The sequence below is a fragment of the Parasteatoda tepidariorum genome, chromosome 9 (assembly GCF_043381705.1).
Source record: "Parasteatoda tepidariorum isolate YZ-2023 chromosome 9, CAS_Ptep_4.0, whole genome shotgun sequence".
Taxonomy (NCBI): Eukaryota; Metazoa; Arthropoda; class Arachnida; order Araneae; family Theridiidae; genus Parasteatoda; species Parasteatoda tepidariorum.
This window is the reverse complement of record NC_092212.1, coordinates 19,451,563-19,523,651: the sequence shown is the minus strand read 5'-3', so window position 1 is coordinate 19,523,651 and position 72,089 is coordinate 19,451,563. Positions and strand designations below refer to the sequence as shown.

The following is a 72,089-nucleotide window of genomic DNA, read 5'->3' as shown; positions in this document are numbered from 1 at the left end:
TTCTCTCTTTTTATATACTCAGTTGTTACTCTTTAAACCAGTGAGATTTGCAGTATATCAAGTGTGTTAGTTTCTTTTGTTTGTTGTATTTTATTCGTTTCTTCATTCATGTTACTTTTTGCTACTGCTTAGAAAAATTTAATTTCTGAAATGTTATTTACTTCTATAACTTTATTTTTAATTGGATTTTTTTTCGCATTAATGAAGTAATTTAGCTTATTTTTCTTTATTGCATTTTTATTACTTCTTTATATTTTATAGTAACAAAATTTAGTTAAGCTATTTTTAAAATTGTGTTAAAATATCTACTTGTTTGGACTTGATTATAATTAAATAAACTTTATTTTGAAGGAGGAGAATTAAATTTTCCCATGACTGGAAGTTAACGGCTAAAATGAAAGTGGAAATAGTGCATTCTTGATTGTATTTAATAATAAAGTATTATTAAGTACAATATATACTTAATAATATAATAATTTTAATATATTATAGGATTTTAGAAGAAGCTTCTAATTTTTTTAGTTTGTTATAATTAGTAATTTTTTCACCGAAGTATTTATCATATTTTCTTAACTGTTAATATTTTATTATTTTTATTACAGAATCTTTAAAAGCTATTTGTGAAACATTTAAAGTTGCTTTGTGCGTGAAAGAAGTAAATGTTCCCATATTTGAGGGGAAATTGGAGCGTCGCAAAAGCAAAATGCCACTATCACAGGCCGGAGTTCGTGCTGGAGTTTTCAGGAGCAATCGCAATCATCATGGACATAATGCCAACCATGGTTTTCACTTAGAACTCCCATCATTTTCCTCAATGCCTCGTAATATATCAGAAGGTCAATTAAATTCATTGAAAAATGTTGGATCCAGAGCTTTAAGTAATGTTACCTCACACTTTGCAAAGCTAAATCCTATTAAAACTGTAAAAGCTTTAGGGAAAAAATCTACAAATGGTTTTGCATCATGTGCAGCTCCTAATTTAGCTTCTGTTGATGAGACTAGTGCTTCTATAGTAAGTACCTTTTTGTTTATTATTATACAGTGGAAAATCCCATATCCGGAATCATCGGCAAGTTTGGAAAATACAGTAGAGCGCCGATTAGCCAAACCCTTATTATCCGAACGTCCAATTATCCGAAATATGTCAGAATTCATTTTTTTGTTTTTAAGTTTTGAATACTATTTAACTTATAGAAAATTTTTCTAAGCTTAGAAGGAAAAATAATGTCCACTACATCTGAATACCATATTTAATTTACAACCTTTTTTTGCAGCTTTCTTATAGTAACCATACATACATGTATTGTTATACAGTTAAACCTACATACCCCTTTAGCCCTCTTCAACTGAAAATTATCTTCCAAGAATGGGAGCTTCATTTTGACAGTCTACAATGGTTGGAATGTGAAAGAAAATAAAGAAAAATGCGGTAAAATCAGTAATTGACAAAATAATTATAAAAAACTGAAATATGATTTTAAAAAAAGTTCAAAATGAAAAAAAAAGTTTAAAAAAAAATATTTAAAAATTGAAAAAAAAAAATTTAAACACGCCAGAGCTATTTTAGTTAGTACTACCAATCCTAAGTCTGGAAAAGGTGCGAAGGGAAGTTAGTGCATAAATATTAATAATTTAAACTAGATTTTAAACAACTTTCCAATTATCCGAACTTTTCATTATCAGAACCACGTTCGGTCCCGAGCAGTTCGGATAATTGGCGCTCTGCTGTAGATTTTTCCGGATAATAGGTTGTTAAAGTAAACAAACATCAAAACATCCTTCTTCAATAAAAAAAATAACAAATATACAATAATTACTGCCAATTTCAATCAACTAATAAATCCATGTGGTTTGTGTAGTTGCGCTAATTTTGCAGCTTTTGTTACAAATTTGTGCATGGTTTTTAAAATTTCGATATTTTAATATGCCATTCTAACATACCGCTAATGCAGGGGGAAATTTTAACTCGCGTGTTTGTAGATTTACTTTTTGTTGCCTATGGTGTTTTATCGGTTGCATTTTCAACAGTTTGGGATTTACCTGTAGTTTTTGAAATTTCGGTTTCACATTTTTAATATAATATTGCGTATTACAATCCCCGAATTCATATAGCTCTTTTGAATAATCACTTAATGACCCGCTTCAGTCTTGATGATTTCTTCTCAAATCTGATTCTTGGTGGTGATGATCCTTTTATGCGATATGTGAGAAAAAATAAGCGATTTTTTCGAGCTGTAGTGAAATGCCATATTTTGTAACATGATATCCAATTATTTTTCATATTGTAGCAGAATTTGGATTAAAATCAAATAAAAATCGGAAATCTGGTAAAAATCATAAAAAAGTAGAAATTAGGGAAAAGCGGAGGATTCTCATCACCTGCACTTTTTTAAAAAAAAAATCGCAAGTGTAAAAAAAAAGAAAAAGAAATCTGAAAAGAGAAAAGAGTTTAGTGTATTTTGATTGTTAAAAAAGAGGGATATGGGACTTCGTACAGTATTATAATCTCAATGCTATTTTAAAACCCAAACATCTGAAATTCAGTAACTTCTATAAATTTGATTCTTTTTTTTTGTTTCACAACGAGAAGAAATTAACTGAATTAATTTAAAACTGGAAAGTTGTAGTTAGATGTAGAAATTCTAATCTCCAGTTATCACAAAAGGGAAGGTGGGCAAAGAAAAATTCTTTCATCTACATTGCTCTTCCCAATCATTATGGGAAACGAGAAAACTTCAGTATTTTTTTCGTAGACTTGCAGCTCTAGAATTGGAAAGGTGATCCAACTTACCTGCATGATAACATCGTAACTTTGGCATCTTATTGAGATTCAGGTTAATTAAACTATCTAAAATCCAAAAAGTTTTCTAATCTGGATTTTACAAACCTGATTCTTGATTTTTCAGGTTACATTGTATATCAGTTATATATTTAGTATAGATTTTTCTTTTTTTATTGCTTAAGTAATAAATTATCTATGGGTAATGCTTTGAGTACAAAAGTAAACTTCTACTACATAGTTCAGAGAAGTGCAAATTGTACATTGCACAAAAGAAAACTAACACTTTTAATAACTTTACATCTAATGATCATATTTTTACATTAATAGATCTTAATCTTGAGAACTTTACTTTAAATATATGCTAACAAATTCGCTCAGTGGATATTTTAAGTTATGAAACCAAAAGCAAAATTTACCTTCCCTGAAAAATGAAAAAACGTACCCTTTTTATGAGTTTGGATTCTTGACCCTCAAAATTTGAGGAGGGAGGTAGCCACATTTTTATTAATAAGTTGTTCATTTTATGCTGATGGAGTCAGTAGTATTGTTAGCGGTTGTGGCCAAATCTCATTATGCAGGAGTTGTTACAGTATTGTGGAATTCTTAAAATTATAAAATTATTTAGGGTAATAAATCATAATGATACACATAATTTTTGTATTGAAATACCATGAAATTGCTGCTCCACCTCAACTCATAGCTCCATTACCTTTGGAAGATCATGTAAAGTGCAGATTTTAATATCACTATTTTTATTACAAAAACATTGTTAGAAATAGGTTATTTATTCTATTCCATAGGAGTTATTGTTACTGGGTTATAAACTTGAAGGAAAAAAAACTGTTATTAAACCAGTTAGTGTCATTCTGGCGATATCTTTTACAATATCAGTTACAATTAAAAAGTGAATTGAGCATTTTTTAAAATTATGCTTCAGTTAATGTTGGCTGTACCTTTTTTTAAACTTTATTTTTTTTTTAAATAGAGTCAACGCTATAGCATGGATAGTTCATCTGAATCAGAAGAAGATTCTGCACTTCATCACAAAATCTATACACCAGCTGGATTTCATGGGCACATAAGTGATCGTACTCTGAGCTCCGATTATTCAGAATTCAGTGATGTCGACGAACAGGAACTGATGTTGTCCACTGAATGCCTAGATAACGGTGCTAATGACAGTAAACACGACACAATGCTCGAAAGTTGCGGGATTTTAGCCACTTATAGCTCTGGCCTAAATGGACCACAGAGTGACAATTTTGTCTTTCTCGAAGACAACAGCCAGTTTAGTCAAAGAAGATATAACACTGAAGTGGATGATTTTGTATTGGATGCCATGAAAAGGGCGTCCCAACGTCAAAGTAAAAGAATGTCAGCGCAGAAGCTGGTAAGCTCCAAACAGAACCTTTCTTTAGCATCTATGCCCCAAATACATATAAGTACTGAAAGTAACCTTGCTGCTTACACCAAACCAGATGAAATTTATTGCGGATCTGGTAAAGTAGCGGTGTCTCGTAAGTTGTCCAAGTCTTCGGAGGATCTGGAGTATCGGCCTTGCACTGTCGCCACTTCTCACGAAGTGTCCCACCTTTTGGTACAGGAAGAAGTAATGTTAGATACCGAAGGACTGAATGCTAAAATGAAGACATCACACAGTGAAAGTGCTATTCAAGACTTCTCCCTGTCCTCCCTCAATCTGTCCAACACTCTGTCTCCTATTGCAATAAAAAAAGATTTGGTGCTGTCACCACTGTCTAGAATAGCGAAAGGGGTGCAGAATTTCGGAATGAACTTACGCCCAGGACACCCACGCAGCAACCCTATTTCGCCTAATTCTGAAGATTACGAGAAAGTAAAGCTGAAAAGAAAGAACTGTGCTACTCGAATCATCGAATTGTGATCGGATGTTGTATAATTTGTTAGAAATATATTGGAGTTATATTTGTATAGAAATTACGAGGCTATAATTGTTAAAAAAGAAATTAGCAATATATAAGAGGAATTTTTACATAGCAAAAAAGTGCAAGATTTTTATTTTGCATGTCTTATTTTAGAAAAGTGAAAATAACGTAGCTAAATAAGTATTTCTGCCCATTTTTTTTTTTTAAATAAGTGTTTATAAGTATTATTTGTGTTAATTTATTTTTAAAATGTGCAATAATTCTCTAGTTTTTTTATTGTTTAATGTTTTCCTTATGTATTGTAGTCGTATAAAACTTCAATATATGAAGTTTTGACTTAGTATACACATTGTTTTAAAAAATATTCAAAGTATTCTCCTATTTACCTCCCTCATTTTTTGTAAATTTTCATCAAATTTTGTAATATCCATTCGATGAATATTTCTTTTTATATTTATGTTCACTCGAAAATCATCTATGGCTGAAACATTCTTTATTTATGAATGAAAACATTCATTATTTACAAATGAAAAACATATTTTCCAACTTTGATACTTTGTCCACTTGTCTAATAAACTTCTATATTTTCCTAATGTGAAACATAATTGTCACACTTGTATATTAAAACTTTCCCTTAATATATTTCCTATTTATCGTTGAAATTTTTACATTAGATAGTAGTGTTTGCTTTTAAAAAATAACTTTGCTTTTTGACATAGGTCACATTTGAATAGCTTTGTAGTTATTCTATTCATTTGAATACATGACCAACCTAAAAGTGTAGGGCATGACCAAAATGCATGTGGGAAGCCCTTTTTTGCACTTGCACATGCTTTGAAGGGAAATATTAATGTTTTGGTATTCTAAAATTTTAGTTTGCTTTCTCCTACGATAATCATGTCCTGTTCAAATCTAATTCAAACATTTGTAAAAAGCAAGTAAATATAACACCATTTGCGAGTTTTATTTACTCCTTCAGGACCAATAGTTTGAGAAAGAATGCTTTCTCAGGACCACATACTCCCAGGGTATACAAACTTCAATTATATGCATAGGTACTAGAGAGTACCATATTTAGCTCACATCCTTGTGATCTTTGGGGTACTATGGTCAGAAAGGTTTCTTTTATTTATGACATCATGCCCCAGACCCACCTACTCCACTCGCTTTAAAAATATGTTTAGATACTTAATAAAAGATGTAACATGAGAGTACCGTATTTAGTTCACATCCTTGTGATCTTTGGGGTACTATAGTCAGAAAGGTTTCTTTTATTTATGACATCATGTCCCAGGCCCACATACTCCACACGCTCTAAAAATCTGTATAGATGCTAATACAAGATGTAATATGAGAGTATCGTATTTAGCTCACATCCTTGTGATCTTGGACCTCTATAGTCAGAAAGGTTTCATTTATTTATGACTCCATGGGGGTGTGAAGGGAGAATCATGTAATCACAGTTCTGGAGGGGTTAAAGCTTTAAATATTTACTTAATTTATTATTTAGTTTTAAAGCAATTCCTCACTATACATTTTAAAATGATGCTTATTTTTAGCGGTACTTTCATTTTTTAACTGTTTTTAATCGTATTTATAAAGATTCATTCTTCTATCATAAATACTTAAAGCATAACAAACTTTTTTTAAATTTAATTTTACTATGTATGTTTGTAAAACTAAAATGTTTTATAATTGTTTAGCTAAAGTATCTACTGGTTGCTAACATGAAAAACTTTTTGTCACAAAAATAAACAATGTGTAAATTATATATTTTTACGTTCATATTTTTTATTATCAGTGAATGCTTCAATTCTTTCCCGTCTTTTCATTTGAATTAGTTATTATGAAAGGAAGTTTAAATAGCTATTTATTATTTTTATTCCATTTTATTGATTTAGGTTAATTTTGCTTTCTTATAAATGAGTTGTACTTGAAATCTGTCCATGCATCAGTAATTGTTAATTTACTCATTAGTGAGTTTTATTTTGTGTTTCTTTTCGTTTCATTATTAAACTCTTAAAGTATTTGTTTATTCATTTGTTTTGCATTCTTAATTTTAGTCATTCCAAAAAAATTGTCTTTCATCTAAGGATTGGTTATATTTTTTCTTTTAATGTTTTTTTTTAATTTTTTTTTTTTAAATTTTTGATTGCCTAGTCTCGAAAGTTATGAAGCACTTGTTACTTTGCAAACATTCTCCTTTTACAATTTTTTTTTATGTAATTTAATTAAAATGTTTTATTTTTGCATTGTGAAGTATTTATCATTCTTTATATTCATAGATTTTTTTATGTATAATTTAAATAATATACTCCGTAACTTTTCTATTTTCAACTATTTATTTATATACACTTTTCTGTTTATTCTCTTTTACTTTTTGTGCTATTTACTTGCTACATGATGTATTATTTTCTGAAAAAGTATTTTTTTGTATTAATTCTGCTAAGTTTATATCTATAATTCATTTGATGAAATGCAATTATCACGAAAACAATGATTTTTTACTTAATAGCTTCTTATCATTAGCATGTCAAGTGTCGTGCATATTTTTAAGGAAATCCCAATCAGGCCATCCTTAAAAGTGCTCATATTGGAGTAAATTAGTGTGAGGCTTGCTACTAACTGACACGGCACTTGACGTGTCGAATGGAAACTTACTGATAGAGGTAGGTGATATTGTATTGAACTCAAATTTTCCAGGTTTAAATAAAATAATATTCTTATATTTTAATGTTTTTCTTATTGAAGATAATAATCATATTTTGTGTGAAAATATATGATTTGAATTAATATTTAGGTTTGCTTATTCAAGAAGTTTAATGTGTGTGTTTTATTTGTATTATTATTATTAATTCTCATATGAATGTTATATTATCAACATAACTTACTTTCATTTCCCTACTTTACTCGAAAGTTTTTAAACTTTAATTTTTTTCTTCAAAATTCAGTAAAATCTAAATTTTATTATTTTTTAAACAATTTGTTTGCTGAAAATATTTTGACATTCTTACATGTTAAATTGGAACCTGTTTGTGTGTGATAAATCGTTTGACAATCTTATACAATATTTTGTTGCAAAAGTATAATTTTTATTCAGTTTTGCATTCTTATGAGTTTAACACAGCAAAGATTAGAGCCACAAAGTGTAAGCAATAACAGTTAAACATATCAAAATGCATGCATATATAGTCACATTTCAGCATTGATGTTAGTTCTTATCTGTGTTGCTTATTTTTAATGATGTTTAAAATACTTAAACACATTTTTAAAGTCCTCTTTCTTTGTTTTCAAAACTTTTTTTTATTCAGTAGATTTTGTTTGATATTTTATGTATTTCAAAGGTATGTAGCCAAATAAAAATAAAGCTAAATTAATGAATTTATTTTATGTTCAATTACTATTTAGATTAAATTAACTTTTATTTTACTATTATATTTACTATTACTATTATTAAATTAACTTTTATTTTAACTTTACTATTTAGATTAATATAACTTATATTTGCTATTTAATTCTATAAAAAAAAATTTCTTTAAAACATTATCTTTTTGAAATAAGATTAATTTACTTATTGTATGGAGAAGTTATTAAATTGTCACTCTCATATTCCCAAAAAATATGAATAAATGCTAATGCAAGTACCTAAGCACTAATTTAAATTTAATGCAGTAAATCAACCAATATTTAGAGGAATTAAAAACAAATTATCCTTTGTTAAAGTTTTTTTTCATTGCTATTGTTCTCAGAAAATATGTTCTTTGTACCACCAAAATGCACTAACTTGTTTTATAAAATGATTTGTGACGTTAAAATATTTTATTTTAGCATTCAGTACTACAGTACAGAACCCGTTATCCGGAAATCAGACAACCGGAAAACCAAAAAACCGGAACGAAATTCGATTAATTTTCTTGCCATTTTTAAATTTTTTTTCCCTTCCTCATAAGATTTTACGATTTTTCTTTCTTTTTTTAAAGATGTTTACCTTACCATCATTTTCGAAATAATCATTAGTGTATTACTTCATCGTTTTTTCTTATTTTTAAGATTATTTCCAAATTTTTATTTTTAAAGTTGTAGCGATTCAGAAAACCGGAAAAATCAGTTATCCGGAATAGCGATGGTCCCGACCGTTCCGGATAATCGGTTCCTTACGTACATGGAAAACTTCTTCTATGTACTGAAATCAATACAATAGATAGATTTTTCCAAATTTATGAGAAAAATTTCAATAATTTTCTAGTTAGCACTAAAAAGAAAAAGTTATGGTAACATTTTGTGAAAAATACACAAAATTTTTATTTAGTGCAGAAAGAACTTAAAGTAGTTAAATCAGATTTTTTTTATTTATTCATAAAGTTTGCAAATTCCGGATTCTTTTTATCTCACACCAATTCTATGATTAATTCAACTTTGCCTTTATTCTAGCCATATTTATTTACACGTTAATATTATTATTTTTTATCATTACTTTCTGCCATTATTCGTTCTATTTCCTTTTCTAAGTACTTAATTTTAAGTACAAAAGTGAATTTTCTTTATTATGGCATTTAGATTTTGAATGTTTAGGTTTGTGTTTACACTAACAATTGTAAAATTAAACGTTATTAGTGACAATACAAGAAAATATTTTTTGGATATTAGATTAAAAAAAGATTAATTAAGATTGAAAAAAGATTAAAAGATATTAGATTAAATTTTTTTTCTTCGCTTTCTTAGTTCTACCAAATTTTTTTATTAAAAACAAAATTTGCATTAGTTGAAATTTCTTTCTTCCAATTATTTGTGGATCTAAGGTAAATCTTTCTTATTGTGGAAATCTGATTGCCAATTGATTAAAATAGTTTAAAGTAATTTGAGCTTTAATACTTTCAACTTATTTTTTAATATTCTTCATTTTTTTTAAAGGGTGCTTGTACTCGTATGTTGTTTGTATCAATAGTTTTGTATTAAATTCTTGTTAAAATGATTCAGGATTTCTCTGTAAATGTAAATATTCTGTTTTATATTTTTTTAAAAAAAGAATAATCGTGAATTTTTTTTCATACATAACTATTTTAATTTTCATAAATTTTTCCATATTGTTATGGGATTTCATATATTTTACTTGAAAAAAGCAGTTTGATTTTCTATAATTTACAAGTCTCTGACTGTATGAATATTTTTATTTATTTTGTAAATACATCTTTCGCATTCTCTTAATTCAATTTTTTTCCTAAAGATATTTTGTTATCCAAAATAGGTAAGGGGGATAGTTTTTTTTTTAAAAATTCATATTTTTCTCTAGTCATTCCATTTTTTTTCTTTACTAACTTGATGCTATAATACGTGTGCATAATAGTAAAGTACAAATTTATTTTTTCATTTGTATAAAAACTTATTTCACACTTCATTTATGATTATTTTTTTGGATCATTTTGTGTTAACATTTATTTAACTTTCTGAGTGTATGTAGCTGAGAAAGTTAATCAGAAAATATGTCTATACATCAGTTTTCCATTTAATAATACATTCAATCAGGATTACTTTGCTCAATTTTAAATTTCTAGTGAAAATTCTATATACTTCTAATTAGCAGTTGTTGTCAAACTTTTAAAGCTTCCGAGATACTGTTTTTAAAACCTATTGTGTGCTACCTAGAAATAGAACTACCTATTTTTTTAAAAAAAAAAATCTTATGTTTAGTTTATCAGACGATCGAGAGGTAGAGTATCTGGTTTAAGGGGGATTAAAATAGTTTCTAAGCATAGGGTTGGCTTATAGAATTAATTAAAAGTTTTTAAATATTGCATTTTCATTGCTTTTTTCTTTCAGTAAAAATTCAAAAACCTGGTGGGTAAAGTTAACCAAACAGAGGTAAATTTGCCCACCTTTTTTTTATTTATTAAAAACTACATCTAAAATTACTTCTAGGCATTGTAACGTTTGTCAGGAGTAAAATGGGTTTAGAAATAAATGGTAAAATATTTTCGTTATTAATTATTTTTATCAATTACATTAATTCAGGGTATTCCTTAAATTGTTAAATTCTCATTATAAAGTTCTGGTACATAATTTAACTATCAAAAATGAAAAAAAAAGGTAACATATATCCACAAAATGTGAATTTTCAAAATTTAAGAAACCTGTTTTGCAAAATAAATTTGCCGTGTCGTTTCTTTGGAGATGGGGCTTTCATAGCAATGTCAGTCAGCAAATAATGGATAAATCATTTTTTTTTTATATATTAAAGTGAAAGACATCCCTTTCTGTCTCCAGTTCCTGATCCGAAACTTCGAAGTCAACATTTTAACGTGTTTTTAGACTTATTGTCCAATAATGCTTCAAAGTTTCTTTTCCCCCCATAAAAGTTTCCTTATAAAATATGCTGCTGCTGCTGCACTTTCATGAGTCTTTCTAAAATTATGATGTTTTGTTCGCTTTCCATTGTTCTCTCTTCTTTAGAACTGGTTGAGTCACAAGGAAAGATGTCCGGATCCAATTTGTTAATTTGAGTCCATATATATGGTATGCTAGACGTTTTGACACAATGAGATTCTTAAGAAACTGAGTGGGATAAGCTCAGAGGACAAAGTAACCCTGGTTGAAAATACAAAAAAANAAAAAAAAAAAAAAAAAAAAAAAAAAAAAAAAAAAAAAAAAAAAAAACTGGATTTCCATGTAAAAAAGTAATTAAATGAAATTGTGTAATTTTTTTAAAATCAAACGCTCAGAGGGTTAAAAATTCCTAGTTTTAATTGACTTAGATTGTTTTATTCTACTCATATATACTGCAGTGTTCTCCCAACCGTTTTTAGACTAATGGCCCACCCTATATAAGCTCCCTCTTTGTAAAAATGAACTGCCATCCCTAAAAAATACTGTCTTTTTACATTCCATATAAAAAATAATGATAAATAACTCACTGTTTAAATAATAATTACTGACTGGTAAAATTATCTGTGTTTATAGGTTTAATTCTGATTACTATTGCATATAGTTTCTTTGTTAGGATTATTCCCAATTGGTTTATCTTTTTTACAGGGGGGTATATTAATAAAATTTTTTAGTGATTTTAAATTATAAAATTATTTTTTAAGTAAATACTTTTCTTGAAAAATACACCTTTAAATGTTCTATTTTTCAGTTTAAATTATAGAAAAAAGTTTTCAAGTTGTTTATCAATAAATCATTTTTTTAGTTTACTTTTCTTTGAAGAAAGTTTATGCTCAGAGATTGTCTCAGCATACCTTTAATTATTTTTTTATAAACTAAAAATTTTTCTCTTGTTTTGATAAAGTGTAATAATTACTTTTTGCATAAAATAGTATCAAAGGGTAATTTAGAAATTGTTGAGGATCAAATTCAGTTATAACATAATATTTCACAATTTGTTTAAGTTTTACAGCTTTAAATGAGTGCCCCTTCAAAATTCAAAGTGCCCTTTTCTGTGAGGAAGCGCCATGCCCTTTTTTATTCCTAGGGAGAACTCCTCTGTATACTGCCCACTTAGATAAAAAGATTCATAGAAACTAATACGTATTTTTAACCAAGTATGTTTTTAAGCTTGTGTAATAATTATCTTTTTTCTTCATTTGTATTGACTATTGCTCTGAAGTCTGTTGTAACAATTTGTAAGTCATTTTTGTATTAATTGTTTGAAATTAAACATTGTAAACATTTTTGAACCTCTGAACATGTTTGTGGTTAGAAAAATTTTAACCCATTTTATGAAATATGTTTTTAGAAACATTAGTTCAAAATGAAGTTTTAAAAGTTTAACTTGTATATTTTGTAAATAATTGATATGAAATATAACGAGCACTATATATTGTAAATAATTTCAATTTAGATTTTTTAAAAATAACATTTAAGTTACACATCTATAAATGTATTGTGGCTCTACCTTAAGTATACATTTTACTTAAGTATTTTTTATTAAACATACTTTTTGTATTTTAGAAATTTACTTTAAAAATAGAATTGATATGTTTTATTCAAGTTCATTTTTTTTATACTCTCTTATGTTAGAATATAAAATTTGTAAACTAAATGCTGATTATAATTTAAAAATATAAATATTTTTAAAACAATCCAAATTTTAAAAATCTATTTTGTCATTCCAGTTTCTTGTACAATTTATACTTATTTGCATTAAGGTTTTCTTTTCTGCAATGTTTTTATATTTCAAAATTCAATATCGATTTATTATATGCTATGAAGGCATTTGATTCAGATGTTGAAAAACCACATCCAAATGTATTTAAAACTATAAATTGATTTGTCAAATAATGATTAGTTTTGTAGAGATAGTATCAATAATTTATGTTGCATATTTTCTTATTTACATTAAGAAGTTGATTTATAGAGCTTTTGTAGAGATAGTAGACACCTAATATAGTATTCCTAAGCATTAAGTGATTCACTCCCTGTGATATGCCTTAGCTACACTGTCTATTATTGGAAATATTTCTAGGCAAACAAATTATATTGAATCTTGTAAATAAAAATTAATTAAGCAGCATATTTTGTTACTTTTTTTAAGATCTCAACATTGCTAAATTTCAATTTTTCTAGCAGGAGTTCTTAACATATGGTTCCCAAGGGGTTTTAAAAAAAGTAAAGCATTACTACAATCGCCTGTTAGGTTTCGAAATGTCATAGAGGTCAATATTTCGTAATTTGTTAACCTCTTAACTATCGGTTAATTTTCAAGAAAACGGTCATAAAAGTGCCTATTTTTTTATACACGTATTTGATTAGTGCTGACTTCTAGCTTAAAACAAACTAACTATCTACAATTACCTTAAAAATATCCTGGTACTGCCATTTGGTGTGTAATATGAGAAATAAAATGGTTTACGGGCAAAAGAAATGAATTAGTTTTTTTCTTATTGGCGCGTTACTACTAAACACTCCAGCCAGGAAATATCAAGGGAGCGTGAAATAGAGGGCGAAACCTCAACCTGTCATTTTCACGGGAGCAAGAAGAAAAAGGTTAACCAACTGTGAGATGTGGTCAGCATTACACATTGGATGTCTTACTCTCCAGAAAGGGTGGTACCTACATAAAGCTATAGTTTGTCTATATAAAGAACTCCCCTTGCTTCAAAGTCTAAGGCCATTTGTTGCAATGGTAACAAGAAATAGTGCATTTCAAAGAGGGAAACCTATCTCCCCAAAAGCCCTGTCTTTAATATACACCGAACATCTGTATGTACTTGAAATGGTTAAACCTCGTAACCTTAGTCACCGTCATCGTTCCAGACAAACAGCATACCTGCCAACTTTTACGCAAAATGTTATTTTTATATTTAAAGTGGTAGTAAATATATACTATTTTTTCTTTTATAAGATTAATTTTAAAATGATTTTGTTTGCCATTATTCTTATAAAAATTAAGCATATATATTAATATGTATTACTATCATGGTTGTCACCTAAAGCTTTTTCAAATACAATGTCTTTTTTTGCTTACAATTGAAATTTTAATTCCATTTTGCTACCACTGGGAAAAATTATAATGGAAGGGATTAAAAGTTTGCAGGTATGAAACAGTGAGGGGAGTTCATTGACAGACTATAATGGTCTTCAAGCCACCACCAGGGATAAAACCCAAATCCTCCACAATGACAGTCCAGTGTCTTAACCACTGTGCTATTGCAAAACTCTGGAGGTTTATTGTCTTGAAATAAAAATACAAGCTTTATGGCCCCAAGGTACCTTAGAGAGCTTTATAAATTACATTATTGAAGCATAACAAAACTGAAGAAATTACATGTTTTTTTCTGTAAATAGTTAAACAATGTAAAAAGTATTTTCTCAAAGGGTTAAATTAATTAGAATTAAAACTCTTGGGGACACTTCCCATAAGGTGGATTGCTGTGAACAAAAATAGATTTTACTCAGAACTGTACTATTTCTCAAAAACCAACGCAGCATTCTATTGAAATCTTGCACATTTCTTCTAGATGAATAATGTTTGAACAAATGTTTTTTCATTAGATTGCAACTTATTTTACATAAAAATATAAGGTCTAAATTTTACCATAAATTATATATTTTTTCACATACAATTATTCCAGATTCTAACAAGTAAATTTTAAATGAAAGCAAAGTAAAATTTCAATATGATTCTTTTGAGAAATCATGCCTACTAGGAGAATTTTTTAAGGGGTCTCTCAAAATTTGTTCTCATAAATTTAAATAGCCTTTTAAGTTGAACTAAAAAATATTATATCTTACAAGTAAAAATTAGGATAATTAGAAATATACTAAAATAGCAATCAAGTATTTTTGCCAATTTTGATCACAAATAATTTAAAAATAAAGCTTATTCTTTTTTTTTATCACCACTCATGCTTATTTCTACTAAAAAAATATTTCTACCTGTTATGTAAAGAGAAACCTTGACCGGTAAAAAATCAACAGATGCCGCTCATCATCAAATAATAAATAAATAAAAAAATTCATAGCAATTTAAACTATTTGATTACAACAGTGAATACTGTTAACCATCAGTGCCAGTCATCTTCCTTACAATATTCTAATATTGAGAACCAACAGTGAACCACCTCAAGAAACGAGATTCGTTTAGTGTACATTAAAAAATAATAAATATGAAAGTTGAAATGAGACAGCAAAAAGGGGAGTGATATTGTTTTAATAACTGTAACTTCATAGCTGCTTTGAAACTTTGATGAAATTTAATACCGCCAAAGCAGATCATTTTCCTATATGTGAACTTTGTTTTAAAAAACATTCCTATTCAATCTTTTTAATTTCAAATTTATTTTGCCTAAATAGAAAGGAAGAGAAGTATGCCGTAATAAGTTTCTTTAAATGAATCGTTACATTTCTCTTTTTATTAATACCCTTTCAATAAAGATGTTTGGACATGTAAAATTTTCATTTGGGTACAATGCCTAGTAGGACATATAAATTTTGTTTCAGCATTACTTTTTAAGGTTGAAAAATAAGTAGAAATAAAAATGAGATGTCTCCTAAAAAAACTAGTAAAATTAATTTTCACAACTTTCAATTTAATTTAATAACTCTTAAAAATTCAGCTATGCAGTAAATGCAAAAAATCAGATTAAAATACATAACTATTTTTTGAGCTAGTTGCTCCATTAATTTGAATCATAGAAAGTAAATGACTCTGTAGTTAATATTATGTAAAAGATTAGTTTTACAATAAAGTAACACAAATATATCTGATCTATTTTATTACTAGCTACCTGAGTGTTTTGAACACAGTCAATATATTTTATTAATTATTAATCAGAAGTGCTCATAAATTCAAAAGACAAATAAAAACTTATTGTTAAAATAAATACATGAAAACATTTCTCTATATATAGTCTATAGTACACAATTTTCAGTCTACATATATAATAATCAAGCGAGATGAAAGATTTCTACAATACCATCTACATATTTATATATTACAAACCATTAATCTTATAACAGCATTTAATAATAGCATATTGCATTTCACTAGCATACTTTAAGAAAATTTCAAATATAATTTGATTTTTTTTCCTGAAAGACAAAGTAATTAAAAGCAAGTATAAACTTCACATAAAACAGGAACTAAAAAATAATAAATTTATCACATTTTTAAAAAAAAAATATTTGTCAATGCACTAAATGAAATTGAAAACATAAATGAAATCAATACAAAAGGAGTAAAAGTTTCAATAAACTTGCATGCAGATATTCAACATTGAATTGTATAAATATTAAATGCATTTTTCTTAACAATCTTTAACATACATTAATTTCATCCATGGGAAGATTTTAAATATATCATGTATAGAAAGAAAAGTACTTCATTAAATAAACTACATTCAGTAAATACTTAATTAATAAAGAATTACACATATTCAATGATTTTGCTTTAACATCATCAAGATTCTACTATTACATCTATAAATTTTTTTTTTTGTTTACTTAGTTTAACCCTTTGTAAAGACATCCATCCCCAAATAATACATGTTAAATATTTTTGGGATTGAGATTGATTTAAAAAATAAATTCATTTAGCTTATTACCTAAAATCAATTTGATTTCAAAAACAATTTTTCTCTTTTGGGGGTAAAGTGGATGTTTTTTTTNAATATTTTTGGGATTGAGATCGATTTAAAAAATAAATTCATTTAGCTTATTACCTAAAATCAATTTGATTTCAAAAACAATTTTTCTCTTTTATTGGCAAAGTGGATTTTTTTTTTTTTTTAAATTTTTTCTTACTGTAAGAGTTGGTCATTAATTTGAACTTCTGTGATTATAAATAACTGTATGAACTGTGTTTAATAATAAATTCAATGAGAAATTATATAAAAAAAAAAGCGAACACAAAGCAACCAGAGAAAATAGCTCACCAGTGGTATCCTTTCTTCTTGACCTCACAAGAACCTTTACTGTAACTCGCATTCATGTAAACTTCGTTTGTATTATTATTATTTCTTTTGTAATTACTAAAGTTATCAGAAGATGGCCTCACAAATTGTGAAAATAGCTTCTTAACTAAACATAAGAATTAATGATGTTTGTGGGAAATCCTTATAAAGGGTTAAAGAATATACCACTTAATAAATTCATTAAGTACATGTGAATTCTAGTACATGAGAGCCCCACTAAATGCAAAACTTTTAGACAAATTGTTTGCAATACAAATTTTTTGATTAAACAGAATATAAAAATTTAGGATATGTTTTCTTATAAAAAGATAATAGATTTGATTTAAATGGCCTGTTTGACAAAAAAGAGTTTTCAATTTTAAAACTGGACTCATAAGCATATGCTTTTGCTAGAGCATTTGATAAGACTTTTACTTATTAATTTGAAGAGATAAATTTAGTTTCTGAAGGTAACTAGATTTAATATTTCTTGCAAATGAATTCATGTAATTAAAATTTGATTGCAAATTTGAAGTCTATATTACCACTTGCTTTCAAGTGATGTTTAGTATACCATATCTTTAAAGGATAATGGTAATCCTGTTGTTAGAAGGCGGAGCTTCTTTTAAATTAAAGGCAAAAATGGTAATAATATTCAATTATATAAAATTCAAGGGGTTTGATTAAAATAAAAAGCAATAACTAAAAATAAAGAAAAATTCTTTGAAACCAACAGCAGTTACAGTTAATGCAAATTTTTTTTTTATTGAATACTAAATGCAGCTTATAAGAATTATTTTTTGATAAAAAAAATCACCATAAAACGTATTATTGAATTTTTTAAAAATAAAATATATTATAAAAATATGGAAAATTCAATGGTACAAAATAATATAAAATGAGAATAAAATTGCAATTTTAAGAAAAATTAAAAAAGAGAGATCATTTTGAAATACAAACTTAGATTAAGTAAATGTATCACAGTCGACAAGAAAATGCATGGTTTGAGACTTCCAAGAAACTTTCAAGAATAAATGCAGTTGAGTCTCAACCAATTATTAAATGTAAGATACTGTGTCAAACAGTAAAATAGAAGAAAAAAAATTCCCTTTTAATACATGTATAGGCATTAATTGGAATAAAATATCATAGCTTTTTCTTAATACCAATTTTTAAATTGATACAACATTATAAAATAAACAAAAAATAAAGATTGAATATACATTTATACAAATATATAATTTATTTTATACACTTAAATTTTAAATTAAAAACAACACAAACATTACCGTAGCCAATTTCAAACGATTAACACATAAAATTTCATAAACTGAAGAAAGATATTAGTCTAAAACAAATGCTAAACTGTAAAATCTTTTGCTAAAAAACAGGTAAACAGATTTTTTTCGTGCATTAATAAAAGGAAGTTACAAATGTAAAAACTATTCAATGAATCTAAATAAAAAAATTATTTTTAAATTCAAGAGATCAAAGTAAGAAAGAAAAAGGAAGAATTCATTAGATTATGCCTGTACTTTTAAATGATTAATAAGAATAAAAAAATTAAATATCTAACATCAATGACACCAACAAAGAAAAGTTTTCCAACACGTAATTGTCGAAAATTTGGAATAAACAAATTTACATATCCTTATTTCCGATTGAAGTTATCGATGTAAATCCCATAATTAAGCACACATATAATTAGAGAGAGTAATTAAATTGACAATCAACATTAATATAGCATTTTGAAATATTATTTTTACAACATTTATAGGGTTAATTTTTAGTAAGGACTCAATTACATTAAGAAGCACAAATTCTAAAAAAATTGTGAATATTGATATTGAATTTTATAATAATGAAATATTTAATAACTACAAATATTAAAATTATTGGCTTTATTATTTTATTCATTATGGAAAAGTTGTAAAAAATAAAAATAACCCTTACCTTGAAAAATGTTTTAAAATAGTTAATGTTAGCAGACACTGAGTCACCAATATTTCAGTTATAATAATACGATATTGTGGCAAGTGCAGAGCATGCAAACTACCTTTTCCCTACACAGCTTTAATCTTATACAATAACACACTTCTAAACTATTGAGAAGCAAGAACTTCATACATACTTTATACCACACAATAAAAGAAGGAAACAAATGGTATGCATTTTTGTGCAAAACTTGATTAAATACTTTTTTATGAGCAGGAAATGAAACTAGATGCAAGATAAAGCATTTCTTGTGCAGATCAGCTCTTTCCAACAGCCTGAATAGCACCAGTTCAAACAAGTGATATCACTTCGTAAAAGTATTATTAACAGCTAAGATAATTAAAAAACAAAGGAACTAACAAGCAATAGTTTTGATTAAAAGCACATATATCACCAGGACAGAATTAAGTTTGAAAAAAAAAAAGATTAATTTTCTCTAAACAGAGAGAAATAGAATATTTTACAGGAATAGGTTTCATTTAATTAACACTTGATTATTATATAAATTTCACAAATTTTAAAGCTTTTTCAAACAAAAAGAACATACATTTGAGGTCCACTAAAAGACTTTTTACTAACAAAAAATTACTCATGATGTTTAAAAGGAATATGAGACATAATATATTTTAAAAAAATAATGAAAAAAACTTCAAAAGATAATGATAAAATCAAGAATATGGTAAAATTGTAATTTTTTTTATGACTGAGACAGTTAACTCATTAAAAATGGCCTAATGTAAAAGTCAAAGCAATTAGACTTTAAAAAAATAACATACCCTCACTGCTTCAAAAAGTTTTGCTGATCGCACCGCTTTATATTAAAAATAATAAGTGGTGCAGAAGATCTGCAACTACATAAAATAAACTTTACCATTATGGTACAGCAGTTAAATTTTTAAAGGTACACATTATTTAAATGTTTACAATCGTGATTTTTTTTTTTAACCTATAGGTTATAAAGAAAGAAAAACTTATGTCAGCAAAATAAAAATTAAAAGATACCCCACCTTCAAGACATGATTAATTTTCATTAATCTGAACAACAAAATTATTAAAAGAAAGATGGGGATAGAAAGATAAATGTTCAAAAAAGAATATATATTAAGGAGAAAAAAAGTCTTGATTTATAAAAACGAAAATTCGAACACATTGAGTTAATCATGGCAGAGATAATAACACATTTTAACTGTCAAATGATTATGAGAATATAAATTTAACACAATGATAACAATGAAATTTATTAACAGAGAGCAAAACCATAATCAGTCTTTATGTCTAAAGCACCCTTGACTTAAATTTTGACAATTTTTTTCCTCCTATAAAATGCTGCTCAAAATTTAAACTTAATACCACGCCTGCCTTAATTCCTTGTCTGGAAAACACTGAGCAATCTAGAATAGCAAATTTGTGAAAATCTTTTTGTCAATTGAAAAAAAAAAAAAAATAAACTTCAGTAGTTTCTTCTTATGTAACCATTACTAATACTGGTAGTAGTATGTGATGCAATTATTATTCCCAAATCCAAAGTAAAGACAAATGGTAGTCAGAGAAACATTAACGATACTAGACACAGCCATATTCATACCAGACAGAATTTTCAATAGACTTTTCCTTCGATCGAGAGCTATTATTTTGGTCTTGAGTTTTTTCAGTTTTAGTCCTAGAAATCTTGGAAGCCTCGGTGGTGTCAATATTGCTGTTAGTGTCAGAGCAATAAGCAGATAGTGGGCGTGTGGGTTTGTTGCCAATTGAAGAGCTCCTTAGTATATCAGTGGAAGGTGCAATGTATGACAAGGGCTGAAATGAGTTATCTGGCGAAAAGTGATGACGAGAAGTATTGTATGGCGAGATTTGCTGAGAGGAAGCACTTCTGGAGAAAGCTGGAGGAGAGTTGTAAGCCAGCATATCCGAACTAGTCAAGTTTGTGACAAAATTCAATGTCATGTTGTTTTCTAAAGTCGTATGCTTTTGTCCAATCTCCTTCTTAAGCTCAGTGTCAGCCTGTGAGAGAAAGCATTATTGCATTCGAATTTAAATACAGTATAAAATGAATTATTATAACAGTTTAGTTATAGCTAACAAAACGACAAATGGCAAAACCAAAGATGCATTACTTTTAAACTTTTATTAAAGTTTCTCTTTTACACTTAATAGTATTAGTTTTAATATTTGGTATGACGACTTTTGGTGTTTGGATCAAGTCAATGGTTTAATATATTTTTCCTTATACAGTCTTTATTCTATATCTACATATGTTTGTGTAAGGGAAAATCTTCTATTATTATTTACATTTATTTCCAGAACAGATTTATGCATAACAATTCTTATTCGAGTATATTTTCAACACAAATGGAAAGGGAGCGATAAATTTTTCTTCCTAGGATAGTAAACTGAAATTGTTTAAGTTCATTCAAGGAATTCTTTCATTTTCGAAGTGAGAGATATAGACAGAGTTTTGAATATTAAACTTTAAATAACTTCTGACTACCTGCTGCCAAAAGTTTCTGCTCTAGATTCAGATATTTTATGTAGGTAAACTCCTTAGTGTAAGTTAAGAAAAAGTATCTTACATTTTCATAATTTAACATTTGCAATCATAAAAGAATCATAGAAGTGTTCTGATAACATTCTTACAACACAAAACTGGAAAAAGTTAAAAGCCGATTAGTTAGATGTTCAATTACTTAGAAATAAAGTTAAAATTTTGCTGCTGACAGAACTGTAAGAAAGTGTAAGTTTGTAACAGAACTGTAAGTTTGTAAAGAAAAGAACATTATGATTATTCAATTAAAAAAATATTTTTAGTTTATAAAAAATTAAAATTAATGAAGCCATAAAAATTACTAAATTAATACACAGAATTACTCGAAAAGAAAAAAAAAACTTACAGTGTCAATCTTATCTGCAGGTGTTGTAGCTTGTTCTGAATTTCTATCCTTTTGAACACCTAGTCCAACATCCCTCACAGGGATATGATCTTCCTGACATGAATCTTCCAGGTTTAAAATATTACCTATAAATGAAATGGGTTTCATTAGAAAGAGTTCAAAACATACGAGAATAGCATTAAATGTAGAAGACGAGCATACTTTTTTTATGAGACCATCCAAGAGATTTATTAGGTCGGCGAAGACTACAATATAGGCTTGAATCTGTGGAATTATCTGATTGGCTACTGAGAGGATCATTATGCTTGCCATTCTAAAAACACACACACAAAAAAATTATCAATTAAAATATTAAATAGAAATTCATATATTTTGCATCTTCAGATTTTTATACAAAGTGCAGCGAAAGGGAATAGTAATTTCTCTTTCTACAAGCAATTCAAGAATGGCTCTATATCTTCAATTGATACAAGGGGGAAATATGTAGCAGTTGCTTTAGCTAACCAAAGAATATTCATTCACTGTTCGCTAAAAAAATTTGCTTGAAAATTTTAGCAATCAACATTCTTTTAGAGCATGAAACAAGTGATGTTAGGAAGAGAGTTGGATCGAACTATAAGCAGGTTACCACAACAACTGCAACTATAACCAACAACTTTATTTAATCATAACAACACAAGTATAGTCTTAAAATAAAACATACATTCATGAAAAACAATATTTCATAACTTTCAGCACATAATGCAGTATTTTTTAGGTCTGCCACCATATTTATCATCTATTTAAGAAATATATTTGTCATCTAGTAAGAATATTTCCAGCTATATTGCATCATTGCTTAACTAAAAAAAATACTATTTTAATCGCTAAATGCAATTAATTCTATTTCACATCTAATCATCTATGAAAAAACATGTTATGTACAATACACTATAAGCTATTTACCCTTAAAAATGCAGATCGAGTCCTCCGCATTCGTAAAGAGCTACCACTTGTTGGTTTCCTGCAAAAAAAATTACAAAAATTTAAAGAGGCAGATTACTTAAATGTGTAAATCAATTTCTAAAAAACAATTAATTGCTCTTTAAAAAGATCTTATTTTTCGAGAAGTTAAAAGATCTAGCTTAATTCGAAAATTATAATTGCTGCATACGTAGGTACAAATATTTTTACAGTTGACTTTCATTTATTGTGAGCTAATCTTGTTGAAGTAATTTTGCAAGGCTTCTTCTTTTCTTGGACACAGTCTACAAACTATAAAACAATTTTTACAAACATAACTTTTTGAGATCAGTGATGTAGGTAAAGATTTTTTTTTTGATAGAGGTTTTCGAACTTAAGTTTCCTTTTATAAATTTCAAAGTATGCATAAAAACATCGTTATTTACATCTAATTAAACTACTTTATCAATGAATAGGTTTTAAATTAAAATATATTTTTTCATACGGTGTTAAAAACCTTAACTGAGCCACTGTTTAAGGCTTTGTTATTTTTTGACAGACTGCATATGTAGCAATGGCAATTCTCGGTTAGGGTTTTCACTGTGTGTTCAATTTTAATGAAACTACATTAAAATTGAACACAATTGTTAGATTTTAATTTTTATAAAGGAAATAATTTAAACAAATCTGTAACAGAAAAGTCATTTACCTTTTAGGAGATTTTTGTAATTTACTGGAATGATCTATTAGTCTTTGCTCGAGTTTTTCTTTCTGTTGGCACAATTCTCTCAGTTTTTCTCTACTGTTGAAACATAAGATAACATAACTAAAGTTGAAACGTAAGGTAACATAACTAAAGGCATAAAAGAGTAAACAATTTCACTTACAAGCTGTTTTCTTCTTTACGGAACTGGTTCTGCTCTGAAATTACTTGAAAAAGAAGTTCATGATACTGACTAAGCAACACAGACAAATGAGTCATAAGTGACTGTTGCTCTTCTTCCATCATTGAATTCTTCTGAGACAGCAACTGCAATGACATTATTTATATTATTTTCTATCTTCTTTTTTGTTTCAAAAATAAATAAATAAACAAAAAATTTTAAGAAAAAACAATATTAATAGGTTGTTAAATTTGTTAGTAGCTCATTTCCACTTTTAAACACAAGATTTACAACTTCGAAAAAAAAAAAAAAAAAAAAAAAAAAAAAACACTGTAACAAGTTCAAATTTTTGAAATACTGATCCTTCTTCCAATTCCGTGTCTGATATCAACAAAATTGCTGAGAAATATACAATTGAAAATACATAAAACCACTGAAAAACATGCATATTTATGTAGAATATATCTCATGAGAACATATAATTAAAATTTCTGATAGATTAAGTTAAGTTCATAATCAAATTTTCAAATATGTTAGAAGAGAGATTTCGCTAATTGTGTGAATAGTTTAAATTTACTAAGTAAAAAAAAAAAGAANTTTCGTTGCGGCACACTTTTAACGATTTCGAAATTTGACGGCACACAATGAAAAAATTAGATTAAAAGTTGTTTAATTACCTATTTTACACTGTGTTAAATAGTTTGTGATAATAATTTTGAATGTGGAATAAAATAATATGCACTACAAAATCACATTTATTAAGGGATTAACTATTTCTTTTCGACCAATTTTTTATTAGTTAGTAACAGTTATTATTTTTTTGCTAGTTATAAATTGTTAGCTTGTTTTCTATAATTATTAACTGTTTTTTTTTAATTTCTTGTTAACCAGTTTTTTGCTAATTATTAATTGTTAGCTTAATTTTTGTTAATTATCCTTTGTTAATTTGTTTTTTATATATTTGTTTTTTTAGTTATCCTTTGTTAGTTTTCTTACTAATTGCATAGCTTACTTAAATGATCAGCTCTTACAACATTTTTTAAAATTGTCTGTTAAACACTTCCATCTTATTTTAAGATTGTTAGAGACAATACAATCGCCGATGAAGATGCTATCACGCTGTTAAAGCGTGGGAAAATTATAAAAAGTATATATACACTTATCTTTATTTTAAACTTTACTCATAATAAAAAAAATCATTATAATTTTTATTGCATCATTTCTAATATTTGGCGGCACATTTTTAAGAATTTGGCGGCACACAAAAGTGCCGCAGCACAGTGGTTGAGAATCACTGGTATAGACATTTAAACAGCTTAGAATAGCTCGTTTCCACTTTTAAACACAAGATTTATAACTTTGTAAAAAAAACTGTGACAAGGTTAAATTTTTTAAATACTGACCCTTCTTCTAATTTTGTGTCTGATATCAACAAAATTGCAGAGTAATATACGATTCAAAATATATAAAATCACAGAAAAGCACACATATTTATGTAGAATATATCTCCTCAGAACATATAATTAAAATTTCTGATAGATTAAATTAAGAACATAATCAAATTTTCAAATATGTTAGAAGAGAGATTTCACTAATTGTGTGAATAGTTTAAATTTACTAAGTAAAAAAAAAGAAAATTGAAAAAAGAAGAAATTTTGAAATATTTATAACTCATTAATTTTATGCTTTACAGCAATGAAATTGTGAATAACATTCTCAAATACATGAAATCCATTAAACACATGCAAATTTATGGAGAAAATAGCATTATTTCAATTTCATTAGAATATATAATTACTTAAAATATATATTTCATTATTAAAATATATAAAGGTCATTAAAATATATAATTCATTACTTCTATTAGACTATACAATTCATTATTGTAACTATAAAATACAATTTATATCTATTGCAGATATCATTTATAATGCTGGTAAATCATTAAAATATGTCAGAGGAGAGAGTGTATTTTAAAGATATAAAACTTGTGAACATAAACTATCATTTATGACAACCAATTTCTAATTTTAATGAATATTTAAACACAAACCATTTTTCCAATTCTTTATGTAGAATAGATTCTGTTTGATAATTATTAAAAAAAATTTCTACATATTAGTCTCAATTAAATATCACATTCAGTAAAGGAGTTTTAATACTATCAAAGGATATTACTATCAGATATTAATGCATTAAAAATGAGTGATTACTAGCTTATTCTTTGAAAAGACTTCATACAAAAATATCAAAGTTAAACAATAATGAACTTGTAGATTTTTACAGAGTTAATTGACAATTTCAAGTTAACAAATAAATTCTTCAGCTTAATACAATTTATTTTTTTTACCTCACAGCAGCTCGTGAGTTTTGAAACTTCTACATCAAGTGATGATGTTTCATTTTGGCATTCAAGAAGCTCTCCCTGCAAAGCTGTATGCTTTAATTTCAGTTCATTGTTTTCAGTCTTAAGGGTTTTGTGAATGGTTTGTAATGCTTTCAATTCAGTTGTTACTTCTTCATGATTTTCACGCAAAGACTTCATCTGATCCTATAATATATTTAGAAAAGAATAACTGTATAAACATAAAATGTTTATCCTGAAATATTAATTCATCTGTAAATAATACTATATGAAAATAATTAAGCTTATCAGTAGCTATTATAAATAGACTTTATTGACAGAATATATCAAAGGATACTGTGAATTTAATAAATAAATAAATAAAAAAAATTTTGTTCATTTGTTTTTTTAAAGACAAAAATATTTTTTAAACTCTAGGCAAAACATACATATAACATATAACCACATACAGTGTAAAACATAAGATAATACCAAGGGAAAAAACAATCTTTTTTAAAAACAAGATAATATATTGTCAAACACGTTACATATAAAGCAAGACTAAAACAAACCTAGATTTAAGTTCAAGATTACAAATCCAAGTTTAGGACACAAAATCAATATACCGTTGGGTGAATTTCTTATTCTGGGCACAGCTTTAAAAGTATATTTAAGAAAATCGACCCAGCTTGAAAGAAATGTTTACAAAAATGGACCTGGCATTTTATTCCATTTTTCAAATCATTCTTATGAAAATCGTTCTTTAAAAAAAAAAAAAATAAATAAAAATAAAACTAGTGGATCCAAACAAATATATGTGATATCATCTATTTGCTTAAATAACTTAAAACATATTTTTTTTAATTGGTCTTTGTTTGAAAAGATATTAAAAGCCTACTTTTCATTTAATAAGGTTGTCAAGGATCCTATAAATTAATAAATAATTGACGATAGTTCAAATTAAAAAATTTTAAAATCACTTTATTGTTTATTTTGAATATGACAAGATGACTAAAGCCCCAACCAACCACTTATGAACAGATGCTCTGATTCCGAAGTTTGAGACTTTACTCCAGTAACGGTTAAGTTTAATGTTTAAAAAAGTAAGTTCAATATTTCTCATTTGTGTGCTGCGTGAACATTGTGTTGAACATTTAAAAGGCATATTTTTTGCTGTGTACAACTTGTTTAACACAAATTTTTAGCTGTGCCCATTGCTTTAAATGCCCATTCTGAGCAGTGTCCATTTTCTTCAACGCATATTTCAAGCAGTGTCTGAAATAAAAAGCTCACTGATGATCTACAATAGACATTATTATACAGGCAATGGCCTTAAAAAACTCTAAAAAAAACAAACATATGTAATCAAATTACGGACTGGTTAGACTATGCTTTAGACAGTTAACCCACTGGCAGTTTAGCAAATGGGCAAAATTGGGAGGATATTTCTCCCCTATACTCTATTTCGATATTTAAGAACAAACTATTTGTACTTAAAAAACAAATTGGATGAAAAGAAAATATACCTTAAGCTGAATATAATCAGATCTCAAATTATTAAGCAGTCTAGAATCAACTCTTGAATCTTCTTGCTCAAGAACTTCTCTTAATCGCATTACTTCTTCATAGGAAATCAGAGCTGCCTGCAGCTTTTCCTAGAAAATGAGCAATTAGAGTTATAAGCTAGTTTTTATATAGTTTAGAGACATTAGCTAGTTTTTTAGAAGGGCATTACAAAAAATGTTAAAGTTTCTGCAACAAATAAAGTCAAATTTGTTATTTTAAAGATGAAACACTTTTTTTCTCGTAAATTATTACACACTTTAGTTAGCTGAATACGAAGGAAAGTTTTATAGTGAATACTTATGTCTTATATAATATGCTTACCATACATACACTATTTTTTAAAATTAAAATAATAATAAAGCCACATGCAAATAAATAAAAATAGTTGGGACTAAATAATTATTGACTCACTAATTTTACCTTTAAATCACTACACTCAAGCTTTAAAGTTTTGTTATAAGACTTTAATGAGCTGTTCCCCTTAGCTATAGCATCATAGTCATTTGTTAATTGCTCATGCAATCTCTGTAAGGAATCATTATCAGTAGAAAGGCACCTATTACGGTTCTCTAAATCAACACATTGTTGGCTGACCTATAACAAAAAAAAAAAACATATATATTTGCAATTTTTTTTAAAAAAGTACACAGGTATATACAATGTAAAAGTATTGTTATTGCGCAAACAGAATGTTAAACTAAAGCAAACAACGTTAAAAAGCACAAAAATATTTTTCTGCTTTTTAATGTAGTTTGCTTTAGTTTGTATTTTAACACAAAGGTCGCCCACTTGTGTATTTAAACAGAATGTTGCCAACAAAAAGAATTGAAAAAATTTACTTAAATATATATAAGCATTAGTTTTTTTTAATACACAACTGAGAATAAACTTTATAACTTTTTAATATAGAGTATACAATTTGTATTCATTTTACAAAAATTTTTTAACTCCAACGTGATCATACTAAATGTCAATGACTGTATTAAATTTATAAATGAAAAATTCAATATCTAAACATTTTTTATTATGTCTTTAAATAAAACAAGAACTCTAATTATTATATTGTAACAAAATTATAGAAATAAAATATTGCTATCAGACAAAATTAGGGGAAAAAATTGGAGTCATCACACATGAATAAAAAAGAAAAACATTTTTTCTTAAACCAAATTTATAGCTAAAATCATAAGATTAATACAATGATACTAAAACAATCTTTTAATCATTTTTATGAGGAAAAAATTATGGATTGTGCAAAATTATAAAAAAATTTATTGCATAAAGTTATTAATGAAAACAGAAAGCAAACATTTAATACCTTTTTCAACTGTTCTTCCAAATTTGAGAACTGAGATTGAAATAGAGTCTTTTGTGATGCCAAAGTTTTATTCTGGGAAGACACGACAGTGATTTCAACTTCAAGTTTAGCTAATTTAGATTGCAGGGAATTGTTTTGGGATAGAACTGTGGATAAATTCTTTTCTACAGAGTCTAACTGACCTTTTAGATTGTTGTTTTGATCCTTTAGCAGGGATACTTGGTTATTTAAATTATAATTTTCATCCTCAATTGCAGATTTCTAAAGTAATAAGAAAGAAAAATACATTTTGAATTTAAGTAGGAGTAAAAGGTCTAGAATCACAGTGTATAATAATTCTGCATGTAGTACTGAAAAAATTAAAGATAAGAATAAAGGAAGTGTAATATTATCTACACATTAATATTAATAAAAATATATATAATTAGTATTGAAGCATACTTTTTTCTCTAATTCTATAACATCAGCTTTCAGTTCTTCAAGTTCACGTAAAGTTTCGCTCGAAAAAACTAATCTAAGGGTTGAAAAGAAATTATAAAAATTAGAATTTTTAAACGGTTTCAAAAGTATTAGGTAGAATATGATAAAACAGAAGCACATAACAGAAAAACACACTTAGTCATAATATATTTAGGCAATAAAAAAATGCCAGTAGAGAGATCATGTAAGAAGAAAAAAAATTTACAAACAGACATGCAAAACGTATGTCTGTATGTAATTTTTTCATTATAATTATTTCATTTTTCTAAACTTTTTTAGCAGAACTTTATATTATATATATGCAAGCAAAACTTGAAAAACATGTTCTTGAATTTGAAAAATTGCAAATTTCATCTTATCATTCTAAATGTTCAAATTTCCTCTCACTATTCCAAATTATGCTAAAATTTGGAACATAAGAATTTGGAATATAAGAGTTCAGTAAATTACACAATCCAATAAATAATATGGGATTGGAAGTTAAAAGAGTTATTTTATAGGATTTATAAAAATGATAAATTTGCTAACTAATAATGAGTTGTTAAACTGAGTTCTGTAAAGTTTTTGACAGAGAATTTTGAAATTTCTATATTTAAGAAGCTTAAGTGAAACAAACTATAACAAAGTAAGGAATATCCAATATTTTGCAACTATTCGGCCAAACATTCAGCAATGAATTTAAAAAAAAAAAAAAAAAAAATTGGGGGGGTTGAATAGATTCAATAAAGAATAATTTAAAATTGTATGTTTTACTATACATTATCATAAATAATTTTTACACATATTTGCTAAGTTCTAAAACTTGTTAATTTGTGTTAGATCCCTTAATATTAATTTTCCTTTTGCATACTTTGTCGTATCTTACAAATTTTTAAAGTGAAATGTAAAGTTTTTGCACTTAATCATAAAATTAATTTATTTTAAGATAATTGTATGCAAAAAAATAATTTTTCATAATTATTTATTATTTTATTTAATAATAGAAAAAATTTTGAACTGTAAGATACATACTTCTATTACATTTTCAAGAACTTAACTTTAGGTGTCAAAAAAAATTTGGATATTTTAACAAAACAGCATTTACTTATCAAATACCAACTCAAAATATGCAGCAAAACTCTTAACTTATCACAAATTCTTTTCCATTATAGTTTGAGAATTCACAGCAGTTTTCTGTTATCGGTCACTCTACCTACAATAATATTGCAGCTGCTTTTAGTTGCTCAGTCTAGAAATTTGCAGAATTTAGTTTGGCTGGGCAAGGCAGTTTGTGATCCAAATCTTCACAAAACAAGATAATAGGAAAATGGGATAGACTGCTCCACAAAACATAGAAGGCAACAACTGAGTTTTAAGTTAGTAAACTTAGGAAATAACTAGTTAAATGAAAGGAAGGATCCGTCCAATTTTTTTAAAGGCTAAATAAGGGTTACCTAAATAAAAAGTAGGCACGTAAGATAACTTCAGAAATACAGCAGCGCCACTATTTAGGAAAATGAACAAAGGTAAGAGGAGTGCTTTGTAGATCATTAATTCCTGAACATTCAATGTTCAATAACATTTTTTCTAAAATCAACTATAATAAGTAAAATTACGGAAAAACAATGAGAAACCAAAGTGAATGATTGAAACTGTGGAAAAAAATAAGATTAATGTAAAATCCTGCATTTTTAGTCCCATTCACTCATGCTTTCATTTTGTGCAATTACTTAACATAAATAATAATGAAAAAAAAAACATTTTGATGTAAAATAATATTGAAGTATTACAAATGAAAAAATTACTAACTTCTTTGATATGCTCTGTTCATTGTGATCAGGAGTTGTTGCAATGTTTTGCGATGTTGAGGAGAAGTTATTAGATGAAGGATTACCAATGAGATCTTCCAATTCTTTTTCATGATCTGCTTTAACATGGACACTAGTGTGGTTATAATCAACATTACTGTAAGTAGAAAATAACAGCTATAAGGTGGGAAAAGTTCGTTTTTACAAGAATTGTAAAAGGAAGAGCTTTAAGGAAAGTCGACATTGAACTCTTAAAACCTTAAATTTTCAGGTTGAAAAATATGCTATGATTGACTATAAGGATAAAATAATAATATATATTGTTTATCCTGAAATAAGGGAGTTCCGTAATTAGGTGCAGCTGTTTATAAAAATCTGCTAAGCATTCCATAAAAGGGAAGAGAAATGAGACAGAAGAAATCATAATGCCATTTTTTAAACATACTTGCTATCTTGCACTCTAAAGATGTTTATAACTATCGAATTTTTTTAAACATTCCTCATTTTAATTCCAAAGCCAGTTTTTTTTCACTGTAGATAAATTAATTGATTTACTAATGTTTGCAAAATTTATGTTGAATTCTGTGAGTTTAACATGAGATACTTTCCTTACAAACTCCTTAACTATGATACTTAAAATATACATACCTAAGCTTTTGACTATCAGTTTTTTGTTCTTTCTCACATAAATACTTATCAGCACCTTTAAGTTCACTGGAAAAATGAATAAATTACTTAATTTTAAAAACATAAAAAATAAAAATTTTTACTTTGAATTAGAATGCATAGTAAACACAACATATAAAAGTATTGTAAAAGAAATATTAAAAAAAGTTTGAAACAAATAATATTTAAGGTAACAGCATTTGAAAAGAGCAAAAATAGTAGCTGTAACTAAAAGTTGATTCTAGTTCTGCATGTAATTAGTAGTGTTTATGAAAATTTGATGCAATATTTTATAACTACAAATCAAGCTAGCATATAAAAAAAAGTTTTTGGAAAAAGTATGTTTTTAGTTATGATGCAAGAATAAGAAAATATGATTGTATCAATTTAAATTACTAAATACAAGAAAACAGCAACCTATTTATTTGGGCTGTTATAAAATTATTTTAAAAATAGTAAACAGTTTTCTTGAAAATTATTTATAAATGACAGATTCGATCTTCAGCAGTGGCTCAAAGCCCATCAAGCTTCAGCTGGTTGGGTATCAAATTGTCTGGGTAGTAAAAGTGTTATTGTGCATAATGCTAACCACAACAGGAGTGGCTCAAAGCCCACCAAGCTTTAGCTGGTTGGGTATCAGCTTGTCTGGGCAGTAAAAGTGGAATTGTGCATAATGCTAACCACAACAGGGTGTTGTGGGAATGCTTTTAAGGATCAATCAGATTCTATCTTCAGCAGTGGATCAAAGCCCATCAAGCTTTAGCTGGTTGGATATCAGCTAGTCTGGGTAGTAAAAGTGGAATTGTGCATAATGCTAACCATAACAGGCTGTTGTGGGTATGCTTTTAAGAATCAATCAGATTCGATCTTCAGCAGTGGCTCAAAGCCCATCAAGCTTTAGCTGGTTGGGTATCAGCTAGTCAGGGTAGTAAAAGTGGCATTGTGCATAATGCTAACCACAACAGGGTGTTGTGGGTATGCTTTTAGAAATCAATAAATTAGTTTTGATTGATTATCTAAGGTATATTGGATCTAACGAATTAAAAATTATTAGGCTTTCAAAATCAGAATTATTAAGTTTTTAGATAGTATTGGCATAGTTGTAACATGACAAGAAGAAAGCACGAAAAAACCACAATCTATGAACAAATAAATATTTCAATCGTTCATAACAGAATTAAATAATTACTTTTGTGAATTTTCGATTTGACAGGAGAATATTTCTGCAGGTGAGTTTTTGATTTCAAACTCAGTTCTCAACTTTTGCACTTCAGTATTTAATCGTTGATTTGCAATTTTTTCAGACACTAAATCCTAAAAAGAAATTTAAAATTAAACGCATACTTCAATATGCAACAAAAAAATTTCCTTCACATAAAAATTATAATTAGGAGACTGAAATACTTTTATAAAAATTATCCAATTTGAATCTTAAACTAAAACAATGTGATAAAAATATTAAAAAAATTCAATTGGATGAGAGTAAACAATGCATTAATAGAAAATTTTAATCAAATGTGTACAACTGGTAAATTCTAATTAGTTTATTAGTTAATCAGGCATGTATAACTGTAATGAAAAGATAAAACAAAGAAAATATTGCTTTATAATTTCTTAATATTATTATACATTGTAGTAGAGAGGACATTAAATGATTTGTAACTTCTTAAGAATTTAATATTTTAGGAAAGTAAATAAATCTAAAAGCACATTTGTAAATAAGAAATACATAAAAATCTAAACACACTTTTCAAACAACAAAATCAAGTGACAATTCTTGATATACTTTTGCATTATAGATTCATAAACAAGTTCAGCTTAAGTGTTTTCCTGACTGTCTTTGCCTGACATGGGTTTGTTAACAGAACAAACTTTTAGGCTCATGATAAAGTTCTTGTTTATTTTCTTATTACTTTCAAACTAAACAGAAATACTTCGTAGTTCCGTAACAGTATTAATGGTACAAAATTTCACTATTTGAAAAAAAAGATTATCTTAAATAATGTATCTTGCATCTCTACAATTTTTGGTCTTTATGTGGCAAATAAAATCTCTTGCAGGCTTGATATAAAAATTCTTATCAACAAATTATCAGAGCAAATTCATCATCTTATCTCAAATTAAGTCTTCAGGCTTAGACCTCTAAAAATAAGCACAGCCTCATCTCTAGTGTGTTAGCATAAACTGGGTCAGTTCTAAGAATTTTCAATAACTATACCTTAACTATAACTAATGATTATACCACCTTAATAGAACTTATACCATTACTGCAAACTTGTAAGAAAGAAAAATAGAACACAAAGAATGACAAGCCAATCAGGGGTTATTATAACACAAAGTGGAAAACAAAATATCGATATCAAAATATCAATTTATAAACAATACAAGTTTCATATTTAAAATTTTTGGAGGGAGTCAACAGTTTTAATTAAATTACTTAGTGAAGAATATCACACCTTTATAGTAACTAATTCAAGAAAAACCTATTTCTTACAAGAATAGCGATATCAGATTTTAAAATTACTTGAATATGAATTGCCATGTTCGATTTTAAACACGTGAAAATACAAATTATGATATTGAATTTCTGAATCACGTAAATACGAATCACAATACATAATTTTTAGGTCGTGTAAATACAAATCACTTATAAATACAAAAATAGAAGCCTGATATTACAACTGTGTGAATATGTATCGCAAAATTGGATTTTAAAATTGTGTAAATACAAATTGCAACATTGGATGTTAAACTCACATTAATACGAATTACGATATTCAGTTTTAAAAACACATAAATACAAATCGCGATATTGGATTTTTTAATCGCTTGAATAAGAACTGTGATATTAGCAGATACCGGCGCAGTTCCCAATATTCAAAATGGTGAATATAAGCTAAATCAAAGAAATCGAATTGGCAGAGAATCACATGCATATAAATGTCTAATTAAAGAGATTTAGCAAAAGTTTAATGATTTCATTGGATTATAAGATTTTGATTTGGGGAAGTCCGCTAACCCACGGCCTTGAGATATGCGGAATTCTCTGATATTCATGGAAAAATCACATGCCCTGCTTTTAGTTTTAAGACATGCCCAGGGTTGAAAGAAAATCGGCACAAGGAGTGAAAAGGCGCTAGCATACTGAAAAATCAGAACATTTTGATCTCAAAATGTATTTTCAGAACAAGGCAAAAAAATCGTAACAAATGGGATTTAATTGGAACAGTTGGTAGCTATGTTATGCTCTAAATATGCAAGAAAAAAATTTAAAAATTTGTTTTCATTTTGAAATAATACTAGAGACATACTTGTCTGAGAGCTTCCAAGGATTTTTTATCTACAGCAGTTTGTTGAGTTAGATCTTTGTTTTCTCTTTCTAATTCTTTGAACTTGGTTGCTACTTGATTCAGATTTTCAACCTCTTTTACAAAATGTTTATTTTCTCTGTCTAAGTATGCAGCACGGGAAGCAAATTCTTCAATTTTTAAATCTTTTGACTGAAATGTAAGGAGATGTAATAAAAGATTGTGAAACTAAACAAAATCATTTACTTTATACAAACAAAGAGCAGTAGATGAAAAATAGATTTTTGTTAAAAAAAACCACATGATTTTATTTGCTTTTAATTAAATTCAGAATTATCAGTAACTGTCTGTATTTTTAAAAGCAAGATGAAAAAAATTTAATTAAAAAGATTTAAATATTTAATCATTAAATTTTAATATATATATATATATAAAACATTTACTGAATTAGTAAAGTCAAAACTGTGTTTGACAATGAAATAAAAGATTATTAAAATAAAAAAATTATTTACTTTACACAAACACAGTAGTTGAATTTTTTTTTTTTTAAATTCATATGATTGTATTAAATTTTAATTAAATGTCACAGAATTATTAGTAACTAAACACATTTTTAAAGACAAAATGAAAAAGAGTTTTAAAAAATTTATACGTTTAATCATAAAATTTTAAGATATGAAAATAAAAATTTTATTAAACAAGTCAGAACCGAGTTTGACAATTTAGTTTTAATAAAAAATATTGGTGAAAAATTAAACATATTTAACACAAAGAAAAATTCTTAAAACAGCAATAATTATTACCTCAATTGCAGCTTTAAGACGGGCAGTTTCTTTTTCTAGTCCCTTCATTTCCTGTTCCAATCTATGATTTATGGTTTCTAAATTAGTAGTTTCTCGCTCCAGGTCATGATATTTTCTATCAGCAAGCTTTAAGCTTTCCACTATATTATTTAATTTTTGGTTTTCATTCTCAAGAGCCTGTATATCCTGTTGAAAATCATTTGATTTTTTCTGAGCTGTTTCTACCATTTTTTGAAGCTTCTGATTCTCATTATTAAGTGTAGTGATGTTGTGCTCCAACTGCTCACATTTAAGTATCTCAAACTGAAATTAAATGAATAAATTACATGGAGAAATTAGCACAGATCAGTTATCGTGAAACACTAGTTTTATTGCCAACATGTCTAGTTTCAGGTAGATAGATACTAACTTATATGGGAAGTAAAAGTGGTAATTGTTTTTGTCACAAAAATGAGGAGCCAAAATCTCCATAATCCTCCTAGCCTACAATGAGCTGCTGCGGGAAGATTTTAATTTTTACATGAAAAAATCTTTATGATTTATAATTTCAGAAGGAAATGAACTTAAACTAACTCAAATTGAATGTGAAAAGCCTAGTAAAAAAAATTATTTAAATCCAGATATAAAGAAACAAAATTTTTCTCAATTTTTCCTCATCTCTAAGCAAAATCGAAAACAATAAAATATATAGTGAAATTTCAAAAAACAAGAATTATAAAACAAATCTATCAATGTAATGATAATCTAGTAGATAAACATTTAATTTCATAGGCTTTTGCGGTTGTTATTAGTTAAAAAGCCTTTGAGAATATAATGATAAGCTATATTATTTTCATATGGGATATTTTACAGCAAACTGTTCCTTAGCATTGTTTCCAGATAAGTATATCACAAATTTCAGGAAATTTTTACTAGATACAATAACACAGAAATACCTTTTTGCTTACACAAAAATTTGCTGTGCTTGTCTACCAAAATGAATTATTTATCCTGAATAACTTAAAAATGCGGTTTATCATAATAGTTTAATAATAAAGACTATATTCCCCTAAAACCATCAATTATTTAGCAGTATGAATAAAAATTAATGCAAATCACAGCAAATCGAAACTCACAATTAATTGAAGCAAAACTAAATGGCTTGTATACTGGCTAGTTTAAATTAAATTGTCTTTATTTATGCTACAAAATGGCTGATTTATTTCTATATTTGTAATGCCAGGTTGAAATATCAATTTCGTTTTTTAATGTTTTAAAACTGCAGCATATTCTAAGAAGAAAAAGAACATGAGCGCAAATAAAAATTATAAAAATACAAATAAAAATGTTAGCATTTAAGCAACTTAGAAGAATCTACGAAAATTGTTGTATCAATATTTCGTTAATTCTAACAGAAGTGTGGACTAGAAACTTGAATGTCATATATATTATCTCATGTCAGTAAACTTACTTGCTGATCTTTCAGCTTCTGTTTTAAATCAGTAACTAATTTTTCGTAATCAACACACTGATTTTCCAGCGCTGTGAACTTCTTTGCAGATAATTTCAAATCTGAGATCTCTTTCTCTAAATTATTGTTCTTTTCCTTTAAAATCTTTTGTTCCTCTCGAAGGGTCCCAATCTGTGAAAAACATTGAAAAGAATCATAAACAGCTTTATTTTCAGGCAAGAGAATGGGGGAAAAAAGTCTGAAAGTACTAATATACTCAAATAAAAAAAAATTTTAAAAAATGCATGTGCAATTATTTCACACAAAAAGAAAACATTTAAATTATTTGCCAACATAATTGAATTTTTTTATTATTAGTGAAAGCAATACTATATTAAAATTGTCTTTAGGCCAATACAGATTGATTAAGGAAAATTTAAATACATCTAAAGCATTTTTTTTGTAGGCAAAGATATGTTTTTTAGTTGAAATTGTTTTTTATAACAAAATTTATTAAAGGCTTATGAAAATATTTTCAAGCATAATTTATACTGTTAACAAAAGAATATTTTTAAAACCAGTATAATTCTAAAAGAAAAAAAGAACCTATCAAATAAACTTATCTTTTTAACCTAATGAAAAAAAAAGTTTTGAAATTTTTATATAATAACAATTCAATAGGCCTGAAATCTGAGAATGACAGAAAAATGTACACTTTACTTGGAAATTACTTAATATTTAAGTAATAAAATTAAATAAAAAAAATTAAGTTAAAAAGGGAACTGTTTTAACACGGGAAATACTGTAAAATTATATATCGATATTACTGTACATGCAACAAAAATGTAAAAAAACAGAATATATTAATGTGCTCAAAAGTTTTTACTGGTCTCTAAATGTCACAACAATATTCTCTCTCAATGCAGCAGACCTAAAAAACTTAACAAGACTGTTTAAAATTACTGTCACATGAATGTTAGGATTATGACCCAGATTATAACACATATTTTGTGAATATACAAATAGCACAATTTCTGAAAATTTTATTACTTAGAAATAACATATTTTTAGCTAATCAAACTCTTCAGGGCTGTTGCAATGAAAGAAAATACAGTTTTCTTAAAATTCTATGGAAATGTCAAAATCATATTCTGACCTATCTGTACATTACACAAAAAATAACCTTTGATTTAATGATTAATTCTTCATCTACTAGAACTCAATTTTTGTTACTAGAGAGCCTAACCTTATATATAATTAATACAGACACTATTTCAAATGGCGAAATCAGATACAAAGATATACTTTTTTTCTGAATTAACAAATCTTTTTTTTCTGGATACGGGTTCTTAACCCTCAAGTCATGGAAAATATGGTCTCAACAGTTTAGACAAGAGAGCAGTCAAAAGTTCACCCTCCTTAATGCTAATCTCACATTTTGTGAAATATAAATACAAATCTTCGAAAGTATAAATACAAAATTTGAACAAAATTGGTTGACAAGTTTTTGAAAAATGAAAGTTTGAAACACAACCGTTTTAAATTTTAAATCTCAGAAGCTATTTGACTGATTTTCTTCAAAGTTTGTATCTTGTCATTTAAAATTATAGTTTAAAATAGTGTAAAAATTTGTTTACGGTACATTTCAATTTTTTTACTATTTTTAAATAAATTATTTAAAAACAATAAATGATTATTAAAATTTTGGATAAATGAATCTTTGGATAAGTGATTTTATATTTGATTTTGGATTAATGAATTTTATCGATCTTGTACTTTAAAATATTGTAAACACAAAATAATTAGCATATCTGAGGTTAGGCTTTCAAACCATCAAGATTGAGTCCTGGTACTTCAAAATCTAATCAATTACTAAAAAGGTTACTCAGCGTGCTTGCTTTTTTTTAGCAATACAAATAAACAATGGAATAATGCATGCATAACATGCAATTACTCTAAAATAAATGAGAACAAAATACAATAAAACTCATTAAATAAAAGGATTCTTGAAATTGGACTTAATTCATTGCAGATAATATTAATGTTACTTTGCTTTGTCATTTAAAAATTATGAAAAAGTAGAAGAAAGAAATATTCAGGGAAAGAACCTAATTAAAGATTCCAATTTCTTTTTCTAAATTAATAGGTGAAAAACAATTAAACAATTAGCAAGCTTTATCAGCTACAAAAAATTTCATCTGTAATACAAAATGTAATAAATAATAAATTGAAAATTTTCCTAACTACTAAATATAAGGAGATATTTCTTAAAAAAATTAAAAAAAATTGCTTGAAATAAAAAAAAATTTTAAAGTATATTTAAGAATGATTTATTATTTACATTATAGCATTCATTTTTATTATTTGCTTCATTATTTATTAAAGGAAAAAAGAAAGAGGATTGATGAATAAAAATAAAATAAGATCTACTAATTTTAGGAACCAAGATGCGACTAAGACTACTTTTATTACAACATCTATGAAAAAACATGAAAATTTTCAGAAAATTTACATTTTCTAAAGCTGTTTTGTTTTTCCAATTATTTATATCCAACTTGAATATATTATCCTCCAAATCTTTCATACATTCCTAAAAATCAAGAATATAAGTAATACCAGAAGGCAATCTGTAAATGCATAAAAGAAAGCAAGATAGCATAAATAAACATTGCATGAATGCGCAAATATCAAAGCATAAACAAATAACATAAAAGCTAATACACACTTTGCTTTTGCATATAAAGCTTAATATATTCGCAAGAGCAAGCTTTCAACATCTTTGTAAGTATCAAGATGAGTTTATTCTGATAGTGGCAATGTTTAATCCTTCAAGTGTAGAGCCTCTTGGGAAAATTGTACAAAATTGTCACATTATACACTTCATTCCTTATGAATAAATGAAAGAAACTGGCTTTTTGATACAGGAAAGCCACCAGTTGTAAGTTTGAGATGCTCAGAGGGCTAAAATCTCTTTTCAAATTACAGCGTTTATAAAATATTTTATATCATACACTTGGTATTCATCAAAATGTGAAATAAAATAGTTATCATCCCCCCCCCAAATAATAAATACCAAAACAACATTTTTTTAGCAATGTTTATTGCCTGTAAAACAAACAGCTTAAGCGAAATTAGTTTGAATTTTGTTTCTATTTTAAATTATCATTTTAACAACAGCATTAATAGACCTTTGAGGTACTTTAAGGCAGTTTCTAATATGTTTCCATCTTTTTCTAAGAGACATTAAATAATGTCATTCGTTGAAAAAAAAATTACATAAATATAGGTGGGAAAAAAACTTTAAAAAAAAAAATTAAATTTTTTAAATTAAATTGATCTGTATTATTGTTCGTTACTGTTTATCGATTTTTATTTTTGCTTCGATATTGAAAAAAAAAATCTTAACTGCATAAACACACATGTACTAGATAATCTATAAATGTAATTTCTTCAAAAACTTATGAAGATAGTAAAAGTCAACATATTTCGAGCACTTAAAAATAGGCGTCCATTCTCAAAACTAGCTAGATGTGTATGTGGAAAAGAAGAGAGATTTGAAGCGGCAATTGTGATGTTGGTAACAAAAAACTGGAAAATAAAGGCGAAAAACAAAACTAGAAAATTTGCAGTTGCTGGGAGTGAAACAGAAAATGTAAAACAGTTAATGGAAAATAGACAAGGAGAAAAAAACCCATGAAAACTATAGTGGATGAGATATGAAAGTCAGTGCAAAAGGCATGTCGTTAAGCAAAGGAATCAGCATTCCTAAGAATGAAAAAAGATTCCAAAACATCAAAATGAGAAGATGTGACAGAAGTGAGAGAATTTTGGCGTTGTCGAAATTAAATTGCTCAAGTTTTAAACAGCAGCAATAGATGATTATTGAATTTTTGATCACAGACATATTTATTGGGTTCCATTAATCAAAATGTTTAAGTGTCTCGTTTGTCTGATGCAGCCAAGTTTGCACTGACTAGGAATGTGGTATATGCCCCCAGCAATTTTCAATACTGATAGGATCTTTAAAGTACTTAAATTTAATTTTCTTAACAGGCCTGAAAATAAAATGACTTTCAATATAAATATTTAACCAGCAGTCATAAGAAATTGAGAACTATATTTTATAATAATTCAATTTATTTTCACTTTTAACCCATACCACCATAATTTGTACTTCTCAGAAGGTTTTTAAACACAACAATTAATTAATTAAAAAATACAGCTAACTTTTCAAAGGAATCACAAAAATGTGTTACATATCTAAAATTTAAAAAAAAATCATTTTGATGTTAGTTGACATTTGACAGTATTTTTTCATAAACTAAAATATGAAGAAAAATAATAAGATACTAACAGGATCAGTAACTTCAAACGATGGTGACCGATTCAAACTTTCAACCAACATATGCAGTCTTTTGTTTTCAAGCTCAAGCTGCAACACCCTACTTTGATTTTCTGTGTTCAATTGCTCCATGAGACTGTGATTTTCCACTGAATGAAAAGAATAATTTATGAAAAAATATTTTAAAATTTTAGTTTCCATTTCAATTTTATGCATAAACAAAATTAAATAGAGTAGAACAACAATTTAAAAAAGCACAAATAAAATAGTCAACCTAGATGGATGCATATTTTGGTTTTATAAATGTACCACATCTTTGGTTCTCAGACATAAGGTACAGTAGGTTAATATCTAGCTAATACAATCAAACAAGCTTTGCTGTAAAAGGTTAAACTACTTAATATTTAATATACAATTTATACAAACAAAAAAATTCTAGTTGAAATTTTATGCAAAACATAGATTAAATAAAATTAAAAAAAAGCTAACAGAAAACTGTTTGGTTTATAAGATAGGACAAAAGAAGGATGGTATTGTGGTATAAGTAATACAGAATTTGTTTGGAGAATTAAAAAAAATAATAATAAAAAAAAACATGCACACAACAGCAACAAGATGCACAGGTACATAAAATGTACTTGTGCATCTTTTTCACTAGGGGTCACGTAACAGAGTTAGATCCTCTAATCGCGCAACCACATTGAAAATGACCTGAAAACCTTAAAGATTAGAAATTGGAAGGGAGTTGCCATGGATAGGTGGAGCTGGCATTTGTCAGCTGTTGAAGCAGCCAAGGCCTACAAGGGGCTGTTGCACTGACAAAGAAGAAGCATCTTTTTCAGTCATTTTTGTAGTATATCTTATAAGTATTCTTTATCTAGAGCCCAACAGCTGTCTCTCCAAAGACAGACCAAGGTTATTTCTGTATGTCTTTTTGATCTGAGTTTATCTGTTGCAATAACCTTCTACAAGTTTATACTAATTGCTCAAAAAAAAAAAAATTTTTTTTATACTTTCCAACTAATTAGTTAGAAAGAAATCCTCCTTTTTCCCATAATAGCCTAAAAGGATATATATTTAGTTAGATGCGAATTCTCTGAATAAAAGACAAAGCAATCAAATACGGGATGTTTTCTTATCAGAATTACATTACTCAAATATGAAGAAGAAGAAAAATAGTTTAGTGGTCATATATTCAATACAAATCATTTTTCATTATAGGTAGAAGTATTTGAAATGATTTAAGTTTCCTACTTACGTGGAGAAGGAGTAAATGCCTGAGAAAGTTCACTCTGAAGCTGAACTAATTCTTCCATTGAAGCTTTTCGCTCAATGTGAAGTTGAGCATTTTCCTCAAGCAACTGTTGAATTTTCTCCCTGCCTGCATCTCTTTCCTACAGTTACGATACCCAAAAATTACATTCCCTTCATAAAACAACAATAAATGAGATAATAAAAGATATATGATAGATTAAGTGAGTTATGAAAACTGCACAACAGAGATATTAAAAGATATATGACAGATCAAGTGAGTTATGTAAACTGTACAACAGAGATAAAAGATATGATAGATTCAGTGAGTTATGCAAACTGCACAACAGAGATAATAAAAGATATATGATAGATTAAGTGAGTTATGCAAACTGTACAACAGAGATAAAAGATATGATAGATTCAGTGAGTTATCCAAACTGCACAACAGAGATAATAAAAGATATATGATAGATTAAGTGAGTTATGCAAACTGCATAACAGAGATATTAAAAGATATATGATAGATCAAGTGAGTTATGCAAACTGCACAACAGAGATAATAAAAGATATATGATAGATTAAGTGAGTTATGCAAACTACACAACAGAGAAAGAATAAGACTGATTCACTTTCCATTTTACAGATATTCTGTATCTGAGTTGGCACAGAAATATATGTAAAAAATCCTGTGAGTTTAAATTTTAGTAAGAAAAATAAGTAACTAAATAAAAAAATGGTATTAAAATTTAACCATGAAGATAAGATTCTTACTATATTCAATTCATTGATCTGTGAACAGTATTTTAAAATTTCGGCTTCCAATTCAACAACTTGCTCTGCTCGTTTTCTGCTAGCTTCCAACTGTTCTTCCAGCATAGACTTAGTCTCCACAAGAATTCTGTTGTCTTCTCTTAATTCCTAAATTTTAAAAGACAAAAATACAAAATGAATTCTCAAATAATAACTGTCATTAAAAACTAGTTCAACAAAAATTGTAAGAAAATTTCTTTACCATATAACAGTTTGTCTACAGTCATAATACTTAAACTGAATTCAAAGTATCAACAAAAAAGAAAAAAGGAAGAAAAAAAAGTAAATAAATCAATTTTTGCTGCTGTCAGTAGAGTTTTATATGAAAACAACATGTTTTCATATAAAACTGTGATGTGCACATGGGAATATAAAATATTTGTCTTTTGTAAAGTTCAGTTAAATCATAATCATGTGTTAAATATTTTATCCTTTTCAATGAGTAATGTGACATATTAGTTAAGAAAAATTTTTAATTTGCACAGGAGCAGAAAAGAGTTAATAACTCCTTTTTCAGAGCAAATCTGCATTTCTTACTAAACTATTTTAAACTTTTGTACAAATATTAAAAAAAAAATTCTTTAAACAGAAATATATTTTATAAATTAAAAAAAAAAACTAGAAATACAGTGAAACCTCCGTTAAGCGGACATTCATGGGACCAAAAAATTTGTCCGTTTATGAGAGTTGTCCGTTTACGGGAAGGGTACCCTAATAACGAAATTTAACACCGTAAATTGTTTTTAGAATATTCTCAAAGATGTAGAAATAATTAAATAATATCTACAAGGATACTGTAAATATCTACAAGAATATTTATTTAAACAATAAGAAAGATAAAAAAGAATATATAAAGAAGTTTGATATAAATACATAATTCTGGATGTAGCTACAGATAAATAAATATAATTTTCCTATTAGCATAGATACTCAAGTTAGACATATGATACCAAATAGGAGCGTACTGTCCTCAGTCCGTTTCAATTATTAGGTTCACATCCCCTTACACCTACTTATCATTTGATAGGGAACATGGTTAATACCTTCTTGGAAAATAAACCTCCCATGATTCACAGAAAAAAAAGTAATGCATACCTGTAAGTCATGAGGACCTATGGAGATGATTATTCACAATTGATCAGCTATCAAGTGTCTGAATAAATGTTTCATTTATATAAACACCTCAAAGATTATACTTCTGTTCTCTTTTTTTTACCCCAGTTGTGTTAAATACAGTCTTCAAATTGATAAGAAAATTAAAGAAATTTTCAATGGGGAAGAAGCATTGAGAGAAGTCATTTCAACTTGAGGGGTCTCATAACCTGTGTGGTCCAGATGAAAAGATCAAAAGATGCCGATGTCAGAATTATTTCAGGAGTGCAGTACCATTTTCTCTCCTTTCTTTACAAAGATAAGACAAGGTGACAGGAGAAAGATTGATTTTTCGGTGGTGAAATAGCCTAACAATATTTTTAGTTATGGATAAGGAAAAAAGTTTTATTTTCATGCTTTAAAAATGGTGAAAAGTTGAATTTTTTTTAGCTTGAAATTTATTAAGAAAAAGTAGTGTCCGGTTTATAGAGATAAAAAACAACGTTTCAGGACCAAAATGACTGTCCGCGTCCGGTTACGGGAGTGTCCGCTTTGCGGAGAACGTATGTAATGGTTTATTCATAGAAGATTCCCGGGAAATTAAAAATATGTCCGTATTGAGAGGCGTCCGTTTTGCAGGAGTGTCCATAACAGGAGGTTTCACTGTATATTAAAAATCTAAGTAGTATATGAAATTTTATACTCTTTTTATCAACAAAAAAAAAATTATAATTCTTTTTCTACAAAAACTAACTCACTAAAGCCAGAAACCAATCAGTTGAAATTTAAAGTATATTGATTCTAAAATTTATTTAGAAACTAAAATTACTGATCCATAATAATTTATTTAAATGCACGTAAAAACAAGGTTTCTGGCATTTTTTTTTTTTTTTTTTTATTNTCTTCTTTTTTTTTTTTTTTTTTTAATGAGACCAATATGATGAAAGCAATCAGTGATAATTGCACACTATCACTTTTGTACGGGGAACCTTATTCTTTAAGGATATTTGCAATCTGCAATAATTTATTGCCAATTTTCTGTCTGTTAAAAAAGTAATCAATTTTTAAAAAATGATCTAATTTATATTATTAAACATACCTCAACTCTTGACTTATAGAAATCAAGTTCATTCATCTTGTCCTTATACCTCTGTATCTCACTTTCTAACCGATCAACTTTGTGCACCTAAAATAAAAATTATTTTAATTATTTTATCAGGATATTATTAGTTACTAACATATATTCATAAAAAAATAATTAAAAAACCTTACCCGCTCCTTTAAGATGTCAATTTCATCTCTATAAGTTTTGGCTGTTCTAGCATCTTGAATTAATTCGAGGTTCTAACGAATGAAAGAAAAGTAACATAAAAATTAAGGTTGGTACAAAAGCTAAATTTTGATAAATTATTAAACTAATCATTAATAGATATATATAAATTCTAGAATGCAGAGAGTGATCCAGAATTCTTAAGTTATTTTGATAGAAAATACAGTTTCCGAATTAAAAATTGTGGATTTCTTTATTAACAGATAATCATTTAAAGCAACAGAGGCCATTTGCACATCTGCAGGCTCTATTGTTTTGTTGGTAAATAGGGACTATTTTATAAAAAATTCTGATGATTACTTTGTCAAAATGTGGCTGAATTTTATAGATACAGTGTTTAATTTCTTTCTGAAGAAATAGGCGGTAAAGGCCTTGACGTAAGTGTCAGACTTAAAAAATTAATAAAGCTCTACAACATTAAATCTCATGATGATTCTGAGATTTATTCATTCACTTTGCTCCACAGTGAGTGTATGTTTGTTTTTTTAATAGAGCTCTATTTTTCATAAGATCGAACTTTCAGCTCGCTCGATGCATATGTGAATTTTGGAAAACGTGTCAATGTTATTTAAAAAATAAAAAACTGATTATTAACTGAAATATTCAACTGTGTGATAGACAGAATTTCATACACACAAATCTATAGTTTTAAATCATATGACTAAAAATAAATAATTTCAATTCAGATTTGCAAAAATTATGCACAAATAAGTTGTATTCTGTATTTAAACTTAACACTAGGAAAATACTTTTAAAATTTAATTGCATGACTGTCAAATATTTTAAAGCACATTGAAATTTTCTAAACCACATTAAAAACATTGGTAAAAACACATAAAGACTAAATTATGTTTTATTAAACACAAATACAAGGTATAAAAACGTAATTTTGAAGTGTTATACCTCTTGGCGTAATTTGCATTGTATCTCTTTGGATTTTTCTAATTCTTCCCTCAGTTCAGTTATACCTTCATTCTTTTCTTCACTAAAAATCAAGAAAAATATTTATTTATGAAAATAAAAAATTAAAATTTTAATAAATCTCTGAATGACTGATTTAAAATTTGAAAAGATATCAACAAATGCAGGGGAATATTTGAAAAATATTCCTCTGCATTTGTTGTTCCCCTGCATTGTATTTTTGTAAAATGGGAGAAAATGAATAAAATAAATAAAAAAAATAGAAAAAATTTTTCATACTATATATGAAATTTAAAAAATAGGTACTTTTAATAATTATGTTTTATATATTTTATATGAATAAATATAATACTAAAAGAAATTTAATTCANAAACTGATTATTAAGTAAAATATTCAACTGCGCGATAGACAGAATTTCATACACACAAATCTATAGTTTTAAATTATATGACTAAAAATAAATAATTTCATTTCAGAATTGCAAAAATAAGTTGTATTCTATATTTAAATTTAACACTAGGAAAATACTTTTAAAGTTTAATTGCATGACTATCAAATATTTTAAAGCACACTGAAATGTTCTGAACCACATTAAAAACATTAGTAAAAACACAAAGACTAAATTATGTTTTAATACACACAAAAACAAAGCATAAAAACATAATATTGAAAAAAATTGTTATACCTCTTGGCGTAATTTGCATTGTATCTCTTTGGATTTTTCTAATTCTTCCCTTAGTTCAGTTATACCTTCATTCTTTTCTTCACTAAAAAGAAAAGAAAAATATTTATTAATGAAAATAAAAAATTGAAATTTTAATAAATCTCTAAATGACTGATTTAAAATTGGAAGATATAAACAAATATTGGGTAAAAAATATTTGCAAACATGAAAAATATTTGTAATTTTTGTAAAAGGAAGAAAAAGTCAAAAAAAAGTTCAAAAAGAAAAAAAATAGGAATTTTTTTTTACACTTTGTATGAAATTTAAAAAATAAATGTTTTTTTTTAATGATTTTGTTTTATAGATTATGTATTAATAAAGTTAACACCAAAGGAATTTTAATTCATTTTTAAATAAATCTAAACATTAATAACTGTGGTACAACATTTTAAAATTTTATAAGAGTAAATTAAAAAGAATACCCTCTAAACTTACTTAAATATTAACATTAAGTTGATATAATTGGAAAAAGTACAGAAGATAATTTTTAATTTTGCAATGGTTTTGAATAAAACATAATACGATAGTGGATACATTTATATATTATATTTTGTAAAAAGAGCAAAATTATTTCACCAAATGAAAAAATTAGTAAATAAATAAATAAGTATTGACTAGTGCTATCTTATAAAAGATCAAAAAAGACCATATAACATGTAATATTGAAATTTACTACTTATTTTTTAAAAAAGAAAAAATTATTAATAATAATAATTATGACACTTACACTTCTTGTTGAAGTTTCCTCAACCTTGCTTTAGCATCAGCCAATTCAACAATCATGTGGGACTTATCCAAATTAGAGGAACTTGATGGGCTTAGAGTGCTAGTTCCAGATGTGAAACACAAATTTTGAAGTGCAGATTGAATAACTCGCTAAAAAAAATAGGTTGTAATTAAAAGTATATTAAATTCTTTTTAAATAAATGTTTTTTGAAAAAGTATGACATATTTAAATATTCATTGTAAAAAAATATTTTTTAATAAAAGATGAGAATGAAGTAGTTTATTCGACGTAAAATGGCAAAATCTAATTTCAATTTTAACAATAGGAAAATGCTGAGTTCTCTCAAGAATGACACGGAAAAGTAAACTGGTCAACAAAGTCAAAATTTTTCACATGAAAATGCATCAATAACTTTTTTATCCCTAATTGATTTCAGAATTTTGCAGCTTGCCAAAATTCATAAAAGCTATTGCCGAATCAATCAACCAAAGAAAAAATCAATTTGTTTGAAAATTAAGATACAAAACATAGCTTTAAAATTGTTAATTACAAATACTTCAAAAGAGAGCAAAAAATAGTTTGTGTTATAACATGTAACAAATAACAAATTTGAAAATCAGAATACATAAATTAAATTCCTTTGGTAATTATTAAAAATATTAAAGAGATATATATTATAAAAGAAAAATTTTATTTTATCAATATAAGTGTTTCTAATTTTATCTTTAAAACAAATCTAATAATATCTACAAATATAAATTCTACTGTAATGTTATTAACCAATATCTGTGTACAACAGTACAGTCAGAATATTTAAATCAATATAAATTGCTTCAGAACTTTTTTATGCAAAAGAGTAGGTTAAAAATACAAATTTTATTGATGAAATTAAAATACTTTTGTTAAAGTTTTAAATATTTTAAACAATTCGACCTAAATATAAATAATTGTAAAATTTTTGGCAAATTTTTCATAAAAAAATAAATATAAAATAAAATAAAGAAAAATATTCAAAAGCAAGGAGGCTTTGTAAAATGAACTACCTGAGACAAATCATCTTTTTCTTTGACTAGACGACGAAGGTGCTGTACCAGCAAACTAAACATGTGTTCCTGATCATCAGGTGGGACTAATGCTAGTTCATTCCACTCATTTGTCCATATGGCTTCAGGATTATCTGTTACCTGAAACATTAATACATATTTATGATTTTTATCAATTAACCATATGATATAGGGTTTTGCATATATTGAACCAACAATAATAAGAAGCTCTCATTGTACTTAGGGTTTTGTTAGAACTTAACATGAATGTCCTCAAAATGAGTTAATGGGTAAGTTATAAATTTTAACTCAGATGTTGGAGCCGTAGTAGCGCAAGAGATAGAGCATTCATCTCTCAATGAGGAGACCCAGATTTTAATCCACCCGGTGTTCAGTTGATACGAATTCTACTCTCTTCATGCACTTTCTACAGTGCTGTGGTAAAATATCCTCAGTGGTCGCTGGATCATGGGTTAGAATCCTCAAGTCCTCTGGCTAACTGGAAATTTCTGTGGTGTTAATTTCCCTAAAGCAGAAAAGCAGACTTGTCCCATCAAAAAGTGAAGGCTAGTTTATCTCAATGCTTGATATCTTTCTTCTGGGTTCGATTCAAAATTACAAGACAGAGTTGAATAATGATAGTCACAAACTCAGAATAGCCCAACACCCGTCATAAAAAAATAAAACTAAGATGCTGATAATAAAAATTTATATAAATAAAATTATTTTTATTTGGTTATTAAATATAACAATAAGTATTTAAATATAACATTACAAAGCAAATTATAATAACAAATTTATTAGAATGCAGAGAGGAAAAAGATAGAAAATTAGAATCTTCATTTCTTACTGAAGCCTACTTTTCACAATTATTGAGAAAATAAAACTCCTTTACAAGCGTATTTTAAGCATTGAAAATAACAAATTCTCTTAAATAAAATAGTCGTTTATGCTTTGACACTTTGTATTTAAAATAGAAATTCAATATTGTGAATTCTTGTAACCTCCCCGAATTTTTTTCTGTTTCTCACTACATCCCAACCTTGCTACAGCAATAATCTTGTAAACAACAAAATGTGGAAGATGGTTTTTAGTCCTAAACAGGATAAAAATTAGTTTTTAAAAAAATTGATTGCCAACCATTTAGAGATAACTTGACTATCAACGCAAGGACTTGAATTTAAACAACCAAATGAAAATGTTTGCCATTCAAAATTTCATAATGCTGCAAAATCATGGGAAGTGCAAAAGAAAAAAACATCTATCGAAATTTTTATGGAATTGAAATATTTTATTAAATTTTCTATTTCATTTATTTATTTTTTACAAAAAATGTCAAATATGCTACATTTTTTAAATTTTTTTATTCGAAGTTGTTCTCTGTAGTTCAGAACATAATTGTCTTTGACTCCTTTGAAGAAAATTTCATCCTTCCAAAAAGAAGTCGAGGAGAAAAATTCCAGCTGTATCTCTGTTTATTACAATGCAGCAAAGGTTGTGGTTGAAATTGGTTACAATATGATATTCCTGACGATGGATGAGCTAATAACTTATTAACACAAAGCACAGCTGGAAAAAAAAGATGAAGTTTCTTTTCCTTATTTTTATAATTTAATTAATATTTAAGACATATCAGGAGACACGGCAGAGACTATAAGCTAATTCATAGATACTATGTTATTTTAATGTATACTACAACGATTGCACTGAACCAGTCACTCCACTATAGCAAGTAAAATTTGGATAGTTGGTTTAGAAAAAGCTACAAAGAAATTACTTAAACTATTATTTCCTTTGATATTACCACAAAATAATTTTGACACCATGAATTTCCTTCGAAGGAAGGACGTGAGCCTCTACACTCTTTTCCTAATTAAATTTCTTTTCTTTTATAATCTGCGAAACTTTCTTTTCAAAGAATACAATTAATTTATCAATTATACTTATCTTGCTTGAAAATTTTATTTACTCCTTTGTGAAAAGTCAGTCCCTTTGTATGATTTATTTTTGAGTTAAAACATATAGTTTTTACAGCTATCATGACAAATAATATTTATCAAAAATGGCGGCCCTGAACCAGATTATTATTTGCAGGACACTTTTCACATATGCATGTTAAATTTAAATGTACTTTTATGTATATATTAATATACAAAAAGGTTGCATTATCATCAATTTTCAGGTTAAACCCTTATTCATCTGAAAGAAAATTGGGTTGAACAACTGGTATCAGTTCTAATAATTAGAAAAAAAAATGTTTTAATTTAATTTGTTACCCGACAGCACAAGAACTCGGCTTCCAAGGCTAATTTTGATAGAACTATTTCTGACCAATCATAAAGAAGATATTCTGAGGTATAATGGCAGTGTGGGGAGAACCGAGGTAGATAGGATCAAAATTACCTTAAAAATATAGGTAGATAGGATATTTTGATAGAGATAGATAGGATATTTTGATAGAACTATTTCTGACCAATCATAAAGAAGATATTCTGAGGTATAATGGCAGTGTGGGGAGAACCGAGGTAGATAGGAAGATAAAAATTGGTTATATGTTAAAAACAATAATGTAATCTGTGACAATGTTATGTAAATAATACATGGATTGAACAATGAGATACCAGTTTTTAAGTAAGAGGTGTAAATATTCCCTTTTATACCAGACCACAAGATTCGTTATACTGAATGTCAACTGTATATATATTCAAGCTACAATTGACTAAAACATTTGGAAATGAAAACTTTATAAAAATAATTTATGGATTATTTTAAATAAACTAAGATGGTAAAATTCGTTAATAAATACGTAAAATATATAATTTCTTGACATCAAATTAGTTACTTTTTCTGCTATAACTAAATCAAATAAAGCAGATTATTAAAAAAAAAACTTAAGAAAAAAAAAAAAGAAACCTTAATAAAAATTAAATATATTAAATATTTAAATCTTATATATAAATATTATATTGGAAAACATGTCTCATTTCAACCTAAGCACGAGTGTAAATATTTCACAAATCCGATATTTAACCAATTAACACTGACATAAATAACTGCAGAGGAAAAAAAAAGAAAAAGATATTGTTTAGAAAATGAAAACTTTTTACTTACTTTCTGAATGTAATCTACAATTTTATGCTGAATTTCCAAATCCAGAGATTTTATTATTTCAATGAAATGCTCTTTTCTTTCACACTGGACAGCACATCCAAGTATTAATAACAACAAAACTTCCATCTCATTGACACTAGATTCTTTAAAAAAAAATAGAGAGAGAAAAATTAAAAGCTAATTAAAATTTTATTTTGTACACGAATAAAAACAGCTGTTAGAGCCATAAGTAGTGGGCACATAAAATTATTACATACTACCTAAGACTTTACAAAAAATATTAGTATGCACATAAAAATATTAAATCTCTAATTTTCGGCACTCTACTTAGTCAGTGTCATCAATTGTAATCAAGAATGAAATTTAATATTTATTCTTTGTGAGTAAACATCACTAATTATTTTTTATTGTGAGTAAACACCACTAACTATTTTTTAATGTTCTATAGCTCAGGGGATAGAGCATTCGCTTTCTAATCAGGTGAACCGGGTTCGAATCCCAGCAATGGTTCATCAATACGAATTCCGCACCCGGCTTGCACAGACCACAGTGCTGAAGTAAAATATTCTTAATGGTAGACGGATCGTAGGTTAGAGTTCCTTTACCATTAGGTAAATTATGGGAAGTTTTCTTCTCCATGTAGCAAAAAAAGGGGGTTAGTTTCATCAAAAAGTTCTACATGAAGGCAAACTTCTCTCAATATTTGATCGAGGAGTTCCCTTGTCATCCGGATTGAGTTCAAAATTACAAAACATTAGTAGTCGTAAACCCAAAATCGGGTTGGCTGTTCAACAACAGTTATAAAATAAAATAATGTTCAATAGCCATTTCAGGACAGTCTTCAGTTGAAGCATTTCTACTTTATAAAGTTAATGAAATTTTTAGACTGAAATTGCAAATTCTTCAAAAAAATAATAGCAAGCTTATTCTTATACCATTAAATACTGTAAATTGATATAAAAATTAATGGAATGTATAGACTTTTACTCACTATCATCATGCAGCTTAGCTAATGTTAATATATCTGGAATTTTTATTAACAACAGTTGCCCCAAAACATCCTAAAAAGAAAATTACACAGTTAAAAATTTAGCTAAAATCTAAACACAAAAAAGACAATAATCAGTATTATTAAATTATATAGTCTTTTTTTATGTAACTGTTTTAAAAAGTTTTATTTAAAATAAAATTACAATGTACCGTAGCAAAATTTCTTCTTACTTTCAAAGTTAATACAAATATATCTTAAAAATACAAGGAATAGAAAAGCACGGTGGTAAATTTTGTTCATTTTTATTAATAAAATAAATATACTGAGAATACAGAGAATAATCATTAAAAAAATGTCTTTATTTCTTAGTAAAAATAATTTCTTTAATTTTTGAAAATATTTTCCACAGGGCAATACTTTTTAGTAATTTTGCATTCATTGTATTATTAATATTACATTAGCTTCATTCTTAAATTTAAGCAATGACTATCTTCCTGGTAACATGTGAATTATACAAAAGCATTTATGATAGTTTTTTTTTTCCTCATCCACTTCTAATTTTTTAAGACACATGCCATTTCAAGGAAATATTAAATGTTAATAAACGGAATGAAAGATCCAGGTTTCACAAAACTTGCAAAATTTAAAAGAAATTTTTTTTTTAACCAATTAAAACATGTGATTTAAAGTGAAAAAGAAATTTTCCTTTACATGATTTGTATTTCATTAGTTAACTAAAGAGAGGTTTTAGCATTTTTCTACAACTCCTTGTAATTAATTTTCATAATTAAGACAACTCAGATCCAGATCATTAAAATTTAAAGTTAACTACAAAAAAAAATTTTACTTTTAATAATAATTTAGACAATCAATTAAAAAAAAACACATTTTTAAATTCATGCCAATACCTATGTTTAAAAATTTTAAACAACAAAATCATGACAAAACAAACTTAAGGACAGTAAAAAGTATAAATCAAACATATATATATGTAAACAATAAATTAATACTTAAATTCTTGTCAAATAAAAATGTATTACATTTCATAAGAAAAACAATACAGTTAATCATATTGTTCCTGATAAGGCAAAGACAGGGAATGTACAGAATCTTCAATCAGAGACTGATAATTTAACTCTATAATTACTTTTCAATGAATATTATGAAAATAATTAACCATACTTCATAGAATGCTTTAATATTATGCAGCAGAATGTCCAAATTCCGTATTCTAGTAGCAAGATCATCAGTTGAAGAACTAACTCCATGGTAAGGAGGATGTGGATCTCTAGAAGTTAAAATTTAGAGTAAGTAAATGTAAGTAACATCACATTATAAATTCAATGTTTTTTTTTTATTTAAAAGAATACATTAAGCAAATTTAATACAATGAAATTATAAGTCATAAGAAAAGTAAAGAAACAAATTAATGATAATATAAAAACAAATATTAAATAACATAACTATAACATTAAAAAAAGTAAATACTCACATTTCTAGCCACAAATTATACAGAAAAATCCCATCACAAAGACACCGGTATTCCAATGTCTTTTTTTCCTCATCTTGGAATGTTTTAGCCTAAAATATAAAGCTCAAGATTAACAAGCGATAATCTTAAATAAAGAAGTATTTACAACTTACTTTTATTTTATGGGTAGAAAAAAGCAAGCACAAAAATTTATGTTTTTGAACAATAATCCAATATGCTAATGCCAGAAGATTTTAATCAACTTTTCTTTAGAAAACTAACTAAAATGAAAAGTATTTTTGATTTGTTAATCTATAATTTATTAAAGTTGAAATTTTTTTTGTAAACAATTTATATGATTAAATTTCTGTTTGTTAAGTAGATAAAAAAAATTGAAGAGTCTTTTACCTAATGTCCTTTATATATTATATTTATTTTCTGGAGAGATTCATATAAGAACAAATTTTAAAAATATTTTCGGAATATATACAGAATTACATGATACATAATACAATGCAAATAAAGAATCACATTAAGGAATAGGCTGAAAAATAATACATTTCAAATAACTTTAAAAATAAATAAGCTTATGCATAATAATATTTGGGAAGATGTATAATCTCAAAAGATGCGTAAATTTATTCTTGACTCAACACTTTCAATATAAAAACATCACTAGTTTCAGGTTAAGGCCATATCTACCTGAGGAATACGATTTTCTATTATTTCAGAATTATTAAAGTTTGGATGATAAAACTTTTTTACAAATTACGAAACAAAACATTTATTTTAGCACAAGAAAGACTATAATATCATCCGTTATAAGCTTACCTCAACAAACTAAAGTATTGCACCAATTTTTTCAAAATCAATTTTATTTAATTAAATTTTACTCACCCATGAAACTAGTGGGCTTTGCATGAAAGTTCCCACAGCAGAAAGCGTTCCTGATGACATTTTTAGTCATTGCTTTTCTTTATTTAAAGGTAAATGAAATTGTTTTATTGGTGTCATAGTAAGTGACATTTGTCACGCAAGGGAATTTTAAACAAAAGAAGGTGTAAATACCAATCTAAATAGTGTTATATTGAAATAATTTAGCCTCTAAAGCTTTTTAATATTATTAAACGATGTTTAAGCCAATTGATGAAGCAAAACTAAATAGAATTCAAACAATATCTAATAAAACTTATAAATAATATTTTGACGTGAAGGACCCACAGTCAACAACAACACATCAACAAAAAACGATTGAAGAACGATACAACAGCAATTTAAATATCGATAATTTTAACATTTTGATAATTTTAAATTTTACCAATAAATTCAATATTGAATCTCTTTATTAATAAAATATTACTCTTGATCTAAAATATTTTATGTTTTCAAGATTTTAGATCTGAATTATGATTGTGTGAAAAATTTGGGTGTTCATTATGTTGATAAATTGAAATAATTTAATGAAGCTTTTCTGCTTTCGCTATGTCACAATACTACCCAGAAATAAGCAGCTAAATACGTACTAAATAAACAATAACGTTTTGAAGGTATGTAATAGTTGGCGTTTATTCCAATTTTTTAAACAATAAATTGTAAAGTTTAATTGTATGTAAGAATAAACAATAAAATTTTTAAGATTTGTAATAGTTTGCATTATTTGATATGATATGTATGCTAATTTGATTTGATATTTATTGAATTCTTATACAAAATCAATCTATTATTTTGTTTAATTTATTTCATCAACTATCTTACTTTATTTTAAAAGAAATTAAATTTTAAAAAAAAAACGTTCACATTTTCAAAGGATGTGTCTGGTAGTTTGAAAAAATTAAAATTGATTTTAATTCTTTGTTAATCTAATACAAAAAGTTAATCAAATAAACGCAACCTAATATAATTGGTCGATGTAATGTATGTCAGTACAAAATTAATATATAAACAATTATAGTTCTTTTTAAAGTAAGGTTACGGGGAATTTTCCCTATCGAATTCTTAACCGTAAAATTTACTAAGTTTTGAAAACAACGGCCAGCAGCAACAAAGAAAGTTACAAAAAAAGAAGAAAAAAATCACATAAATGCCACAAATATTTATTTAAATTTTTGCCATTAACAAATACTTTTTGGCTCCTTGAGGAGGGAAGTTGATATAAACAGCTACAGATACGCAATATGTTTAGACTAATTTTTTTATTCAAAACTTTAGTTTAGTAATATGATGTTGTGAATATATATTTTTTTAATTTCATTGTACCAAGGTATTAGAAAATAGCTTTAACAGATAATATTAGGTAAAATATTATTTTTAAATTGGTTTGCTCATAGGTTTTAAATTATATTGAATTTTTATTTTCAGGCAAATTTGTAACACATGCTGTTGTACTTTTAATTGCTGAAGACTGAAGTAAAAAATAAAAGAAAAAAAATTGATGCGAAGAATTAATATAAAACTAAAGTGGTTTGCTTCTCATTTTTTCAAACGTTTTGTGATGGGTTGTACACCACCTACTGTGAATGATTTATGCGTTCTACATTTAAGTGACAATTTTTTAGTTATAAACAAACAATGTGATATTGCAATTAATTCAGACTCAGCTGAAGATCATCCTATTACTGTAGCATCTCAGCTAAATCATAAATTTCCAAATCTTGCAGACCCTAGCATAATGTTTGGCTTTAGATTCTGTCATCGTCTAGATTTTTCAACAAGTGGTGTTCTTTGTTTAGCTTTAAACAAGCTTGCAGCTAAGGAATGCATGTTGGCAATGAATTCTCGACGAGTATCCAAGTACTACCTAGCTTTAGTTCATGGTCATATTCAAGAAAATTCAATACAATTTGACAAGCCAATTGGTTTTGATTCCAGGCCAGAACATACTCATAAAATGTGTGTGGCAGACAAAGACTATTGCATTCAGCCACGTAAGGCTACTTCTAAACTCATTGTACTCCAAAGGGGTACATATAATGAGAAACCAGCAACTAAAGTGATTTTTCAATTAGTAACTGGCCGACGTCATCAGCTTCGAGTTCACTCTCATGAAATTGGACATACGATTGTCGGAGATTTCACTTACAGCGACAGAAAAGATATTCTACCATATAGAATGTTTTTACATTCCTACCGTATTGTTGTACCTACTAATCTGGAATTGTTGGATATTACGACTGATGATCCTTTTACAGAGGATAATCCTAAAAATAAATGGTGTTCATTGGAGACGGCATATGAATTAAATAATAATGTTTATGACTTGTTTAAGTCTTTGAATTTTCACCATTGTTAATGTTTACTTCAGTATCATTTATTAAAAATTATTGGTGCTATTTGTAGATATCTTATATACAAATAAAATAAATTTATGTTTGCATTGTATATAGTATACTTATAAATGTAATTTGATTTGTTGATAAGTAATCTAAAACTATAAATATTTACTATTATTCCCTAGGGCAGAATTTTTTCCAGCTTTCTGCGACAATTGTCTCGAGTTTTAAAACCTTTCTGAGAGATATTTAATGTGGGCAAATATATATGTTACTGATTTAAAGTTACAGAAGCGCTTTCTGTTTGCAAAAAAAGTCTTCATGTATAGAACAGAACAGTATATATTTTTTTACTTATAAATGTAAGAAATGTTTTTTTAAATCTAAATATTCGGAAATTATTTTTCTTAATGACAATCTGAAATTCTGGCTAAAGCTAATCATTGCAGAATATTTTTATCCTCAGAAGAAGTAGGGGAAAAAAATCTAGAGCTTTTTATTTTTCTACCTCCGATATGCGAGAAAGGCATTTTTCGATTATGATTCTGCAGAAAGGGGTAGGGGAAGTCTGTGGGTGAAAAATATTTCGAAAAACTCCGCAGATTTGAAAAAAAAAACTTCTTTGCTTGCCAAATAAAATATCTTTCTGTAGGAACTCTGTAATGGTCTGGGACAATATCGCTATGTCACCATGGCGCTATTAATACATTGATCAGCAATTATAAAATAATTTATTATTAGCAAATATTAAAAGAAAATATTTTTTGGTTATTAAGAATACGTTGATTAAGAATCGTGCGGTGAAACAGATCACAGCACTCATAATATAACCTTTCTGATGTGAAAGCAATTTTGTTTTTAAACATAATTGACATTGTTTCTTTTTAGCTAACAGCATTACATTGTATTTGTTGGTGCTGTGCTTTCTTTTGTTTACTTCCCTAAAAATGCTAAGTATCAGTATAAGTATCCTAATTCTGTTTCTATTTATCTGAAATAATGTGGAGTTTCATTCATATTTTTTTTAAATCTTTTTTTAAATAAATTTTTCAAACTAATAAAAATTTAACCTAACAACAAGCTTCATTACAATAGAGCTAACTAGAAGTTATAACTATCAAAGGATTACATCCTTGATTAGTCTTGTAGAATTTACTATAAAAGTAAAATGGATGTGTAGATGACGTATTAATGGATGAAAAGTCTTTGTAAATTAGCTTGCAATGTTATGCAATGCCTAGCTTTCTTAGGCAAAGATGAAAAAACTGCATTTTTCTCTCTGTGTTTTTTTTTTTTTTTTTAAATAATTTGCTAAGTGAATGACTAAATAAGAATAACATTTTCTTTATTTAGTAAGTCAATTTTTTATTAAACACAAATTTTGTAACAAACTTATTTGGTTATTATTACAAATATCCAATGAAGAAAGTGTTCTCTCTAAGTGTTTTTTAAATTGCAGCCTACCCTGTTTGCCAATAAAGGCGCTTTTTTTTGTTGCCTTTTTTGTAAAAGTAAGCCGCCATCCCTTGACACTGCCTTTTTATTCAGATTACATTTTGAAAAAAAATTATTCATTGTTTTTAAATAATAATTAATCACTGGTAAAATTATCTGTGCTTATAGGTTTAATTCTGATTACTATTATAAATATTTACTTTGTTTGGGTTATTCTCAACTGATTAAATCTTTATAAGTATCTTTTTTTGGTGAGGAATATTAATAAAATTTTTAAGTGATTTTAAAACTATTTTTTTTTAAATAAATACCTTTTTTTAAAAAAAATTGCATCTATAAATGTTTATTTTCTCAAATTTTTCAATTTTAATTATGGAAAAAAAGCTTTCAATTTGTTAATCAATTAATCCTTTTTTGATAGTTTATTTATTAATTTAATTTTGAGAAAAAAAAATATGCATACACACACCGATTGCCTTTTATCATGTCTTTAATTATTTTTATAAACTAAAAATTTTTCTCCTATTTTGGTAATGAAAGAGCCATTTGAAATATACTCGTAAAATAGTATGAGAGGATAATTTAAAAATTGTTGAGCAAAAAATTCCGTTATTGCATAATTTTACAAATTTTGATAAATATTTACAATGCTAAATTTTTCAAAAATCTAAGTGCCTTTTTCAGAGTTAAAGTGCTCTGCCCTTTTTATTCCTAAGGAGAACTCTGAAATACCAATGTAAAGAATACTTGATTTTATTTATTAATTAATGCTGGAGATAAAGTTCCGAACTGGAACATTTAAATGTTTTGTTAGGAGCATATTGCGCGTGTACACTGATGGTTCTGCTACTGGGGCTCATACAAATGCTGGTGTTTACTCCAGGCAAAACTGCTCCATTTTCAGCAAAACTGTTCGTTAGCATTGTACAAATTTCGATGGGGAAGTGGATACACGTCATTAACTGAGGTTTCAGAAAGAGAGGAACAGAACATGGTGATTTTTATTGATTCACAGACCACTATCAGCATAGCGTTGGGGGGGGGGGGNGGGGGGGGGGAAGGCACGTGAACCCTGAATACTTTTTAACACTTCAGAATTCTTTAATTTTTTTACTTAAAAAAAAAAACAAAAGCATAACGCTATTTTTAATTTAATACAAGATTAATTGTTAAGATAATTTATCAATAATTTAAGAAAATAATTCAATATTTAGCATTTTTTATATATATATCTTCGAAATTATTTAATGATTTTGTTAAAAATATTTTGATTATTACTTAATGATTTCAGCATTAGTTTATAATAGTGGTTTCTAGTTATTTAGTTTAATTTATGCTCAATATAATTTTTTAAACGTATTCTATCAACATAATATGTTCTATTCTATTAAACATATTCCATTAACGTAGTGTAATAACTTTTAAACATACTACAACTTTTTGTTCCTGTCGAAAGTTTTTAGTATCATTTTAACTTATTTTTGTCTTATAGCTTTAAATAACTTCCAGCTTGTTTGGAACTCTAAATTTATATTCTGATTTGCTCCAAGTATGAATTTCTAGGTATGATTTGGTAGAATACTTATGTATAATATTTTTAGAATTTTTATCCAATAAGTTCCTTTTCATACGAAATATTATTTTTTCTTTACTGACGAACTTCATATCTAGTGCTCGAATTTTTGGTATCTTTCAATAGAAAGTGTTCTAAGTTATTTTATTTGATTAGAAAATAACTTTTGAAAACCTAGAACTTGAAAGAATTGCTTGCGCTAAATGCATAGAAATATTAAAAAAAAAAAAAGAAAGAAAATGGCATATTATTGCACATAGTGAAAATGCTATTCTTTTATAATGTAAGCGACTCTCATCTAGGAATAACAGTGTTAAATTATAAATAAAGTACACATGATGGATCTGATTTTCTGATAATCTTCTGGGTAATAGTTAAAAACGAACTAAATCTGTAAAAACTTTTTTTTTCGTTTTGAGCACTGTGGGTTAAGCGACCATATTACAAATTACAAGCCTCTAGTAATTTTATTTATACTACTCTTTTATTAAAAATATATTTTGTGGCAATTAGGTTAGGATTGATTTGGATTTTATACTATATTCCTATTATAACTATATGTTTCAAAAGTAAAATGAAATATAATTCTTATAAGAACAATTTCCTAATATTTACTTAAAAAAGTAAATATAAAAAATAATCTAGGAATAGAAAGCTTAAATAACTAATGTATCAAAAAATTAAATTATAATTATTTAAAAGTACACTTAGAAACCGAAAAAATTTCGAATTTTTATGTAATGTCCTTTGAAATAGAAATGTGGCGAGGAAAAAAAAAATGGACTATTCTGAATAATTTTGATCTAATGATCCGATCTTCACGTCCTAGGACTCAGCACACACTAAGCACACAAAAAGTAAAATTAACATTAAAGGGTCCAAACTTCGGATCGCTCTCCTGATCAAATCATGGGAGACCATATTACCTTGATTGCGACTACCTCCTATATTTTGGGGGTCAGAAATCCGAATCTGTCAAAATAAAAGTATGTTCATTCAGAGAAATTATGTTTTTATGTCTGATTTAGTAACTTAAAATATTTGCACAAATTAATTTTATTTTATATCCGTCGTTGAACAGCCGACCCAATTTTTAAGAGTTTACGACTACTAATGTTCAACGCCGTAGTCTTGTAATTTTGAACCCAATCCAGAAGACAAGGAACTCCTGGATCAAGTATTGGGTGAAATTTGCCTTCGTGGAGGACTTTTTGATGGAACTAACCCGTATTTACGTTACATGTACATGAAGAGGAAGACCGCGAGAACATCCAACGGTTAGTCAGACGGCGGAGGGACTCTAACCAATGATCCGTCTACCACTGAGGACATTTCACGTCAGCACTGTTGTCGGTGCAATCTGGATTCGTATCGATAATCCATCCCTGGGATCGAACTCGGTTCACATCATTGAAAGGCGAACGCTCTATTCCCTGAGCCATCGCGGCTCCTGCACTAATTAATTAGCGTATTTGAGGTGACCCCTTGAACCATTAGGATTGAGTCCTAGGATATGATCAAAAATAATGCAGGGTGGTCGTTTTATTTCGCACTGTACTGTTAATTTTAATCTTGGCAGAAAATGGTTATAAATGAGAATTTTTAACATGCTTTTTCTTAATTTATAGAAAATAAAACATCCAAATTCAGATTAGCCATGGTTTCACAATATGCCCTTGTCCTTACATATACTACAGAATCCGGCATATTTTACGAAAGTTTTTAAGTGAGGCCGATATATTAGTTATTCTGTCCTCTGTTAAGTGTATAAAATTACTCTTAAAATTAAAGACATTTATAAAATTTTCTCTGTGAATTTATTTTCGAGTTTTAATTTTAATATATGTGTAGATTATTCTAAGTAATAAATTTTTTAAAAAAGAGAAAGAACTGCAGGCCTCTTCAAAAAAAAATTTCATGCTAAGCCTATGACTATCTTTTTTTTATCTCTTTAGTTTGCTAAAAGTAGTTCTGCTCTTGAATTCGAACTTCTGGTAGATTTTCTGATAATAAAGTGGGCGTTATGTTTCCCTGCATTGGATACCAAGTTATTGTGGTATCGCAGGGAACAAGTTTGCTAAGGCTAGATTCAACCAGAATCCCAGTTACCATAATATTAAAAAAATTATTACAGCCAAGTTTAAAGCTAGATATCATGAAACTATTATCAATCTAACCAGTGGAAGGAACTGAGATTCCTTGTTGGATAATTCCATACCATATGATCTGCCCGGCGGTGGTTGTAGCTAACTTCAGAATATTTACCGGACTTGATTACCTTTAGGAAGCACCTTCATAAAATTGGATTAACGGCCTCTCCGATTTCCCCACTCTGCTTGACTGGTTCTGTCATGAGCAATTGATCACTTGAATTGCTGTATTGGACTTCCTGACGTAGTAGCTGTAAATGCTGCAAAGAATTTTAATTATTTTATTTGTGTTTCTGAACTGTATTGGGCTGCACGCCATATAGTGATGGACACGTCTGGCGAAGAGTAAAAATATGTTTCATCATGATCTGATGAAACATATTTTCACCTCTTCCAACTTTTTTCTTTCAGATAACTGTGTAGTGAATTAAATATTTATTTTAAAACGTTTAGATCTTGACTCCAAATTTAAAATAAAAATCATGAAAACCGTTGCATATTTTTATGGCTTTTTAATGAATTTTGTTATTTTGCCTACTGGAAGTTTTTTGAGTTATGCATGCTGCAAATTTTTTATTACTATTATTACTGTGAGAAAAAATAAAATTATTAAAAAATATGTTTTCCACTTTCCCACATAATATCTCTCTCACATAAACTATTCATTCGTATCAAACTAAACACGTTTTTACTAGTTTTTATCCTGACTCTAATGCATGTATGCAGTGAGAGGGTGAGACGGAACACTCAGAATGACTTTTGATCTATTGATCGGATTGGCTTGAGAGTCTCACCTTAAATATCAAATCAGACACGAAAACACGTTTTTTTCCGGTTTCAGATTTCTGCTTCTCAAAATATGGTTGGTGAGCTGCAATATGGAGAGTATGGTACCAATGATCATGATATCGGTTGAAAGTCTGGACCCTTTAATGTTAACTTCACTTTTTACGTTTTTTTGCAATATCTTGTGGACTTTTAAGGCAAATCAAAAAAGTTTTGCACACAATTATTAAGTTACTTTATTCCCACCACCAAAAAAAAACACTAACCAGCTCTTAGCTAGCTTAATCTTACCACAAAGGTACAAATCTTACCATTTAGAAAAAGCTATGTGCTTACTGCATTGAAGTGGACGACAGAAGGCACCTGGTATTAGACTGTTCACAGTGAGAGTACCTAAGGGATCTTTTGAAGAACAAAGCAGAAGACCATAGCTTTAAATACGATAATGAAACTGAACTGACATATGAGTAAATAGAAAATTCCGATGAGACCAACAACAAATTGTATTGCTAAATATCACCTTATATGAAAGTTAGTTATAAAGATATGTATTAATTTAAAATTCACCTCGTAATTACCACCTTACAATTGTATCGCCATATGTAGCCATCCCGCAGTGGACTGATCGTTAAGACATGGTGCCCAGCAGATCACCGAAGTCAAGCATCAGTGTACGGGTGGGTGACAACTTGGATTAGTCTGCGTAGGGACCGAGTGTGGGGTATGGTATCGTAAAGTGCTCGACTTCGCGTGCAGGTCGTCGAGCTACCGAAGCGGCGTGCCATCCCCTCTGCAGAGGATCAAAATTGTGATGGCACGTTTTCGAATCATACTCCGGGATGTTTCCCGGACGGTCGCCAATAGCCCATTGAGCATCTCTAATACGACGTAAATGAACTACAACAACAACAGCCAAGTGTCACCTTTTAATACCAATATCATCACATATAAGTAACACCATCTTCCTACTTAACAATGTAAACATCTCAGTACCGATTTCTCTTTAGGCAGGATATCTGTGACGACGAAGACTCGTCTTGACGCATTCTTGCGTGAGTCTTTCATTCTTGAATCCCGCAGTGGACTGACTGATCCTAAAGACACGGTTCCCTGTAGAACACCGAGGTCAAGCAGCACTGGCTGCTGTCAGTTAGCAGGTGGGTGACCACTTTGATCAGCCTGCGTTGGAACAGAGGGTGCGTGATATCGGTCCTCGTTAAACTGTTCTACCGTAAAGTGCTCGATTTCGCGCACAGATCGTCGGGCTACCAAAACAGGGGAGCTATCCCCTCCACAGATCGGAATTGCGTTCGAAATTGCGATGGCACGTTTTCGGATCATCCTCAAGGATGTTTCCCAGATCGTCGCCTATAACCCGTTGTGCAACTCTAGTGTGTCGTAAAATAAAGCACATCTCATTCTTGATCCCCCCCAAAAAATATTATTTTATCAAAAAGAAAACAACAAATCAAACTCCTTTCTTTTTTGCGCATTGTACCTATATGTTTGCAACTAAATACATAATAGTTTTAAATATACATGATTAGATTTTATAAAGCTGAAAACTGAATGGGATATTGACAAAAAATATGATGTGCAAAAAAAAAAAAATAGTGCGCGGAGTCCGTCCGCGGAAGAAGTTAAACTTCATAACCTGCGACGTTAATTGTAGAAGAATCAGCAGTCGTAGAAGGATCACTAGTTCTATTCAACGACTCTTTTTCCTGCTCCGCTCTCTTCCGTGCTCTGTAATAACGGTAATATTGTGCACTTTTCCCTCGTGAACCTCTTGAGCCAGTGGAAGTGCTTGTGGTTGCCTCAAAGTCTCNTGAACTACAACAACAACAGCCAAATGTCACCTTTTAATATCAATAGTATCATCACATATAAGTAACACCATCTTCCTACTTAACAATGTAAATATCTCAGTACCGATTTCTCTTTAGGCAGGATATCTGTGACGACGAAGACTCGTCTTGACGCATTCTTGCGTGGGTCTTTCATTCTTGAATCCCGCAGTGGACTGATTGATCCTAAAGACACGGTTCTCTGTAGAACACCGAGGTCAAGCAGCACTGGCTGCGGTCAGTAAGCAGGTGGGTGACCACTTTGATCAGCCTGCGTTGGGACAGAGGGTGCGGGATATCGGTCCTCGTTAAACTGTTCTACCGTAAAGTGCTCGATTTCGCGCACAGGTCGTCGGGCTACCAAAACAGGGGAGCTATCCCCTCCACAGAGGATCGAAATTGCGATGGCACGTTTTCGGATCATCCTCAAGGATGTTTCCCAGATATTCGCCTATAACCCGTTGTGCAATTCTAGTGTGTCGTAAAATAAAGCACATCTCATTCTTGATCCCCCCCCCCAAAAAAAAATATTATTTTATCAAAAAGAAAACAAATCAAACTCCTTTCTTTTTTGCGTATTGTACCTATATGTTTGCAACTAAATACATAATAGTTTTAAATATACATAATTAGATTTTATAAAGCTGAAAACTGAATGGGATATTGACAAAAAATATGATGTGCAAGGAAAAAAAAATAGTGCGTGGAGTCCGTCCGCGCGGAAGAGGTTAAACTTCATAACCTGCGACGTTAATTGTAGAAGAATCAGCAGTCGTAGAAGGATCACTAGTTCTATTCAACGACTCTTTTTCCTGCTCCGCTCGCTTCCGTGCTCTGTAATAACGGTAATATTGTGCATTTTCCCCTCGTGAACCTCTTGAGCCAGTGGAAGTGCTTGTGGTTGCCTGAAAGTCCCGCCATGGAAAATGTATTTATATTAATAATGTATGTGAATGCGTCATAATGTAATTTCAAAAGAGAAAACCTGACAATCAATTGATATTCACAAGGGACGTACCTTGACATAACCTTAAATCCGTCGCATTGTCCGTGGGATTGTTTTAACTCATTTTTTACAATTGTTATCCACTAAATTTGAAAATAAAAAATACTACCCTATTAAATTATATGCGTATCAAAACAAACTAAAAAAATATTTATAGAAAAACAATACTTTTATTATTTTTATGCTAGCGAGAACCAAAACGATATGGAGATGAATGAGGGAAAACTGGATCCTACCACGTGATTTCCCGGTCAATAAAAATGTAGCGTTAAACGTTTAACTCAACCTTGTTGGAAGTCGCATAAGAAGTATAACTTCAAAAAAGAGAATGCGCAAAAACACGAGTGGAAATCAAATTGAGTAAAAAAAAAAATTTGTTGTGAGAGAGAAGTTTGTTCACTTTATATGACACAATCATCCAGGATCACGCTGGAATAATATATGGCTTGCTAATTCACCAGATCTTAACCCACTTGAAAATTTATGGGGTTAAGAAAAATCTAAAAGGAGGTGCTTCTCCACACAAAGCTAAGCCAGAGCAGTGCATTATGTCTACTTGTGCTAATGCGGACAGAAGAAAAAAAATATTGCGAAAACTTGCTTATTTCATACAAAATTGTTTATATGCAGTGATCAAAGCTAAAAGCGATGCTGCAAAGCTAAAAGCGATGCAGTAACTTTTTTTCATCCATTATTAATTTAATTTTAGTGTTTATAATGAAATGTTCTAATATTTTGGGTCACATCAAATTTTATTTAAATATATGTTGTTTTTTTTTCAAAAATAAATTGTTGAAAAAATTTACGATTTATTTTTACTTTTATTAAAATTTTAAAAATACTGCGAAATATGTAGATTCGGGCCGTTAAATTTGTAATTTAAATAATTAAAAACAAATAAATAAAGTAAGAGACTTTTTAATGTCGAATTTTTTAAAAAATTATTCTGATATTTTGCACCAGGATTGTATTCTGTTGATAAACTGATGATATGCATCAAATTTTGTGCCTGTATAATCGAATAATTTGCAGCATTTTATCAAATAGGTTATAGGGTTCTATTGGGTAACATGTTAGGTCTGTAGTATCTAAATGTATAATGCAGGATTCACACGGTTCTTAAAAAAAATAGTTTGATATTGTAATAAAAAATGGAGGATTTCTTTTTATAAGCTTTCGTCTTAAAATTACGAAACCAAGGATTTCGTAATTATAGATGTATTTATTTGGAAATAATAAGTTGGGTTTTGAAGAATAATTTAATAAAATATATCTTATTTTAGTTATCACTTTTAAAATTATCCCTGATTTGTTCAATTGATTCGTCAATGCATATTATTTGAAAGTGGCCACCACTCCTGAAGTTGAAGATAAGATGGCCACCGAATTTAAAGCTTCACTTCACTATAATATTTTTGCTTTTTATTGATTAATATATTGGACAATATATATCTTTTCTTTTGCTTATTTTCTTTCCTTATACAATCATATTTCAGTGTATGAACGTTTATTGACAGGTATTATAATTTGTCATTCAATTTTATCTTATGATACAAAATAATATGTATAAGAAACCCCTCATCTTTTTGAGTTTTTTTAAAAAAGTATAAAAACTACTTGATAAGTATAAAAATTACTTAAGATATTAAAATCGGATTTTTTTCATTAGTTGACAAATATGATTCACTACAAAATTAAGAAGAAAAAAAAAATGGTTGATTTTTTTTCCGCGCATGAGCAATATAATTTAAAAAATATTCAATATTATAAAAATAATTAATATTCAATTCGTCCCTACTTGAATTACACATATATAATGCACAATTTTGAACGAATTTTTTTCAAACTTTAAAACAAAAATTTTATAATTAAATTTTAAATTGCTCTGAAAATTTTGCTTAAGAAAAAAAAAAAAAACATAAGACGAAAAAAAGATCTGTCTTTTTAATAAAAATGTCTATATTTTCATAAATATTTAAGCTAGACTTACAAAGTTTTGTATAATTATTGCATATAATAAGTAATAACCAAAATACAAGTTACAAATTTTTGGCTACATTTCTCGGCATAGGGTGTTCAAAAACACTGCTTTGCGTTTGCTATTTATTGTTGGTCTCTCAAACCTCTAAAGGCTTCAAACTTCATTGATAAGTATGTAAATTTGCATGATATAAACACTTCTGAATTTACAAAATGATTCTTTTAGTTTTCCTAGAGAAATATGGAAAAATGTATTAGTATAGAAGTATTTCCATTATTTTGTCCACCTTCTGTATCAATCTGTATGTGTAATTCGGTCACTTAGTCATTCTTGTAGAAGTGAAAAATGCGTTATTATTAAAAGTCACAGTTAAGACCTTTAACAAAATTTTAATTCGGTTTTTTCTTAACCTCTGCATTAAGAGCTTAACGGACGCTGCTAGACACTTCGCATTCTTACTAGTTATTGCACATAAAAACATATTTGAACTGTTTACGGTGGAACATAAATTTTCAAATATTCCCGTAGTGGACTGATCGTTAAGACACGGTTCCCAGCAGATCACCGTAGTCAAGTATTACTGGCTGCGGTCAGTGTGCGGGTGGGTGACCACTTGGATCAGTCTGCGTAGGGACCGAGGGNGAAGTATATATAAATCAACCTCGTACACCTTAATTACAACCTTTACGAGGTATAATTTTTATTGCTGTTTTCTCTGCAACCTTAAATATACCTCAAATATACCTCAAAACAACCTTAATACCTCAAAAATACCTCAAATCAACCTTAAATTTTCATAAGGGTTGTGCAGCTCTAGTGCGACGTAAATGAACTACAACAACAAATTTTCAAATAAAAAATTCAGATTTATGTATATATAATATTTTTGGATTTTGGCAATTTAGAGTTTAACATGAATTTAAAAATACATAATTCAGATTTGGGCTTGTGTGATATTTATGAAATTACTGATTTTGGCTATTTACGGTATAGCATTAATTTAAAATACCCTATTCAAATGTGTAATATTAATAAAGATACGAATTTTGGCTATTTAATGTATAATATAAATTACAAAATACAAAATTCAGACTTATGTATGCATAATATTGCAATTTTAATTTGTTATTGTACAAATTAAAACTCAATTCATTCATAAAGAAAAGAGTGTTATCGTATGATCTTGTAAGTGTTTTAGATAAACATAGACTGGATGGCGCCATTTAGAATGATACTATAAATGACTACTTTCTTATTTTCCCATGAAAATATCAAGGTCGAAAAAAGGTCAAACATACGTTTCTCCGCACGTGATAGATAACCTTTGAAATTCACGTGCTGACGATAGTTTGTAGACAGAAGTTTTATCGTTTTCAAGGAATAAAAGAATTTTAGTTTTTTTTAGGTGATAATGCATCTCTTATTTCAACTAGTACTCCTTGTGAATTTGTAACATATAATTGAGAATTTAATTTGCCAATTGCTAAAAAATTATGCGGAAAAAATGTATCTAACTGTTAAACCTAGGAATGTGGAATCAGAGTTGAATAATTTTGCTCAACTCTGGTTTTATTCTATTAAATATTAGATCATTTAAATTCCATTAGAAATTCCATCCATTTAGACTCCATTAGAAATCATAAATGGTAAAATAAAAATTTTGTTACGCTGGCATTGTCTACAATCCCTGTTGTTTTTCGGCAACTTAATGAGAACTTTTGTTATACTTTACCGAGGCATTGTAAACAATGGGCCGGGATAGCCAGGGTCGGTAGGGCGCTGGGCCCATGTCCGAGAGCTCGTGGGTTCGAACCCCGCTGATCGAAGACTCCCAGTGTAGTAAAAGGTGACTGATGCGTGTTAAATCTGTCGAGTGGCAAAGTCCTCCACGTTCCCATAACAAATCAATACCTCTGGGGATACTGGATTGGAGATCGATCATTCTCTGATTCAGGTCGATGTATGAATGGGTCCACCCTATAAACGGGTGTGACAGAAGTCGAATTCTTGACCATAGATGGCGCCACTGGAAAACAAGAACAATCGCTCCTCTCCTCCTAAAACACAAAAATTACTTGGAATTTTTTTTTTTTTTTAAATAAAATTTATTTTTCAATAATAAATTTTTTTTATGAAACACAAATGTTTTTTTTTTACCGGCCGATTTGGTTATTATTAACTATAACCGATTAGGGAAAACAGCAGTTTAGGAAATATCACGTAATGATCTTAAATGTTAAAATAATCAATTTAGGGAATACCGATCAATGGTCAACACACCCTAGCATGGTTATTATCCTGGTTAATCTGGAAATTATAAAAATTGTGTAGCGATTACTAAAAATGAATGTCTTTCTTACAAACAAAAATTAAATAAATTATGAACCTATTTAATTCCCAAAAAATAATTTTCAACAAATATTAATAAATCATAGTCACACTAATTCAAAATATGAAATAATCTTTGTTTAATTATTTCATACTTTGGTGGCTTGTTATTTGGCATTGCCTATAATGCCTAGGCAATGGGAGAAATGCTTAATCATTTTATACTTTAACAATAAAATTTCGACATTGCGTACTATATGCGGACGGGAAATTTTATGCAAATTTGAAAGATAATGTAAAATGGTTCGTATTCTTCTTGTGTACAAGCATACTTTACCTTTAATGTTCAATATTATAATGTGCAAAATTATAATATATTATAACTACTGATAAAT

At 27.9% G+C, this 72,089-nt stretch overlaps 3 protein-coding genes across 6 annotated transcripts in view; 2 read left to right on the top strand and 1 right to left on the bottom strand.

The window, feature by feature from the left end:
• LOC107448175 (phosphatidylinositide phosphatase spermathreecae) overlaps positions 1-6,221 on the top strand; it is a 35,462-nt gene extending 29,241 nt beyond the window's left edge. The window contains exons 17-18 of one of the 2 annotated variants that reach the window (XM_043039547.2): positions 603-1,012; positions 3,768-6,221. In XM_043039547.2, coding sequence (XP_042895481.1) covers positions 603-1,012; positions 3,768-4,685 — 1,328 coding nt within the window. In that variant the 3' untranslated portion in view covers positions 4,686-6,221. The remainder of the gene's footprint in view (positions 1-602; positions 1,013-3,767) is intronic. The other variant, XM_043039546.2, reaches the window with a different exon arrangement.
• Positions 6,222-19,933: 13,712 nt separating this feature from the next.
• On the bottom strand, positions 19,934-56,559 carry LOC107448191 (girdin). 3 transcript variants are annotated; one of them, XM_043039544.2, is made up of 30 exons: positions 56,197-56,559; positions 55,321-55,409; positions 55,011-55,116; positions 53,829-53,898; positions 52,838-52,980; positions 49,727-49,867; positions 48,684-48,832; positions 47,214-47,295; positions 46,253-46,324; positions 46,080-46,166; positions 43,850-43,996; positions 43,083-43,218; positions 41,837-41,973; positions 37,504-37,674; positions 36,054-36,356; positions 35,254-35,442; positions 33,132-33,256; positions 31,925-31,990; positions 31,278-31,433; positions 29,451-29,523; positions 29,010-29,270; positions 28,112-28,285; positions 27,652-27,780; positions 26,132-26,332; positions 23,785-23,927; positions 23,607-23,699; positions 22,901-22,958; positions 22,157-22,268; positions 21,956-22,080; positions 19,934-21,068 (listed from the first exon to the last, which is right to left on the bottom strand). In XM_043039544.2, exons 1-30 carry the CDS (start codon positions 56,254-56,256, stop codon positions 20,631-20,633), a joined length of 4,236 nt encoding a protein of 1,411 aa, XP_042895478.1. In that variant the 5' UTR covers positions 56,257-56,559; the 3' UTR covers positions 19,934-20,630. The 3 variants fall into 3 exon arrangements, with proteins under 3 accessions (XP_042895478.1, XP_042895479.1, XP_071041565.1); XM_043039545.2 differs by lacking the exon at positions 47,214-47,295 and adding an exon at positions 47,918-47,999 and having other exon boundaries at positions 56,197-56,555; XM_071185464.1 differs by lacking the exon at positions 27,652-27,780 and having other exon boundaries at positions 56,197-56,552.
• A 283-nt stretch (positions 56,560-56,842) lies between these two features.
• On the top strand, positions 56,843-59,313 carry LOC107448178 (RNA pseudouridylate synthase domain-containing protein 1). The gene has a single exon (XM_016063294.3). It carries the CDS (start codon positions 57,731-57,733, stop codon positions 58,586-58,588), a length of 858 nt encoding a protein of 285 aa, XP_015918780.1. The 5' UTR covers positions 56,843-57,730; the 3' UTR covers positions 58,589-59,313.
• Positions 59,314-72,089: the final 12,776 nt, after the last annotated feature.

Excerpts from the sequence above, each read along its gene's own strand:
- LOC107448191 (XM_043039544.2), bottom strand. The coding sequence starts at position 56,256 with ATGTCATCAGGAACGCTTTCTGCTGTGGGAACTTTCATGCAAAGCCCA. Across the intron at positions 49,868-52,837 it reads TTGTAGATTACATTCAGAAA|GTAACAGATAATCCTGAAGC; the intron begins GTAAGTAAAAAG and ends TTAATGTTTCAG. Across the intron at positions 22,081-22,156 it reads TGGATGGTCTCATAAAAAAA|GTAATATTTTAAACCTGGAA; the intron begins GTATGCTCGTCT and ends TTTCATTTATAG.
- LOC107448178 (XM_016063294.3), top strand. The coding sequence starts at position 57,731 with ATGCGAAGAATTAATATAAAACTAAAGTGGTTTGCTTCTCATTTTTTC.